Genomic DNA, 72,089 nt, shown 5'->3' with positions numbered 1-72,089 from the left:
ATTTTTTGTAATTAATTGGCCCATTTGTTCACAACTATTGGAACATTTGTCCCATTTGTGTAGCACTATTGGAATATTTGTGCACCACTATTGGGACATTTGTCAACAAGCACTAGCGATTTTGAGTTGACGGTTACTGGAACATCTTTAGTTAGGTATCATACGACACTTTGAAATGTGTACTTTTTGATGTTTGTGCGCATAACTGATTTCACAACATGCATTGTTACTACCCAGAAGCCAGATCAATAGTTATAAGCAGTTAAGTCACAAATGAAGACAACTAAAAAATAATAATCAAAATCCAATGTACCGTTTAGGACCTATGGGTGCGTGAAGTTAGCTATGACGGCTACTAGTTCTCTTCCCCTATATGTTAAGCTTAATTATAGTATATAAATGCAACTAAGTCAATGATTTCTAATATATTGTGTTTCTTTCAATTCAAAAGATATAATAAAAAATAAAATAAATATTTCAGTCAAATACTATGTAAAACCATACCAAATTACAAAAATAATTACAAATTTTAATAATTATATAATCTAAATTAAAAAAATAATAGCATCAATGCAAACTCTTTTCTAATTCTATATTACATCACAAAATTTCATAAGAACTTAACATATTTTAATTAGAATTGAAGAGTTTCTAAATTTGTAAGGGTTTTCAAGTTTGAACTTGACAAATATATAATTAATACATTGTTGTTAAAATGCATTAGCCTTAGTTGACCAAAAGTCATGTAAACCTACCTAAAACTTTTTTGCATTAGTTTTTTTCTTCAAGTTTTTCAACAAGCATGGTTTCATCAATATAAAATTTCATTTTAAACATTTTTTAATGAATAGATAATACTTTCTCAACAAGTTTTTTTTTTTCATAACCATACGTTTTAACAATTTAATAGCATATTTTATACATAAAAATTAAGATCATCGAAAATACATAATTATCTACATGATTTTCAAATATTAGCTCTAATATAATATATAAAAAATAAAGTAAAATTGATTATGATAGATAGTAGGATAGAAATGAGTTCTTAGAGTGATCTGGTTGAATGTCTAGGTGTATGACGATTGCAGTATTCATCCAAATGGGTGACAAAGTCATGTTATTAATCATGTATGCTTGAAAACATATAAAAAATAAATATATTAACCAAATATGAATTAGGAATAAAACTCAAAAATAGTAAATAATTAAGAATTAATAAAATCTACAATATATTTCTTAAAATTACAATCCAAGAATATATCATGAATATCCATAAAAAGGGTATACTTGAAATTTAATAGACATATATCATTTTCTTTTATCTTCTAATCCACCATTATCATGCTACTATATGTGGTATGGCACATATGTGACATGTTGTTTTGTAAGGAGAACAGCTTGTGCCTATAATCTATACTTTAATGACTAGACAACAAATAGACATGAATCAATATCAAAATCATGATTAGTTCAATGTGCATGACCTTGCCAACTATGGTCATGCCAATACTACAAATCTTGTGGTTTCCTTGAGACACAACATCCATTTCCCCAATTCATTGTTTTAAATTACATTTGATGTCTAGCTTTTAAAGAGATCGCCAACCAAGATTAGGTTCAAGTCTTTTCACATTGTCATCCATCACACTTCATTAGTCATTACAAGTGGGAGTGATGTGATGGTTCATTAGTCAAACTACTATAAAATAGCTAAAAGATATGTTACCCTTTTTCTCTAAAATATCATTTATAAAACTCATTTATATTGAAAAAAAATTAGTTTAAATTCAAATTATTTATTTACTATATTAAATTAGTATACAAAACAATCTAATGTTTTTCCAACCATTATATAATATATGTTTTAAATTTACTTATGTCTAAAATAAATAAATCACAATACAAATTAAATTACAGGATGTAGAAGCCACCAAATTTGGCTCAAGTTTATTAAAAATATCCCGAAAGAATTTATGAGTGAGAAAGACGATAGTAATCGAGTCATAAAAATGGGTAATGGAAAAGAGAAATTTCGATCGTAATTCTGTGATAAGAAATAAAGTAAAGACAGATTTCGATTATAATGTTGTGATAAGAAAGAAAGTAAATACAGACTTTGATCATAATGTTGTGATAAGAAAGAAAGTAAAGTGGATTTGACTAAATTCTTCACCGATGACAAGAAAGAAAGATAAGTCTGATTTAACAGACATTATCTCACCTTGGAATTTCAATAACATTTCAAATTGTAGATAACAACTGTATTTTCTAAACACCTAATAAATAAAGCTCTAGTCTGATCCTCTATCTTTATCATTGTCCAACTACAATGTCTGGTACATACTCTTTTCTCTATTCACAAAAACTAATTACTTCTGATACTCACAAAAACTTGCCAAAACCTATGGTTGCATGAACATTCTTCTCTCTTGTTTCTTCTTGTCTTTTCTTAGAAACTGACCCCCCTCACTTTTGAGTTCACCTACCTACCAATAGCTGGTGTTTAGGGAAAGGAAGGGATGACGATCCCAAGAGAATTTCAATGGGCTATGCTATCACTCTTGTCAAGTGGCTTGGGATTAATAATAAATTCCAATACCCCCTTAGTTATGAGATATTTTTCATTTTCATTCTGTAAACCTGAAACTAATGCTATCGAATCTAGAGTTTACTCCACTTGACTTTTGAAGTAACTTGTTACTGCTCCAAATTGATGCTTCTAAATCTATGATGCTCAAACTACTTCTCAGATGCTCAAAACTGACACTAGTAAGTGGCTTCATGAAAATGTCAGCAAGCTACTATTCAGACCTACATTGCATAGCTTTTTCTTTTAGCATTTTCAACCAAATACCTTATGAAATTATTCTTGATTTCTATGTACTTGCTTTTTTTTAATAAAAGAACTGATTCTTTGTTAAAGATATCTATGATACATTGTCACGAAACATAATTGTACCATTCTCTTGTTCTTCTTTCAAATCATTTAGTATCCTCATAGCCAAATAACTTTACATGATACTATATTTGTTTCTATAAGCTCATCGTTAGTTGTACAAAGGGAAACAATGGGTTGTTTTTTGAACTCCATGCAATGACTTCTGAATCCAAATGTAATGAAAATTATTATATGCTCTTTCTATCATTTACACTTCTTACCTAATCACTATTCATGTATCAAATTGGCTTCAACTTGATTTATACAAAATACAAAATACCACATCCATTGACACCATTAGCATACCTCATAATTCTCTTACCCACTCACCAATGTGTTTCTTTTGGAGTCTCCATAAATCTAAATATTAGACTTATTATGTGGATTATATCAACGCTAGTTGTATTTAAATACATCAAACTTTCAACCATAATTTTATACATAGTTGGATTCACATTGTTTTTGCAACATTCCTTACTGAATTTCAAACCTAAGGATATTGGTTTTGGTGTAATTTTGTTTTTTTGTTTTCTAAATTTCCTCCTAAACCTCTTTTGCATAATTTTCTCGAGAGATGAAAATTCCATGATTTGTTTCTTTACTACTATGTAAACAAAGTACCTTGACATGCTTGAATCTATCATCTCAAACTCTCTTTTTGTAGCTTCTTTCAAATCAACAATTAGAAAATCATCATTTCCCAAGAAAACTAAGCCATCTACAGACACAATAAAATTTAAAATCATACAATGACATTTCTTGAGGTAAATAGCAGGTTCACTATTTCTTTTGTTAAAACCATTTCTCAACCAATTGAAATGAAGGAAAAAAGAAATCCTTAGGCTAATCAATGCAATCTAAAGATCTCAATCCTTCGTAAAACTAGAACACAAATAGGGCTCACTATTATCATTAAAGGAGAGCTAGGTGCTAGGATCTTATTCTTTTGTTGCAAAATATTGAGATATTGAAGAGTGTGTAGATGAACCAGGCTAATGATGATAAAATGACAAAATCTGATACAATACAATAAGTACAACATGAAATATAGAAATAGTAAGGAATATCTAGAATGAGGACACATAGAAGAGTCTAGCACTAAAAGTTGGACCTAATTGTACTTGGCAGAAGCATTGGAACCCATATCTGAAGGTGAAAGAACATCAAGTGATAGTTTGAAATGGAATTGGGAGGAAAGGTACACTTGTCTCTTTAAAATATGGGTCAAACTAGTAGGACAACAATTCTAGATGCCTTAGTCTTAGGTTTTTCATCTATTCAAATTTTAGGAATATTTAGTCATATCTTTTATGCTCATGTGTAACCTTCCCTCTATCAAATATATCCCTATACTCATGGAAATAGAAAAATGTGGTTGCACTGTATAGGGGATTGCCTAAGTTAAGCCTTATGTTAGTGTTCCCTCTTCCACAACAAAAATGATGAGAAAAGATGTGTGCCCTCTCAAGGAAAAAGGTTAAACAAATAATAAATATTTAAATGACAAGATCTTACCTTGGGTATGAAACTCTCTCATGGAATCTCACATTAGGGCTCGATGTGATTGTCATCAAGTCTTATAGCATGTTAGTCTATGCTCATAACAAGAAATAACATAACATACATGACCATAACTTGTATAAAAAATTTAAATGTTTGATTATTTCAATCATCAACTTGGAATTTATTTATTTCTTTTCTCCTTACATGTTCTTGATTAGATAGGATTTATTGGGTTGTTATATTGATTAGAATGTTTGAAAGAATTTCAAATTAGAAAGGGAATTGCATTAATATGAAACTTATACCTTTTTAGAACGACCTTTATGATGAGCCAAAAAACAAAGTTAAATCATAAATAGCAAGGTCAACTTTCATCTAGTGAAAGTTGAGCTCATTTTATTGGGATATATATGGAAATTAATCCAATTAATTCAATTTTTTTAATTTGTCCCAAAATAAGGCACATATACACATATTTAGCAACACAGGCCAAAATAGGTGCTAAACATATTGTGATTTATTTATAATGTCAAATATTTATGATACTACATTTATTACCTACTTTAGTGGGGTTAAGAACTTACATGCATACCCATGGTAAAGTAAAAAGAGTCCAAATATCCTTTCATCAAAACATTGAAGAGCTAGGAGAGCTTGAAATATATGGGAATTAATCCAATTTTTGGAAGCGGTCCCAAAATAAGGCACATATGCACATATTTAGCAACACATGCCAAAATAGGTGCTAAACATATTGTGATTTATTGATAATGTCAAATATTTATGATACTACATTTATTACCTACTTTAGTGGGGTTAAGAACTTACATGCATACCCATGGTAAAGTAAAAAGAGTCCAAATATCCTTTCATCAAAACATTGAAGAGCTAGGAGAGCACAAAAATAAAAAAAGTCCTAGCACCCAGGACTTAGGGTCCAATTAATCCATAATACTAAGATAAAAGGTTGGACATGAAAAATAAAAAGAAATATATGTATTATAAACAAGGTTCAGAAAAATATTATCAACACTAAAACAATCCATGAATCATAGACAACAGATGCATGAATCATATGTTGGATATTGTTGAGAAGTTTGCTAGAATGATGTGTTTTCATTGATATCAACGTATTACTTGGTGGCTTGATGATGATTGTAATGGATGACTTTATGTGTTGTCATTGATGGCACATGTATACACACACATATGTTCACATTGTCTTAGTCATCTTAGTTAAGACAAACCAGTATTACTCCTAAGTCTTTGTATTTCAAAACCAGTATTATTATGCATAAAGAAGTCCAATCAGTTTTGAGGGTGTCTAATCGGTATGTGTAGACAACCGGTATATATAGGAATTGCATGACACCAGCTTGGAGATTCAATGGAGATCAACAAGGAAGTAAATGGAGGACAATCAATTTATGTGTTTGATGAGGTTAACTCTTAACCGGTATCAGTGTTCCAACTGGTATTCACTAATTGTGTGACGAGTTATCACCGATCATGATGAGTTATCCCTAACCGACAGATTTGGCAGCAATCTGTGATGTGTTATGCAAGATTGTCCAGATACACTACACCTAGGAAATTGTGATGAAGTTCCTAAGATGACATGAAATCTAATGTGTATATAATGACATTGTGATTAACTATTTTTGTATGATGTGAGATATAGTTGATGTTATAATTTTGAGTTTTTGCAAATTGCAAAAGTAGGTCGGTGATGCAGTATTGAGTGATCTGAAGAGGATCTATACCAACAAGATGTGATATTATTAGATCATCCCTACCTATTGTTTTCTAATCACTACAATAGTCAAATCCCCTAGCAGCGTAAGCTCTAACAAGGTTTTTGTACAAATCCTCTAACCAGGTGATCCATTAGTTTGTGTTGTGAAATCCTCTATCAAGGTTATTCCTAATAGGGTACTACCTCTAATAATGTACAAATCCTAATAGGGCATTGGGATCTTTAATAGGATTTTCTCATAGTAGAGAACTTTGTAGACCTTAACCGATTAGTTACCTATTACTGCAGATAGTTAACTTGTGAGTCCCATCTCACTGTGGTTTTTCTTAGTTGAGTATTCCACGTATAATCACTTGTATTATGGTGGATGTTTTACTTGTTGTGGATCCTTTAATATCACTTTGGATTGCATGCATAGTATTTAGTAAGTTGGTTAGCTGTCTTTACCGGTCTGTGTTTAAAGTGGTATTATTTTTGTTGTCACTGATTCAACCCCCTCTCAGTGCTTTATAAGTCTATTAATTGGTATCACAACCTAACTTTCTTAAGGCTTCATCACTTGAAAGGAAACCCTAAAGACACCATGGGGCATATGAGTTATTTAGAGATGGCTAGAGTGATTGATGCTACCAAGGAAGATCTTGAAACCCTAAGGGTTAGATTTAAAGCTTCACACGTCAAAAGGAGAGAGCTGACTGAGAAACTATTGGAGATATATGATAATAGTTCTTCAGATGAGGCCAACATTGATGCACTGTCTAAAGAAGTTGAAAAACTAAATGGTGAAAAGCTAAATCTGAGGAGAGAGCTTGAAGCCCTAACCATCTGCATGAGCCAAGAGCTTGAAGAAAGAAGGGTAGTTGAAGACCTAATCAAAGAGAGAGATCATGAGATTTTCAAAATCAAGCACGAGGATGCAAATTTTCATGAGCATTGTCATGAAGAGAAGGAAGAGAAGGAGGCTTTGTAGCTAGATCCTTAAATGGCGACATCTCTAAGAGAGAATCTGACAAAACACAATTAACATCTTATCAAAGAGCTCATCGAGGCTAATGGAAAGCTTGAAAAGTTTAATAAGAGTTCTTGTTTGCTGGATGAGCAGATCCAATCTCAAAGGATGAAAGGTGACATATTTGGACTTGGTTTCAATACATCTGAGAAAGGAGAATATTTTGGTAGCAAGAGAAACATGCATGAAAGTAATACTACTCCCAAGGCAAAAAATATTATCGGTAAGAAGGTTTTCTAACTTGTTTGCTTTAACTATCTCAAACCTGGACATACTGCTAATGTGTGTAGAAGCGGACCTAATGAGAATACAGGTTGTAATACTAATGCTAGATATGTGTCTAGAAGATTTGGAGGTCGTTATTACACATGCAACATGTATGGACCTAGATCAATTGAATGCAAATATGGAGAAAACAATCCAACACCTCATAGGAATCCAAGACCTAATGGTGATTGGAGAAGCACCTATGACAACTGGGGAAACATGAATTGGCAAAAACCCTATGTCAATCGGTTTAGTCCATATGAAAATGAAAAGGTAACTACTTTGAGTTGCACCATTTGTAATAACTATTGTCATGTGTCTATGAATTGCAGAAAGAGAACTAGAAGAGGCAATGCAGGACATGGAGAGCATCTGGGATGGCCTGTTATCATTGTCACAAACCGGGACACATGGTGAAGTTATGTAGAACCAGGAAGAACAAACTAGTTAATCATTATGTAGATTTGAAAGGTAAGCAGAAGGTAAATATTGAGGAAACCAAAGAGAAGATGAATAGAATTTGGAAGAAGAAGAAGAGTGACGACAAGATCGCAGAAGAATCTAACCCTTCACCTAGTGTGGATAATCCTGCACCGATGAATTAAGCCTTTCAACAGGCCTAAGGGGAGCATAGCAGTAAATCTATTTACAGACCCCTTGAAGAATGTGTCATAAGAGAGTTTTGCATTTTGAGTTGTTTTGTGAAAATTATTGATATCTTTGTCTTATTAGTTTTCAAAAGATTGTGAACAGGTTATATAGCTATCAGTATTGGGAAGTTTTGTTAAGTGGTATATTAGGGTTTGTTACCCTACCAGTTGTGCATTTAATGTAGTGGGTAAGTTTATAAAAGTGAGTTTTACCAAGTTATTTTTACCCTAATTGCATTCGAAGAAGAATTTTTGAGTTCCTCCTGAGCAGCGAAGAAAAGAAGTGTTAGTTGATTGTAAATGGATTTCTTTTACGGATCAAAAGCCGAATTGAATTCTAAGATTGGAGAAGGGGAAACAGGTGTGCATTTTAGAGAGAAACCAGAAGCCCTACTAACTCAAAGGGAATAAGGTATTCCTTTGATTAATCACTCTCAAATCTAGATTATCTAGAATGGCATCATCGTCTAAGCAAGAAGAGAGACTTATGATTATTGCTGAACCTATGAAGAATATGGAGTTTGATGAAACAATATCATACAATGTTTTGTCTCAAGTTCTTGATGGTGTTATGATCAAAGGTGATTTATCTAGCTACATTGACTGCAAAATTCAGGATTTAGGATCACTATCAATTTATTCTTAACTCAAATCCTTGTGTGACAAGAATGGAAAAATCAAACCCGCATACATTAGGGTTTATGAAAAAGTTTTCACAATGCAACATACGATCTTGAATATTTTGAAGAGGAACATGGTAGGATATTTATATTCATGTGCATGGAGAGAATATGTATCTTGACAGGTCGCACACAATCATAAAGGAAGCGATTCATGCAGTGACTGATTTTTGGCAAACCGATAAAGTTCCATAGCTAAGGAAAATTTCAAAAAAGACGGTGACTACACTGACTCAAACCACCTTTGACAGACAAGTGTTTTCAATCAGGAACGTTAAAGACCCAACAACCAGACTTGCAACTATGGTAGTCAATTGATATTGAACCTTCAATCAATTAAGAAAGATAGTAGTCAAAAGTTCAGATTTGGTCAACTATTGATCGGTCTATTCTTCTATTTTCAGAATTTCCTACTGGGAATCGGTGACATTCAACAGTGGAAGGACATATTGATAACAACTTAAATCAAGAACAATATTAAGGTTGTAAAGAACACATTTCCTATTTCCATGAATAGATATTTCAATGAATTCCAAAAGAATATGAGCATGAGAATGAGACTACTTGAAGATGTGGTGAAACACTTTACAAAAGACATTTGTTTCATAGTCACCATAGGCTGTTGTCTCATGGAAGTCGTTGAACCTAGGGAAGTTGAAATGGAAGAAATGAGTTATGAAGTCAATTATGACTTGTTAATCGGTTATGCCAATAACCTTTTGGCATCTCTAGTGGATAAGAAGAAGAAAAGACTAGGAACATACCAGGAGAAAATTGCACCTGCTCAAACCAGTAGTGCTAAAGGTAAGAAGAAGAAAATTGAGAAAGAACCTTTAGTGTCAACCGGTACAAGAGTGACAAGAAGTGTACAAGTCAAGAAGGAACTGACACCCAGAGTGTATGTAAAGAAATAGACTGCAAAAAAGAAGAGAGGTAGACAACTTATTCTTCCAGCAGAATCTAAAGATATTGATACTAAAGAGGAGCCTAAGAAGATGAAAGCAATTGGTAAGAAAGCCAAATCAGTAGAAGAAATGTCAAAGGAAAGTACTCCTATTAATATTATATCATTCAAGCCTATGACTGATTTTGAGAGGACTTTAAAGTCATTAGGGGGGAAAAGGTTTGATAATGTGAAAGAGTATTTTGATTCTTTTGATGATGGACAACAACAAAAAGTTGTTCAAGAGGTAATCAATCATATTTGTCAATTCAATCAGTTAACTCAAGATATTGAAAAAGATGTCTCTGATTCTTTGTATTCTATTCTTGTAAATTTGTGGAAAGTGGTTGCTGATCAAGATCAAGAAATCATTGACAAATTTTTCATTCAATATTTTTCTGATTTATCTAGAGATGAATTGTTAACATTACTTGATAAATTCAAAGGACAATTTCATTCTAAGGCAAAAAGATTGAAGATAGTGGATGGAAAGATACAATTTGTTGAAGATGATACTTGTATAATTTCTAAAGACATTCATAGGATGCATGAGCAATTGAAATCACAAATAGATAGTCTACTAGATAAGGATGATACAACTTCTCCACCAGTTATTTTCTGTGTTGATGATATTAGTGAAATTTAGGACACCATTGATACAACTAGCAATATCATTGAACCAATTAAGAAATATGTACTGCAATCGGTCATTTTTGAAACACATAAAGCAGCTGATATACCGGTTAATGAACCTAGTATGGTTATTCCATGACCACCAGAGGAAGAACAACAAGTTGATATTCAACTCCCATAGATTACTATAGTTTCAAAGGAGAAACAAATAGAGGTAGAGAAAGAGAAACCCAAGAAAGAGGTTGAAGTAAAGGAACCTAAAAGGAAAAAGGATGAAGAGAAAGGAAAAAAAAAGGAGAAGATAGTAGAGAAAGCAAATAAAAAGGAAAAATAAAAGGCAATACAACATTGATGATGAGGATGACTCAATAGGCATCAAAGGGCCTATAGATGTAGATGATATGAGTGCATTTGAACTCATGGAGATTTCTTATGTGAAGTAATCGAGAGATCAAACAAAAAGATTGAAAGAGAAGAGGAAGGAAGCATAAAAAATTTAAATTACCATTGATATTCTATCAAGTCTCCTACCAGAGACTGACATTGGAAATATGACAACCCCTATCGGTAAGATTGGCCAATTGGTTGCTGATGCTTCTAACCAACTGAAGTCTCTTGAAGAATCTTCTTAGACTTTAGCTGAAAAGAATTATAGAAAGAAGAGGGGAGAGCCCCTTGTCTCAGATATTGACAAAGGGAAAATTTCTCTATCTATCAACAAAGATATTTTAAGAAGTGTTGTTGAGACTGGAGGAAGGATATTGGCCTATACCTCTAACATTTCATTTTTCTTTTCTAATTTGACGAAGAAGCAAGAAGAGACATAACAGGAATTGGAAAGAATGTGCACTTCTTAAACACCTTTACAGGATTCAACCTTAATATTTGGTAAGTCAATTGATGTTCTGTAACATCACCTAGATGTTTATGATGTTGAACAGATTAAGCGCCTGAGATCTTTGAAAGATCTCAAGAACTAGTTGAGACCCAAAGTAGATATCTTATAACAGGTATAAAAAGATGCATAAATCATTCTGTCAACCCTTGAAATGAGCACAATAGATGCTATGAAAGAATTCGCTACACAAGTTATGACAAGGATTGAGATCATCGAGACATTATTGGAAACATGGGATACTGATTTTACTTAGATGAAGATTTCTTTCAGTGATATTTTCTTGAAAATTGCAGTGAACACTCCTTCAAAAGACTCTTATATGTAGTTTTTGATTGAAATTTTGGTCTAATATATATGTATTTTACTTTTCAATTTAGCATTGTTGTCAAAGGGGGAGTAGAAATATGTATGTCTAGTGAAAATTTTGTATGTATTTGGGGAGTAGAACTTTATTGTTAAGAGGGAGTAGATATAGAAATATGTTTGTACAACTAAGCACACTTAGTTGTAAAGTTGTAAAAAAAATTAAGTGTTGCCATGAATGCCAAAGGGGGAGATTGTTGGCTTGATGATGATTGTAATGGATGACTTTATGTGTTGTCATTGATGGCACATGTATACACACACATATGTTCAGATTGTCTTAGTCATCTTAGTTAAGACAAACCAATAATACTCATTTATTTGTATTGCAGAACCAGTATTATTATGCATAAAGAAGTCCAATCATTTTTGAGGGTGTCTAACTGATATATGTAGACAACTAGTATATACAGTAGTGACATGACACCAACTTGGAGATTCAACAAAGATCAACAAGGAAGCAAATGGAGTACAATCAGTTTATATGTTTGACGAGGTTAACTCTTAACCGATATCAGTGTCCCAACTAGTATTTACTGCTTGTGTGATGAGTTATTACCGGTCGTGATGAGTTATCCCTATCTGACAGATTTGGTGGAAATTTGTGATGTGCTATGGGGGATTGTCTAGATACACTACACCTAGGAAATTGTAATGGATTTCCTGAGCTGACATGAAATCTAATGTCTATATAATGACATTGTGATGAACTATTTTTGTATAATGCAAGATATAGTTGATGTTATAAGTTTGAGTTGTTGTGAATTGCAGCAGTAGGTTGGTGATGCAATATTGAGTGAGATGAAGAGGATCTATACTAGCAAGATGTGCTATTATTAGATCATCCCTACCTATTGTTTTTTAATCACTACAATAGTCAAATCTTCTAGCAGGGTAAGCTCTAACAAGATTTTTGTTGAAATCCTCTAACCAGGTGATCCATTAGTTTGGGTTTTTAAATTCTCTATTGAGGTTACTCCTAATAGGATACTACCTTTAACATGGTACGACTCCTAATAGGGCATTGGGATCTTTAACAAGATTCACTCCTAGTAGAGCACTTTGTAGACCTTAACTGGTCAGTTATCTATTACTATAGATAGTTAACTTGTGAGTCCCAACTCACCATGGTTTTTTCCAGTTGGTTTTTCCACCTATAATCACTTGTGTTATGGTGGATGTTTTACTTGTTGTGGATGTTTTAATATCACTTTGGATTGCATGCATAGTATTTAGTAAGTTGTTTAATTGTCTTTACCAGTTTGTGTTTAAAGTGGTATTGTTTTTTCTGTCACTTATTCACCCTGCCCCCCTCTCAGTGCTCTATAAGTCTATCATTACTCTGTGTGTTCCATTATTGCAGTCAGATTAGTTGAGTTGGTTTGGCCAATGTATTGCGGATGAGTTGTTGTAGATTAAAGTTTTTTAAGATAAGTATCTCTAGTTGATTCAACTATAGTTTCTGTGGTTCGTATGATGATTTGATTAAGTCATGAGATCCAGTATGTGGTTGGTTTTTTGTTTTTCATTGTCCCAAATTCTTCTCCATATTGATCTGTGTTGCAGTATCTTGGTTTTCAAATTTGGTAGAGTGTTAGGGATGTTCATATGTGTCCTCAATTCAGATAGTTCATGATTTAGAGGTCCGCAAGTGAATCTTCCAGTTTGATAACCAGTTCAGTGAGTGTTCTTGAGGTTTTGTATAATGATGATGGAAATTCTAGTAAGTGGTGATGTTGTGGTAGTTATGGTGGCAATTCATGATGCTGGTGGATGTTTCTAGATCATGTCATATATGTGTTGATGATCTGCATTGATCGTTGTGTGTGTTATTGATCATTTTCTTGATCCAAAGGTGTTCTCCACATTATGTTACATTCATGATGATTGTAGCATGTTTTGGATGTTCGTGGTGTGATTTTTGAAGGTCTTTCTTGTTTGTTGTAGTGATTTAGGTCCATACTATGTCTTAGCCAATATTGTTTTTGTTCGCATGTTATGTTGTAACATGTATGGTTATATTCTTTTAATTTGTGTTAAGTGTTGATCCAACCTTAAAAACTAGGTTGATGATTTGTATAACTACATGTAATAATCATGTGAGATGTATCTTCTTTGTATGTATGAATGTACCTGAATGTGTGTGATCAGATAAGTATGCGAGCAAGTGTTTTAACTTTTAGAAGTGTGAAGAAGTGTGTAGAGAAGATCAGAGTGTGTGCTTAACTAGAATTGTAACTAGGCATGAAGAGATTCTATTTCATTAGTTCATGATATTCCGGATGTAATTTGAATAATATTCTTGTAAGATAGTGAGTCTTTCTCAGGGTTGCAACCCTTCTTGTTTTGTGATTTGAGTAGTGAGCTCTAGGTAGTGTTCCTGAATGCATGTACATTCCCCATTGTAATATTTTATTCACTCCTAGAATAGGGTATTATTCCATTGTGTGTAGTTTCACATCATGGTTTTTCCCTTAGCTGGGTTTTCCACATCAATAATATTGGTGCCATGCATGTTACTAATCTGTTGTTGATTTATGCTTTCATTTTTAGTTATGAGATTTGAAATTGAGTTTGAGTTGATTAAATTTTGTGAACAAATTGATTCACCCTCCTCTCAGTTTGCTGCATTGTTGCCAACAATTGGTAGTAGAGCTAGATTGTTCGAAAGAATCTTGACCACTTGAGCTAATATGAGATGGAAACCTTTCCTTTTAAGAAGGATAGTCTGAGATTTGATGGAACGAATTACACTCTTTGGAAGAACCAGATGGAATGTCACTTGAGATGCATTGGTGAAGAGTATTAGAAGATTACTAGGAAAGTGTACAATGTTCCTTTGAATGGTCCTAGTACTCCAGATGAGATAAAGGAAGCTGAATTTCATATTAGAGCTAACAAAGCATTGTTGAGTGCCTTGACTGATTCTAAGGTGACTAATGTGATGGATTTGCTGGCTACTCATGAGATTTGGAAGAACCTAGAGACTTTGTTTGAAGGTGACAGCCATGTGAAAGTTGCTAAATTGCAGAGCTTGAAGGGAAAGTATGAGATGCTGAAAATGGGTGTAGATAAAAATATTACCTCCTTTATGCAAAGAGAGAATGATCTTGTGTTGAATATTAGATGTGTCAGTGGAGTATTGGAAGAATCTAAAATTGTAGCTAAAGTGCTATGATCCTTGCCTCCTCCTTACAAGCACAATGTTGTTTCTATTGAGGAGATCCAAACAGTTAAAGATGTGACTAGAGATATGTTGATTGGAAATCTTGTTGAATTTGAGTTGAGTGAATTTGGTGAATCTCTTTGTAAGTCATAATTTGCATTTAAAGCTACTATTTTCGAGAAGAAAAAATATGATCTAGGAGAAATTTCTACAAAGGTATCTAGATATGAGAAGGAGATGAGAAAGCTTGAAGAAGAAGAAAGAGAACTTGAAGAGCTTGAAGCCCTGATTGCCAAAAGATTGCCAAAAGGAGCCAATAAGTATGAAGGGAAGTTAACTCTTAGATTTTTTTTTATGCAATTATAAGATAGGATATTTTACCTCAAAGTATCCAAAAAGAGTTTCTAAGTCAAATCCATTGAATCCATACAAGCCTAAATATCATAAGAAGTGTTATTTTGTTGCCGATGAAGGTGTGATAGATCATAAATATGATAAGGGAAATTCAGGAGATGAATGGGACTTTTTTGCTATCAAGGAAGATGATCTAGTGACTATTGATTCTACTAGCTACATTATTGAGGACAAAGCTTTGGTTGCTAGAGTTGAAGAGAAATATGAATGGCTTATTGACAGTGGTTTCTCTCATCACATGATAGGTGATAAGAGTAATTTTGTGACTATGGAAAAGTATGATGGTGGTGTAGTCAGATTTGGAGATGACAAAGCTAGTATAATACATGGTAGAGGTTCTATATCTCATGATGGTAAGCATAACACTAACTATGTATTGTATGTTTAAGGTCTAAAACATAATATTTTAAGTGTTGGACAAATAGCTGACAAGGGTTATAATTTGCAATTCAAGAATGGGAAATATAAGATCTTGAGTAGCTTTGGAATTGATATTGCATCAGGTACAAAGGCTAAAGGTAATATATTTCACTTGAGTGTTAGTGGTAAAAGTTGTTTGATTTCTTTGGAAAATCCCAAGAATGAAGGAGATGGTACAAGTGCAAGTGCAGAAGAAAGAGTTCAAGAGTCTAAAAATTAGGAAAATCCTAAGACTAGCAGGTATGTAATGTTGAATCATTCAGAGAATCAAATAATAGGTGATAATAATAGAGGTGTGATGACTAGGAAATTTTTTTTGAAGAGTATTGCTTGATTTCTAAGATTGAACCTAAGGATGTTAGTGATGCTTTCAAAAATGAAAATTGGGTGAAAGAAATGAAAGAAGAATTGAACTAGATTGAAAAGAACAATACATGGATTCTTGTTCATAGACCTAAGGATAAAAATGTAATTAGAACTAAATGGGTGTTTAAGAATAAACTGGATGAAAAAGGTGAAGTTGTTAGGAATAAAGAAAAACTTGTGTGTAATGGTTATTCTCAGATGGAAGGAATTGATTTTGAGGAGACTTTTTTCTCTGGTAGCTAGAATTAAACTTGTTAGAATATTTTTTACTTGTGCTTCTTACAAAGATTTCAAAGTTTATCAGATGGATGTCAAGTCAGCCTTTCTTAATGGTGAGCTGGAAGAAGAAGTCTATATTGAGCAACCAGATGGTTTTTAGTTGAAAACTCATAAAGATATGGTTTGCAGATTGAAGAAAATGTTGTATGGATTGAAGAAACCCCCAAGAGCCTAGTATTCTAGATTGGATATGTTGGATACATGGTTAGTTCCAAAGACACTGAGAGGGGGGGTGAATCAGTGTTTAACCAGTAGATAGAAGATTTAAACTTATTTGAAACTTTACAACCCAAATTAATATACCGATAAGCAAATAATAATGTAGTAAAGAGAAAGAAAAGAATACGCATCAATGCACACCATAACATAGATATTTTTGGCGAGGAAACCTGTTAGGGGAAAAACCTCGATGAGATTTGTGACCCACAATATTTACTCACTCGACAATATGAATAAATATTACTTAGTACAATAGGGGCCTGCACATGCAGGAAGGCCAACTACCTAGAGCTCATTGCTCAACAACAAAATGGAGTCCCACTGACTACAATTGGATGGTTAAATCCAATAACAATGTACTACTTCAAAATAGCATTTGCAATGCTAGATTCAGTGTTGGTTTAAGCCCTATCTAATACCCCTACCAAAACCTTGCTGGTGAATGATTCTACTTACACAAAATAGTCTTCACTCACAAGATAAATACATCAAAATGCATATACAATTATTCACTAACATAACCTATTATATATTATCGGTTCCTTACATTACATATCTTATATTGAATGACCTATAAGATCTCATACATATATGAGTCTGTACGATACATCATGTTGGGTATATAAATATAATTACAATACAAAACATTTCGCGTAAACAATATTATTTACAAGTTGTCGTAGACTGCCGGTATGATTTGTTGTTGGTGTAACTAGATGCAGGTGTGAATAACCCTTGTAGTGACTTCCAGTACCCATAGGTGAAGTCTATTGCTGGTATAACCTATGAACCATGTTACCATTTGGTTTCCATTAATGACAACATCAACCACTCTCATCTAAGTGTATAATGCTCACAATCTCCCCCTTTGGCATTGATGGCAACACTCATGAGAAAAATCCAAATAAAACTGATATCCAAAATGAAGTCCAAAAACTGAGAGTGCTCCCCTTAAGCAAATTATCTCCTTCTGTACATTTTTCTCATTAAACCACCCCCCTTTGACATCAATGACAAAGGATGTCAAAAGAATAAAAAATTCAAAATTTACATAGAAATGTATAGCTGGTTATGTACAATCTAAAAAAAAATATCTACCAAAACCAAGTTAAGACCTTGCAAAAACTTTCTACTATCAGAAATTATAGTCTCTGTCTATCGGATCATCTCGGTGAGATAATGCATATGTTTCTCCAATGATCTTTCTCGTTGAATAGTTGCCTTGGCTATCTCATTCCAGTGTGTTAACAAATTATCCAATCTAGGACCAAGTTTGTTATTTAACTCTTGGGTTTTCATCTTGAACCTTGCTTTCTCTCTTTCTAGTTTCTCAATCTTCTCCTCATAATTAGCCATCCCTTGATCCAAAACTGATGTGAGTTCTGAAGAACCAATCATATTGTCAGCAATGTCATCAATCTCTTTCTATGTTTTCCTTATCTTCTTATCAATATCTTATGTTAGATGGTGAAGTTTGCATGCTTCCCTGTACAATTCCTTGTATTCCAGAATGGTGGAATTCAGTACTAGTAACAATGAATCAATTTGTTCTATACAATCCTTTATTGTTTTGTCAAAGAAATCATCCTTCTCCTTATTTACCCTTTCGTGAATGGTCTCCTTATTTATATTATCTACAGTTTGAATGTTAGAAGAGATGAATTTGGACAATGTGTCCAATTTACGTATAGACCCAACAATGTGATCAACCTTGCACATTGGTACAATCATCTGCAAAATTGGTAAAGAATCATCAATATCCTTAAATGCTAAGGCATTGCATTTTACTATCTTCTTAATGGAATCTAATAATACATCAGTAACATTTGTCGGTCTATAATCTACAGTTGATGTACTGGGAGGAGTGCTGGGTTCTGCAATAATTTTCTTCTCTTCTCCAGATACTTTCTGAGTTGCCTTAACCATTTTTTCTTCCTTCTTTCCATCATTAACCTTTTCTTTATCCACTTTCTCTTCCTTATTTTCACTCTTATTCTCATTCTTTTTTTTACTAGTTCATATACTTTCCGTTCTTGTTCTTTTTCTACTTCTACTGGTATCTCAATGTTTATAGCTTCAGATTTCTTTTCTTTTGCAGTTTCCTTATCCAACACAATATTGATGTCCTAAGTGTCAACATTCATTGTGAATAGAATGTCTGACTCAGGATCAACATTATCTATTTTTACTTCCTTTGAATTCTCTTCTTCAGGCTCATTTTGCATTTCTGTCAGTGCCTTTGCTACTAACGGTGGGGTGTCCTGTGCCAGTGGTGGTAATTTGTCGTTAACTATGATGTTAGGTACACTACCAACCTTACCCTTACCCTTATTTGCTTTCTGATATACTTAGTAAATGATTTATCAACTTTCTGTCTATCTTTCTCTTCTCTCTTCTCTTTTTCAACAAAGAATATATCCCACTTATCAGTTGTTTCATCTGCAATCTCTTTTACTGCACCGACCATAAGAATAACTTTTCGGTGACCACTTGCAAAAATAGTCATGTTAGCTTCAAATATTAAATCATCTATTTCTTTCTTAGAATTAATAGGATGCATAGCTAACAGAGCCTCAACCTTTAATTTCTTATCTAACTCCATAATAGATATTCTTTTTGCTTCAAGTCTCAAGTATAAATCATTAGGAAGAACATCTATAACCTCAATAAGAACCTTCTTATATATATCTAGATACAAAATTATACTTTCCTCAATAGTATCCTTATCAAAATTCTTAAAAGAATGACAAAACTTATTAACATTACTAAGATTTCCTTCTTGATTTATTTCATTTAACAACTCTTCTGGTGAAAGAGTTTCAGGTTCCTTATGTTTCGGTTTCTTCTTTGGTGTGACTTTCTTCTTCTAACCACTGGGCTCTCTCACAACCTGTTGTTTCTTTCTAAGTGTTCTTGATTTGTTTGGAGATGGAGCAGGTGTTGGTGAGGGTTTTCTTTTCTTCCTTTCCACCCTTTTGAATTCAGCTGCCTTATCACTACCAGAATCAGATGAGGTAGCCACAGGAGAAATATGTGTTACCGATTGTTGTTTTGATTTTCTTTCTTGTGTAGCAACATACTTCATCAGATCAAGTTTCAACAAGCCCCTTTTAACAATTTCAATAAACTTCAAAGCATCTTTTATTACTTTGTCTCTTTTCTTCTTCTGCTTCAGAACTTCAACACCTTTCTCAATAGTTTCAGCATTACCAAATATCTTCTCTGTCGGTTCCGGTGGAGCATCCAGTTGTATTTTGGCATATGATTGCAAGATGTGTGAATACACTTCATAACCCATCTCTGTTATCGAGACAGTTCTAGGTCTAACTACCTCCATCCATACTTCATCTCTTTTCACAACAAAGCATATTTGTTTCTCATATTTGTCAACAATTGTTTGGGGAACCCTGTCCTTTTGCTTCATTTTAGCTTGAAAATATTTGAAGTACTCTTTTACCAGTTTTTCACCATCTGAACCCATGCCAGTAATTGCCTCCTTTATCTATTTTCCAACAAAAATATTATAGGCAAAGTCCTTATGTCCAATACCGGGAATCTCCTTTGAGAAATATAGCATTAAGCATACAATAAAATTCCCAAACTTGAAAGTTCCCTTCTTGTCACCTTTGATCTTTCTCAAATTTTCTAACAGTTCATCTTTCAACCATTAACAAATGTCAATTTTAACATTATTCATAATCATCTCATAGGCACTATGAATGCATAAACTTGATATAAAATTCAACCTATTAGTATGAGAAACTTTGTATCCAATAACCATACTTGCATATTTGTCAGTTATATCACTAACCCTAAGTGATCTGTTGTCAAATGTAGCGTCGGTTAAGTTCATAACTTCTTTGTTTGGAATTTTCTTTTTCTTATTAGGCCTAGTGCCAGTAGAAGGTAAACCTGTAACAACTCTAATCACTTCCTTAGTGATTTTGAAAACTAAATCTAACCACAAAAATTCATCGTGAAATCTACTAAGAACATAATTGATATTCTCATCTGAAAATTTAGGCATGTGAAGGATATCAATGAGACCTAAATATTCAACAACCTTGTGTTTTGGTTTGACTACACCTTGTTTGTCAGTAATAACATTTATGAAAATATTTTTTAAATCCTCAGACCCTAAATCTTCAATGTTACAGTGTATGTATACCCTAGGGTCTTCAACAAACACAACTCCTTTCAAGATTTTTGAAAATATACCAATGGAGTCATCCAACTTTGCTATCTTAGGGATTATCTTAAAGATAGGTCTAGGTCATTTTATATTTTTCATAATAGTAGGGTTTGCAATGAATTCAAGAACGGAGGATGAAGAAGCCATGTCGTAAGATAAATACCTTTTAAACTGAAAAACCTTGGATGCCTTGAAAAAAACCTTTGTTGCTTTTCCTCTAGAATGTTGGTGCTCAACTTTCACGCTCTTCGAATGCTTGAATTCTTTGGTAAGTCAAAATGAGAAATTACCGTGCTTTATAACCAAAAAGTTAACTTACAATTGCAATAAATGCTTCATCGGTGAAGTGAATACTCAACATGACTGCCAGTAAAGAAGAATTATAACTTTTTACCACCAACTGAGGGTAAATGTATGATCTTCAATTAGTTTCCTTACCCCTAAGGATTATTGCTTAGTTAGATGAAGAATCTCCTGTCGGTGTAGGATTGCCCTGTTCTACTAGTGTAGACACAAATTCATCATTTCTCTGATCTCTCTTCCTGATCCATTGTTTAGCGAATTATTGCTTGATTTTATTTACCGTTTCTTTGCCTTTTTCATTACATCCTTGTTTGTTCACTAGTACAGTCTTCTACAAAAATTTTCAATATGCCCAATCCAGTTGCATGCATAATAGGTTACATTGTTTCTCTGAATAGCTTTTCTATAACCTTCACCGGTTTGAGTTCTGCATTGATTAGATAAATGTCCAAATCTACCATAAACATAGCATTTCACATTCATTTTGCAATTGTCTGAGTTATGACCATTTTTATTGCATTTAGAGCATTGACCGGTGGATGAGTTTGTATTCTGATTATTCCTAAATCTGCACTAATTTTCTCTATGACCAAATTTGTTTCAATTAAAACATTTCCTATTGAATTTATAAGCATTAGGTTTCCTTACCGGTTTGTTGTGATCATGATTGTTTGTAGTTCTAAAACTTTCTCCATGTTCAAGTCCAAGTCCAATTGTTTCTCCATCACGTTTCTAACTTTTCAGCATATCATCAAGCTTGTCTGAACTCTTTTTGAATTTGCCTTTGTATTCATTTGTAGTATCCAACTCACCTTCCAGAGTGCTAAATTGTCTCATAAGTTCCTTTTTGTCATGTTGCGTGTGAATCAAATCTCTTTTAAGCATATCATTTTCATAACTAAGCCTTAGAGATTCATCTTATCTTTCATTAAGTTTTCTGGCCAAATCTTCCTCATTCCTCTTTCTATCTTCAATATCCTTGCATAGTCTCATGGTTAAATCTTGCATCTCATTCTTCATGTTGTTGTTCTCTTGTCTTAGTTTGTCTGCAATATCTCTGAGAGTTTCTTTTTCTTCATCATCTTGGTTTTGCAATTGCACATGTAATTCTACTCTCTTAGTCTTTGCTATGACTAGGTTTTCTTGAAGTGCTTTGATGAATTCTCGAGAAGTTCTGAGTTCATCTTCCAGTTTGATATTATTCAATTTTTCTACATCAAAATATTCAAGAGCTCCTTCCAACAGTTGTCTCAAACTTTCCTTAGGTACTGATTTCAGAATCTTCCTCAAGTTGTTAAGCTTTTGCAAATAGAGGACCAGGCTTTGATACCAATTGTTGGGTACTTGGTTAGTTCTAAAGACACTGAGAGGGGGGGGGTGTGAATTAATGTCTAACCGGTAGATGAAAGATTTAAAATTATTTGCAACTTTACAACCCAAATTAATATACCGATAAGCAAATAATAACGGAGTAAAGAGAAACAAAATAATAAGCATCAATGCACACCATAACACAGATATTTTTGGTGAGGAAACTTGATAGAGGAAAAACCTCAGCGGGATTTGTGACCCACAATATTTACTCACTGGACAATATGAATAAATATTACTTAGTACGATAACTACCTAGAGCTCACTGCTCAATAACAAAATGAAGGCCCACTGACTACAATTGGATGGTTAAATCCAATAAAAATGTACTACTTTAAAATAGCATCTACAATGCTGGATTCAATACCAATTTAAGCTCTAGCTGATACCTCTGCCAAAACCTTGCTGGTGAATGATTCTGCTTACATAGAATAGTCTTCACTCTACTCTGCTTCTTATTCACTCACAGGATAAATACATCAAAATTTGTATACAATTATTCACTAACATAACCTATCATATATTATCACTTCCTTACATTACATATCATTTATTGAAATTACCTACAAGATCTCATACATATATGAGTCTTTACAATACATCATGTAAGCTATACAAATATAATTACAATGGAAAATATTTTGCATAAACAATATTATTTCCAAGTCAGCTTAGACTGTCGGTATGATCTACTGACGGTGTAACTAATATGTTGGTGTGAATAACCCCTGTAGTGATTGTTGATGTCGGTAGTGAAGTCTATTGCCTGTATAACCTGTGAACCATGTTACCAATTGGTTGCCATCAATGAAAACATCAACCATTCTCATCTGAGTGTATAATGCCAACAGGATAAGTATTTGGTGAAGCTTAAATTCAATAAAGGTACTACTGATAGTAATCCATACTTCAAGATTTATAATGATAACATTTTAAATTACTGAGGTATTTGTTGATGATATTATTTTTGGTGGTAATGATGGTTTGTGCAAGAAGTTTGTTGATGATATACAAAATGAGTTTGAGATGTCTATGATTGGTGAGATGATTTTTTTTTTGAGATTGCCAATTACTCAATTGGATAAAGGTATTTTTATATCTCAATCTAAGTATGTGAAGGAATTGTTTAAGAAGTTTGGTTTAGATGATTCAAAGCCAGTTGGTACCCCTATGGTGATTAGATGTAAGTTGATAAAGGATGATGATTCTTGAATAGTAAATCAAACTAGATATAGATCTATGATTGGTGGATTTTTATATTTGACTCAGACTAGACTAGATATTTATGAATGTTGTATGTCATCTTTCTAGATTTCAAGTTGATCCTAAGGAATCTCATGTTGTAGTTGTGAAGAGAATTTTCAGATATTTGAAAGGGACAATTGATTTTGGTTTGTAGTATCCTAAAGATGATGACTTGTCACTTTACTTTGAGTGCTTTTACTGATACTAATTAGGTAGGTGTTGTTGATGATAGAAAGAGTACTAGTGGTGGTGCATTTTTCTTCTGTAAGAAGTTGGTTTCATGGATGAGTAAGAAGTAGAATGCTATTTCTTTGTTTACTGCAGAAGCTGAATACATTGCTATTTCTAGTAATTGTACTTAGGTGGTATGGATGAAGCAGATTCTAAAGGATATTAGTTTTATTTTTGATGAGCCTAATACTATATACTGTGATAATTCAAGTGCTATTAACATTTCCAAGAATCTGGTTCTGCATTCAAAGACCAACCATATATCAATTAAGTTTCATTTCTTGAGAGAAAAGGTGAATGAGAAGGAAGTTAGATTGGGGTATGTATCTACAAAGGAACATATTGTAGATATCTTCACAAAGCCTTTTCCTAAAGATACTTTTGAGTATCTTAGAGTGAAGCTAGGGGTGATTGCCTCTCCTATTGAGAACTAAGATGCATATATTTACATCAGTTCTATGGATTTCACAGAGATATCTTGTAATTTGAATTGATGAGTGAGGTTGATACTCAGGGGGAGTAGTTAGTGTTGTGGCTCAGATGCTCATATTTGTTTGGGGTGAGAGAGTGTCTGGGTAAGGGAGAGAATTTTTTGCAGTACGTGCCTTTTGCATTGATGTCAAAGGGGGAGAGAGTCTTGTGTTGAGCTGTGTGCACTATCTCAGGGGGAGATTGTTGGTAGTTGATTTTTTTCTTTGCATTGATTATTTTTTGCATTGATATCTTGTCATCAATGCCAAAGGGGGAGATTGTTGGATATTGTTGAAATGTTTGCTAGAACGATGTGTTGTCATTGATTCCAACATATTCCTTTGTGTATTCTAGTGTTGTAGTCAAATTAGCTGAGTTGGTTTGGCCAGTGTGTTGTAGATGAGTTATTGTAGATTAAAGGGTTTTAAGATAAGTATCTCTAGTTGATTAATTTATAGTTTATGCGGTTTGCATGATGATTTGATCGAGTTATGAGATTCAAAATTATGGTTGGCATTTTGTTGTTCAATGTCATTTAGTGTTCTGGATTCTTCTTCACATTTCTCCCAATTGCAATATCTTGGTTTACGGATTTGGAAGAGTATTTGGGACATTCATATGTGTCATCAATTCAAATGGTTTGTGATTTAGAGGTCAACAAGTGAATCTTTTTGTTTGATAGTTAGTTCAGTGAGTTTTCTTGAGGTTCGATGTAATGATGATGGAAATTCTATTAAGTGGTGATGGTGCAGTAGTTGTAGTGGTAATTCATGATTCTTGTGGATATTTCTAGATCGTTTCTTATCTGTGTTGATGGTCCACATTGATCATTGTGTGCATAATTTATCATTTTCTTGATTCAGTGGTGTTCTTCATGTTATACAACATTCATGATGATTGTAGTGTGTTGCATATGTTCAAGGCATAATTCTTGGAGTTGTCTGTTGTTTGTGGTGGTGATTTAGGTCCATACTATGTCTTAGACGATATTGTTTTGGTCCACATGTATGGTTAAATATTCTTGTTATTTGTGGTGAGTGCTGAGTAAACCTTGAAATATAGGATGATGATTTGTATAAATATATGTATTAATCATGTGAGATGTATATACATTGTATCTATGAGTGTATATGAATGTGTGTGATTAGATAAGGGTGCGAGAAAGTTTTTTGATCTTTCAAAAGTGGGAAGAAGTGTGGGAGAGAAGATTAGACTATGTGCCTAACTAGAACTATAAATAGGCATGACAAGATGCTATTTCATCAATTCATGATCTTCAGGATGTAATCCAAATGTTCTTGTAAGACAATGAGTCTTCTTTAGGGTTGTAGCCCTTCTTGATTTGTGATTTGAGCAGTGAGCTCTAGGCAATGTGCCTGAATACATGTCCATTCCCCATTGTAATATTTCATTTACTCATAACAGGGTATTATCTCATTGTGGGTAGGTTCCGATCGTGGTTTTCCCTATAACTAGGTTTTCCACATCAAAAATATTTGTGCCATGTGTGTTACCTATGTGGTAGTGATTTATGTGTTTATTGTTAATTATGAGATCAAAAATTGAGTTTGAGTGCATTAAAGTTTGTGAGCAAACTGATTCACCCCCCTCATAGTTTGTTGTCAACAACATACATAGACTATATATGGAAAATAAGGTATGACATCTAGGACTAATAAGATCCACATACTCTTTGTATGGTCCATATCCACGAATATACAAGGCAAAAAATATAATACAAGCAAGATTTGCATATACTTAATACAATTCATGTGAACGAGAGTTCGTAATTTACAAGCTAGGAATTTTTTTGATGCTAGGTGGGTCATGAACAAGTGAATAGCTCATGAGATAGTAAAAATCCTCCAAATACTAAGTTATCTTTACACTAACAATATTGAATATTACTGGCCAAGAAAAATGCATTGTTTACACTTCAATCAAGTCATTACATGCATGGTTAGTCAGATATAATCAATGAATAATAAACCATAACAAATCGACCCATTGCCTTCTAAAAGATGCGAGTGTAATATTGCTCTTAGATTATTTAGCAATACCAGTGACTAGACAACATCAAGACGAAGGATTTAATCTATATGAGCATGATGAATGCTAGATGGACGCAATATTGATCTAACAAGATTCAAGCAATATTAAGCTAAATGATTTAATCAATATGAAATAATTAATATGCAATATATCTCAATGAGTCTAGAGAAAAAATAGTATAACAACAATATATTCTCCAACCTCCCTTTGAATGAGAGATGAGCCTGAATTAATAGAAAATTCAGAAAGAAACCAATGGTTGAGATCAAATGATGATGAGCTGTCAAGATCTAGGTGAATTGATTTGATTGGATGCTTTTCTCAATTTTAAAGGAAATTGAACTAAAATTAAGATAAAATCAGAAAAAACTGATTTATTATCTATTTTATTCAATTTTAATATTTAATTGTTTTAATTGCTTTCTTTGAGATTATCTATCAATTTTTAATTTGTTTTTTTCAAGATTATCTCCAGTTGATTTATTTTCTCAAATTTTATTCCTGTTTTGGTCAATCAATTCCTTTTTTTAATTTATTTCCATTTTTGAAGATTTGTGCTCGATTTATTTAATTGAATTAATTCCTCTTTCTTGATTTGTTTCCTTTTTTGAAGATTTATGGCAAATTGATTTATTTAATTAAATTAATTCCTCGTTTTGATGATTTAATGGCAAATTGATTTATTTAATTAAATATGCTAGGATATTTAATAAAATAAATAAGATAATTATTTAAAATGATTTACTTGGAATGATTTAATTAATTAAATAAATATTTAATTAATATTGAGTGATTGATTTTGCCATGTGACATTGGATGATTAAGGAATTAATTGTGTGCTCAAGATTGATTTAATTGCCTTTGGTTAGGACCTTGGTGATGTTGTCGAGATTAGGGGCTCATGGTTTAGATGACCATTTTTAGGGTATTACATTTGCCCCTCTTTGAATTAATGTGTGAGCAGCACATTAGTTCAAAGAATAGTTGATGTCTAGGAGATGCCAGTTCTGAACTTGATTGATCACGAACTACATAAAAAAGTGAGGTGTTTAGTTTGATTCGAAGCGACAAAGCTGAATAAAGTCTGATTAACATGATACCGTTCCAGAACTTGATTGAACTTGGGAACGATAGAAAACAAAAGATACCAAACTTGAACTTGATTGATCAAGAAGCAGATCTTACTGATCTAGAACTTGATTGAACTTAGATACAGTGAGTGATGATAAAAAATGATCTTGAACTTGATTGATCAAGATACGATGAAGATAAACTATTCAGCTTGATCAAGAAATGAACAAAACGTAACACTTATTTAGATTTAGCATGATTGAAGATACTCTTTAAACCCTTGATTGAGTTTAAATGAAAAATCAGCTTGATGAAAAGCGATGGAACTGATTAACGTAAAGAGATTGATTCAGATAAAAGACAAATATCAACTTGATATGAAGCGATGAAGCTGATACGCCCCTAGAGATTGATTTGATTTAGATGATCGAGAGATCTCGACTTGATATAAAGCGATGAAGTTGAAATGCCCCTAGCGATGAGGTCTTATTTGATTGATTTTCTTTAGTTGAAAAAGATTTTTGCTCGACTTTCGATGAAGATTTGAAAATTTTCCTCGACATTTGAAGATGTGAGATCATAAGGTCACAAGTATGCCCCCTCGGGAGTGAAATTGAAACATAGCGAGGGTACAATGATTATATGCAATTTCTTTAGCGATGATAAGTTGTTTTGAGCACAAATGATTTAGAGAAATTTTTGAAATTTTAGCAAGAAATTGAGCGCAAAGTTGATTTGTAGAAATTAAACTGAGATTCAGCGTTGATTAACGAGAAATTGAGCACAATTAGAAGAGAGAATGAGCTTTTGATGAAAAGAGCACTAAGTGGTCCAAATTTTGAAATTGACTAGCAAAACGATCTCGATTTTCGATTTCGATCCCGAAAACGGACTCAGGACAGTCGATTTACAAGCTTGTGATTTGATTTCATCATACTTGTGTTGATTGCTTATGAGATGTTGTTCTATATGCTTTATTCTATATGTATGCATTTCTGATTTAGCATGAATGTGAATGAGTAATGCAAATTTTTTTTGTTTTTCTATGCAATAAGATGAATGCAAATGAATGATAGTGAATGTATGAATCTATATAATATGCTTATGTATGTAGCTAAACATCTCAAAACACAAGTACTCGATCAGAGAAATGATGAAAAGAGACCACTTAGTGAAGAAATGATGATACTCCAACTCTCATTCAGCAAACAAAGAGGAAGCATTGTTACTATACCAAAATCATTCGAAATGCATGAGATGCAGAATGAAATGCAAAATGAGATGCAATCCTAAACCTAGTCACTAGAGTTCAAAAGATAATTTTCATCATTGAGCATTTTACAATTATAGTAGGCAGAGTAGAGTTCATTTCTTTTCATGTGCAATATTAATTATCTTGTCCGCAATGACCCTTTTTTCTCATTCATATCCTTGGATAGATTACGCATGGACGTGGATTGCACAGTAAAGAAATTCCCTCAAAACAAACAAAGAAATGATGGGAACCTCCCTGTAGCATTCAAATAAGTGGAGTTGAGGTATGTGTGGCAATTTCACCTTGATGTGAAGGCTCTTATCACAGACACCCAACTAATTTAGATGTTCCTAGATCATTGGAATCATTCCTTCAAGCAGAAAACAAAGAAAATATTATGCCCCCAATCCTTGCTTCTCTTAGTCACAATAGACTTCCTCGAGTTACTCAGAGGGATAATAGTCAAAAACCAGTATAAAAGACAACACACAAAGAAAATTTTCATGCATAGCTCAAACTGTTTAGTGATTGTTTTTCAGTTTTGTTGTTTTGCTTGTTAACTCGGTGATAAAACTCTTCAGTAGTCAGGAGACAGGTAACTGACTTAGACTGGACGACCAGGTTTCACTGACGTAAGGTTGACTTGGTTGATACTGCTTAGGACATATAAAGTGCTCTGTCGATTACCCTAAGACTATGACAATGATCGGTTCCAAGCCATGAGGGTTCCAACGAACCAGGATGTCACGAAAGTGACCAAAAGATATGTACAAGCGAAAGAAAAGATGCATGAAAGCGGGAATGCCAACGTTGCGTTGATAGATGGAACGCTTGAGTACAAGAGGTGCATGTTTACCAGGTTTTCACTTGCTTGGCAGAGATTCATTTTTTTTTTTACCAAGGTGCCTGTTTACTAGGTTTTCACCAAGGCATTTTCTCTCTTTTTTCCTTTTTCTTTTCTTCTGTTTTTCTTTTTTTCTTTGAATTTTTTCAGGACTTTTTCTGATTTTTATGATTTCTTCAGAACTTTTTCTGATTTTTAGGATTTTTTTAGGACTTTTTCTAATTTTTAGGATTTTGTTCAGGACATTTTATGATTTTTTTTAGGATTTTGCTCAGGACATTTTATGACTTTTTAGGATTTTGTTCAGGACATTTTATGACTTTTTAGGATTTTGATGTTTGCCCCTAGTGTCTAGCAAGGAAAAAGGGATTTTGAGCGAGTGAATGGATAAGTGAATGATGGTGGATGCTTTCAAGGACTATCTCACAACGTTAATCCAAGCATAGGGACCTAATATAGCAATGTAAAGCAAGGATTTTAGTGATATAAAGCAAGGATTTCAGCGATGTAAAGCAAGGATATAGTGTAAAGAAGTCATATGTTCCAAATAAGTGGTCATGTCAAGAGGTTTGTGGAAAAAATGTTTTTGCATTTTGTCCATAGTGTTGATCAAGATCAAGGAATAGATCTGGATAGGAGGTAGATAGGATAATCAAGGTCAAAGGTGGTAATGAAGGATGTAAGTGAGCAATGGATAGGAGCTAAAGGGTTTGGATCAAGTGCAATATATAGGACATACAAAACCTGTAAAGATCCTTAACCTTGTCCAGATCAAAGGTGGAAAATGGATATGAATGTAGATAGAGCGAATGAGGGATAATGGAGGAAGATGGATAATAGATGGATATACATGGATGGAACTTGCCCTCAGTGTAAAGTGCAAAATTATAATGGATTACGCATGACGCTTGTTTACCAGGTCTTCATCATGGTACTTGCCCAAGTCGCCACAAGAAGTGGTTTTCACACAAGGATGAATTTATTTCTCTTTACTTCTTTTTTCTGATTTTTTTTTTCATCTTTTTTTTTTTATATTTTTTAATATTTTTGGGAGATAATGGAGGCATGATAGGGGATGGAACAAGGACCCCAATGTCTCACTGCTTTGGATGTTACCCTTAGAATATGAGTTGCAATATACCATACTATGAAGGTATGCTCAAAGATGTTGGCAGGATAATGAAATGAAACTAGGCCAAGGATTTATGCAAAGGATTGGATAAGGGGGATGGAAGAGTGAAAAAGAGGTGTTGGATAATGGATGGGATGTTGGAAGAATTGTGTATCAATAGATGGAAATGCTGGAAAGATCAACATTGGCACATGCCTTAAGGGATGGTGGACATATGGAGGAGAAGTGAATCTCAAATTTTGAGATTTGGATGGAGGAAATGTTACAAATTTTGTGGCATAAGAACCAAAAATGAATGAAGGAGGTAATGGAGGAATAGACTCGGAAGGTTTGGATGGAGGAACAACAATTTTGGATGCCAATTTTGATTTTTCTTTAAACTGTTGCACTTCAAGTAGCCCCTTAGGGATTCACATGGCTTTTGATTTTTTATTCTTTTGTAGTTCCTTGGAGCGCATTGCTTGTACAAGTGCCTTAGGAACCCATATAACTTTTGACTTTTCTTCTTTCTTTGTGGGCCTTTGTGGCATTTTGTATTTTTCTTTTTCTTTTTGGATCATATTTTTGTTTGTTTTGACATGTTGATTAGATGGGACATGTTGATCCTTGAATACATGTGGATTGCTTGACTTATGACTTTTATGCTTGGCATCCAAATTGCTTGGAGGGATATGCGTGGATAGATAGGAATGATATGGAGATCTTTTATATTGATGGAAGTTACTCAAAGATGTGTGCCTTTGTTGATCTTTCATAAGGAATGGAGGGATATAGTGACCTAGAATGGATGGAAGCGATGATGGGGAAAGCATGTATTTGGATTTAACTAGAGAGATGTAGGATTTATGAGAGATACCAACATCTTGAGAGATTTCCCCGAGACCATGACCTTTAACATTTTCTTTAATAGCAGGGGGTTCTAACATACCTCGTTCATGAATGTCTAACCCTTTTCTTTGATAATGCATGCTTTGAAAGATCTTTTTATCAAAGGGTGTCTTCTTACTTTGGATGCTAGAGGCAAGTTCATTTTGAGGTGGAGGTGTCTTGCAAGGAATAATAGGATTGTGAGAGGGCTTTATGGGCATGATGGACTCTTGAGGTGAACATGGAGGATTATGACAAGGAGATGAAGGGATACTTTGATCTTGACATGGAAGAGGACCATTGGATAGAGTAGGAAGGGTGTTTGACTCTTCATTTTGAATAAGATCATTTGAAAAGGTTGAAGAGGCATCATGCTCTTGCTTAGGAAGGATGCTTTGTTCTTGAGATGGAAGGGAACCATCTCAGAAGAAATGGAAAGGTATAATGGGATCATCATGGGATTCTAGTGAAATAGGATCTTTTTCAATCATTAGATGGGATTGGGGAGTTTTGGTGTCTTGATCTTGATTTATGATAGGACTTGTTTCTTCATTTTTCAGATTATCCTCTTGACATGGAGTCACTTCTAAGGAAGGGGTAGGATTGTGCATAGGTGTAGGGGATTCTTGGAAGGTCTTTATATTTTGGCATGATGGGGAAGCATTTTGGAAAGGGCCTTCTAGAGTGGGTATGATTGGAATTGGAGTGTATGATGGCATAGGATCTGGGATTTTTAAATCTTTAGAGGAACTTGTATCAATATTTCCATTGACTTGGATTACCATAGGAGATAGCCCTTGAAGGTCAACATGAGAAGTTTCATTGTTTGAAGGAGATGGTATGGATTCGTTGTTGAGAAGTCTTAGGAGATGAAGGCATCATGGAAGGGATGGAGGCTGCATATGGAGCCTTGCTAGACATAGGTTCACGATTTTGATCATGCTTAGAAATAGTTCCTTTTTTTTCTTTTCTTTAGGTGAGTCATTAGGATCTTCAATTTCAATGACACCATTATCAATGAGATCTTGAATCTTATGTTTTAATTCTATGCAATGCGAAGTCTTATGTTCATTTTGTCTATGATGTGCACAATACTTACTCATAAATTCCCATCCCCATGTGGTCTTTTTAGGCAATATGATAAGATTGTTCTTAATAAGCTCTTCCAAAGCGGACTCAATAGATTGCCCCAAAGGTGTAAACTGTCTATCTAGGGAATAGATGTCTTTTTGTCTTGGTGAAGGTGTCTTGTGAGCTTGTTTGAGATTTGGCTTTTGATTGTCAATCATTTGTTGGTATTTTCTTGACAAATCACATAATTGTTTTAGCACTTCTTGAAGTTTCTCACACTTGATATCATACATTTGTTTTTCAAATGGAGTCATTGATCTATTTTGTTGGATTTCCATGTCATATATTTTTTTCTTTATATCTTGAAGCATTTGAGCATAGGTAGCCATGGGAATTGGAGCTAAGGTATCCAGGAGATTCTTACTTTTGTCAAAAAAATTAGAAGAGCTTTTGGTTTGAACAGGCATTTTTAATCGACAGGAACGAGAGCGAGATGTGTTGCAGAAGTCAAGATCAAATTGTAGCTAGTAGTTTCATTTAACATGGTGATTGAGGGAAGTAACTTAAGATCTAGTCTAGTTTCAGGAATGATCTATCATGTGTAAGACGTTATCTAAGTTAACTTAGGTTTGATAAGATGTTGTTTGAACTAGCTGAGAGATGATCGACAAAATCATGCAACGCAATGGTAGGGGTACACTATCAAGGTTGTTTATGCTCAAGAGGATGATAACCAATTTTAGGCTCGTTGTAGACTATTTAGACAATTTTGACAATTTTGACTGATAAGATCAGGAATTCATATGACAGAGGATTGGACAGAGATGAGATTCTAACAAACAGAGTTTCAATGACTGACAACTACTAGTTTTTGGTAAGGATTGATATTTCAATGACTAACAGAGACTAGTTTGGACACAAATAGAGTTTATCACTAATTTTGTTTGTTGTTTTCTCCAGTTTTGGTATTCTAGTTTTAGTTTTAGGGATGAAAACATAGAAAACACGCTAACCCTATGGAAATTGTCTTAGAGAAGAAAACCTTTGCTTGCTGACTTAGGTACACACCCAATAGCTAATCAGAATATGGTCGCTGAGTCTCACGCAATGAATTCTCAATGCCGTATTAGCTGACTCCAAACGCTAATGGGGGCACAATATGGCAAGTGTCTTGGGAGAGTGACTATCTCTCTTGCACAAAGATTATCAACCTTTCGGAGGTGAATTAGGTAGCTTCTATCTTATAGTTCTTAGTTAGGAATTCCATTTGAAATTACCCCTTGAAGTCACTCAAGCATGATTGAGGCCTATAGCCCGACATGGTACCGAAACAAGATGTAGTCACGTAAAGGTGATTAAGACCACGAGGCCATACAAAATGCTCGATGTGAGAGATCTCAAAGAGAAAACTCAAATAATCCCATCCTCTGAGACTTTAATCACCAGAGGCCTATTTATTATAGTGAGTTGGAATGCTCAGGTCCAGTTGTACTCACTTGGGTCATTCTCACAGGGTGATTACTTTTTCCCACTGTGACAGGCCTACTAAAGGTACACAAATCTCAAAAATTAGAAAAAAGCTTCGAGGGTCTAGATTTCTGATTGTCTATATAAGACAAGAGCATACTCTCCTACCTCTTAGATTTTTCTAAAAACATGAAAGACAAATTTATTCTTTAACCAGATAGAAATTTAAGTTCCTAAGAAAATACTAAATGAATACACAATGTTTAGTCGATTCTCCTTAGGCAACCTGCAAAACCAATATGTTAGTAGTCATTTTCTTCTTGATTCTTTGGCAAGCGTATGTTTGATTGATAGATTCTTTGAAAAACATCTTACAAACATTAAAAGCCCAAAATTAGTTGCCAAAATAACATAAAAAAAATCATCAAAAGAAAATTCTATCATGTAAACTGTAAATTAAACTAATCTAACAAGAATTTCCATTTTATGACTATCCTAGTTATGACAATTTTTGATAGTACTGCACTCTATCATTTATAACTTCTTAACCAGAAATAATTTAGAAAATCTCTTTACTGGAAATATGGAAAAATTGGTTTTACAAAACATATTAAAATTTGATTTAGATCCAACGGTTCAATAAAAAGTTATGCCCTCTGAACTGAGACCATTTTTTACTATCACAAAAGAATAAGTAAAATGGCATTCTTGCACTCTGTCAATCATAACTTTCAAACCAAACATATTTAGGACAATCCCTTCGGTTAAACTATATGAAACGTGAGTTTAAACAACATATCAAAACTTGGTTATGATCCAACGGTTAAATAAAAAGTTATGCTCTCCAAACCAAGACCATGTTTGACTGTCATAGAAGAATGAGTAAAATGACAGTCCTGCACTCTGTCAACCATAACTTTAAAAAAAAAAATCTTTAGGAAAATCCCTTTTGTTAACCTATAAATAAATTTATTTTAAACAACATATAAAATTTTTATTGAGATCCAACGGCTCAATAAAAAGTTATGCTCTCCAAACCGAGACCTTTTTTGACTGTCATAGAAGAATGAGTAAAATGACAGTCCTGCACTCTGTCAACCATAACTTTACAACCAAAAATATTTAGGAAAATCCCTTCAATGAACCTAGAGATAACTTGATTTTAAACAACATATCCAAAATTTATTAAGATCCAACGGTTCAATAAAACGTTATACTCTCCAAACCGAGACCATTTTTGACTATCATAGAAGAACAATAAAAAAGAAAGATTTTTATTTGCAAATTTAACACATTTTTATTAGTTATAAAAATAAAACATTAAATTTGATCAAAAAACATTAGAAATCTTGTATTTGTGGGTTCGAGCCCCACGGTGGGTGCCAGAAATGTGTGTGTGAAAAGTGGACCTGTATCTGTATTTGCAATACACAACACTTATATCAAGTCATTACATGCATGGTTAGTCAGATATAATGAATGAATAATAAACCATAACAAATCGACCCATTGCCTTCTAAAAGATGAGAGTATAAGATTGCTCTTAGATTATTTAGCAATACCAGTGACTAGACAACATCAAGATGAAGGATTTAATCTATATAAGCATGATGAATGCTAGATGGATGCAATATTGATCTACCAAGATTTAAGCAATATTAAGCTAAATGATTTAATCATATATGAAATAATTAATATGCAATATATCTCAATGAGTCTAGAGCAAAAACAGTATAACAACAATATATTCTCCATCCTCCCTTTGAATGAGAGATGAGCCTGAATTTATAGAAAATTCAAAAAGAAACCAACGGTTGAGATCAAATGATGATGAGAGGTCAAGATTTTCTAAGAGGAAGCACAATCCAGGTGAATTGATGTGATTGGATGCTTTTCTCAGTTTTAAAGGAAATTGAACTAAAATCAAGATTAAATCAAGAAAAAACTGATTTAAAAGAAATTGAACTAAAATTAAGATAAAATCAGAAAAAACTGATTTATTATCTATTTCATTCAATTTTAATATTTAATTGTTTTAATTGCTTTCTTTGAGATTATCTATGAATTTTTAATTTGTGTTTTTTCAATATTATCTCCAATGGATTTATTTTCTCAAATTTTATTCCTTTTTTGGTCCATCAATTCCTTTTTTTGATTTACTTCCATTTTTGAAGATTTGTGCTCACTTGATTTATTTAATTGAATTAATTCTTTTTTCTTGATTTGTTTCCTTTTTTGAAGATTTATGGCAATTTGATTTATTTAATTAAATTAATTCCTCTTTTTGATGATTTAATGGCAAATTGATTTATTTAATTAAATATGCTAGGATATTTAATAAAATAAATAAGATAATTATTTAAAGTGATTTACGTGGAATGATTTAATTAATTAAATAAATATTTAATTAATATTGAGTGATTGATTTTGCCATGTGACATTGGATGATTAATGAATTAATTGTGTGCTCGAGATTGATTTAATTGCCTTTGGTTAAGACCTTGGTGATGTTGTCGAGATTAGGGGCTCATGATTTAGATGACCATTTTTAGGGTATTACACATAGGACCCGCTTTCATATTCTCATGAATTTTGATGAAGAAAAAAATGTGTAATTTTTCAAGGATTCGAAAGTCTTAAATTGGATATATGTTGAAAATGATTCCAAACTCTCTAAAAGAAGCCTTCCAAGAAAAGTGATCTTTAGTTTTTATTGTTTATTCTTCTATTAATCTAATTTTTCAAAATTTGGATTTCAAGTGGTTTCTAAACTAACCTAAAATCTAAGGTTAGATCTCCAAGTAAAGTGAATAAAGTTGCAAATTGTGTCTTCCTCTTTTAAGATTCTATAAGATTAATACTAATGCCTCTTCATGAGGTAGTCAAGGATCTTAAAGGATTAGTTGAATTGAAAGGGATAGTACTAGGTCAATTTACTTCTATTTTTCTTTAGCTACGGGCATTGCTACAAATACTCACATGAATGTTTGAATGTTGTATTAGTAGCTATGGAGAATGCTTTTGAGCTATGTTGGAAGAAGGTTATTTTTGAGATGGATTCAATGGTTTTGATTTTCCTTTTGAATAATGAGAAAAATCATTTGTTTTCCTAGAAGCTACCTCTTTATGCAGCTCAAAATCTTTGTCTGGTTTGAAATTTTGATTTTGCCTCAATTATTCATATTCCTCAAGAGTGGAATGTTGTTGTTGATTGTTTGGTTAAATGGGCTTTTGATGTTGATTGTAGACAGAGTGTTATAGATTGATGATATCTTTCTTTAGCACATAGCTCACAAACTTCTTTCACTTCTTCTCCACGATTCAAGCTTATGTAGTTTCCTGTATTGTTCTTGCCCTTTTTTTGTTTTCTTTTCTCCTTTGAGGCTTCCAAGGGATGCCTCTGTAAGAAGCCTCTTTGGATTTTTAATCTCTAGACTTTAAAGACAACTATTGTTATATAAAAAATGTTTATATAACTTTTTCAGTTTTCTAATATAATATGAATTTATCTTTTATAACCCCCCCCAAAAAAAAGCATTTAGAAAAACTATTTTTACCAAATTCAATGTTTATTTAAGCAATAAAAAATCCAAATTTTATTATAAACTATAACTATTCATCTTCATAAACTATTAAACAGTTTCCCCAAAATACACCCCTTGTCCATGCACTAAGCCCATAAAACTCAAGATTTAATGAAAATTAGAGAGGAAAAACATAAAATTACAAAACATAAAATTATATTACTAATCACATTCCATGATCATCCAAGAAAAGAAAATCAAAAGATTTAAAAAAAAATAACACAACCAGATTATAACATATAATATAATAAAATATTCAAAATATATATAATTCCGATAATAAGTGTCTTAGAACTGTGTAGCATAGTACTAGGGACCATATTTCTTCCCCTCAAGTTTGAGTGCGCGGGGCATTAACCGGAGCGACATATGCCTTGACCTTAAGATTGATGTTCCTCGACCACCATTGGCGAAGACAATGATTTTCCAGAGGGTGGAAAATTCCCGAGTCTTTGACAAACAGATTCGCAGAGGGGAGCAAATGCACGGGTGTTGTCTCTTGGGCTACTTCAAAACTGAAGAGGTACTTCATGCGCTCGTGAAGGGGTTTGCTTTTGTCCTTGTACATAGCTCCCATCACCTCAAAATAGCGGATGTAAGAGCAGGAAACGGGGTCATTCTTTCCGACATATATGTTGGGGTTCCAGCCGCTAACCCCAATGAAATCATTATATAACGCACACAATTTCTCATCATCTATCATCATAAAATCCAACGCATTAGGTGCACCAAAACCAAGAGAACGCCATATATCACGAACAGCTGCTAAATTTCTTCCAACCATTTCAAAGAATGTCAGCTCAGGAAGTCTTGGGGAAAGAAAGGGAGGATTGAATAGATGTGCCTCCATTTTATTTCTCTCTTCTTTCCCCATTTTTCTTGCAGCAACTGTTGCAATAGCAGCTCCCAGTGAGTGGCCAACAATCCAAATGTTGTGAGGCCCATGCCTCTTAATACACCTTTGCAAGTACTGTAAGCCAATGTCACCTCTGCTAATTGATTTGTGGCATGCATTGGCTGCTTTCCAATTGTGGAGAAAATCCTTTCCTTTAGGGATTGTACCTCTGAAGGCAACAACTTCTGAGGGAGGCTTCCCTTCATCTTTGCCTCTTCTGCTTTTTCCAACCCACTGGAAAACAGCTCCAAATATGACCTCTTGACCTCCTCTTGTTTCCATTATTTTTTCATATACCTTGAATTCAAGCAGTTTGCAACATTCATTGGCCATTTCTTCCTTTTCCTTGCCCTTTTCGAGTTGGTATACAACATTCACTAGGCAAGCGGCGATGCATCTCTTGTCGTTGGGATCATTCCTGCCATTTACCCATTACATACACCAATTATTTTCATGATTCGAACCTCACCTATAAACCAAAAATATTAACTTAACAACCAATATATAATTTACTACTTTGTTAATATATATGGCAAAAACAACCTCCAAAAGGCAAGCATTTATATTTCTAGTCACATTTCATGATCATTACATAAGAGAGTGGAAAAATCCAAAATATAAGTATTTCATTACCAAATCATAATATATAATACTGCATAGCATTGAAATATAAATCATTCATAAATACTATAGAAAAATTAGTAGGCATGAAAGTGCAATGCATTCATGTAGATTATTAGTCATCTCCTTTTCATTTGTCCCTATTTGGATGACTTGCATTAGTTTAAATGACATTAGGAATCTATTGAGTGATTTCAAGTAGAGGGATATATTCCTTGTCTTCAAGTTCAAATTAATTTGCCACTACAAAAAATGAGGATTGTTAGTGATTTTTTTATTTTTTTTCGATGGAGGTCTAGACTTATAAGCATGATAGCCTGTCGAGGGCACGATCTCGGCCCCATCCCTTATGATGTCGGAGCCTTGCACTCAACAAGACTTGATCCCTGGTGGGCTCATTTAGAGCCTTTCAACTTCACCAGTAGACCAAAGGACAATTGTTAGTGGTTTTGATAAATAAAGTAATTGAAAAAAGAATATGCTTGGATGTTTTCTTTTTGAAACTTTGTAATAAAAGAGTTACACCATCCATTTATGGAGGGACTAGACTCTTTATTCATATATATCTCAAATTAATCTCTTGAAAGAATCCTCCAAAGGGGAAGATGAAGAAAAGGTGTTCCATCGTGCACATTTAATAGACTTCTTCTGACCATATAAAATAATCGTAGTTCAAAAATCTTGAAAAAAAGGAAAACGATTAATTAGATGTACTTTCATTTTATCTATTCTCATCTTTTTGTTTAAATAGCTACTATTGCATTAGTAGTTCTTAGCTATGGTCTTATAATCAAGATATTATGAGCTCCATACCTCTAATTTATCCTTTCTATTTTTTTAAGATGATGTCAAATCTACTAAGAGATTCATGTTATTCCATAATTGTTGTGTAATTATGAAAAATTGAATTTTCCACAAAAAAATAAAATTAAAAAATTTACAATTGTAAGTCTCTAAAATGAAATAATTTTTGAGTAAGGCTCCTCTCTACCTCTGTCTCTTTTTGTTGTTTAAACACACCAACAAATGGCTTCAAATTGTATCAACCTTTTTCTTTTACATGAAATTTAATTAGAGTATACCATTCATTTTCCTTTTAGAGTAGATATACAATAATTGTAAGGCAAGTAAATATATTATTCTTGTCATTGGGATTTTTCCTATCATTTACACACTACACAATAATAATTTTTAAAGTTCCATCACAATTATTACAAATTAATAAGAGAATTATACATGTAGTTTATGCTAAAAATATAATTTTATTTAGAGTGTAGATATTTCAAATGACAAAACATAAATTCTCATATTATACACAAAAGAAAATGATGAAATAATTTCTTTCAAATCAATTGTATACATTTTTTAAATGATAATTTTGATTACACATAGGAATCCATCAATAGGGAGAGGAAAGTGAAAGTTTAGATTGCATCTTCAAAAACATTAAAACAATTAGGGTTGAGGAAATTATAGACCAAATAAGAGTGAAAGAGGATGAAGAAAGAGAATGAATGAAAATATATAAGAATAAAATATTCAATATATCTTTACTAAAATATAATCATATAAATAAATATTTCTTAAGTATATTTGAGTATGTATGTATAAGATAAATATATATGAAAGTAAAAGGTTGTATACAATTATACATATATACATATATATTCATATACACATAACAATGATAATATAAACATATATATTCATATACACATAACAATGATAATATATACATATATTTATTTCATAATTTAATATCAAGTAGTTGTATATGATCATATATATATATGAACATTTTATAAAAATCAAACTATAGAAGAAAGAAAATAAAATAAAGAGTAAGCAAGAAATTATGTGTATAATGAGGTTGAAAATATACACATATATAGATGCATAAAAATAATAAAATATTTATAGATAAAATAATGAAAATATAAGCATTGTATGTATGTATGTATGTGTAAAGATTTTGTAAATAAATTTGAGAGAGAGAAAGGGTCTACGTATTCTAAATCAAAAGAAATGTAAAAGGAATGAATAACTAAACATATCAATTAATAAATAGAATTATGTATAAAATCATAAATAATATTAAAAATCAATGAAAAAAATTGTATTTTTATTTTTATTTATATTTGTTGTTATTAAAAAATATGAAATATTATTCCATATCAAAAAATTAGCTCTCATATGAAAAATGTAGATTTTGAAGTTCCTCGCAGTCAAAACCGCTCCCACACAAAGTGATGAGGAAGTAGAGTGTTGGGTGGTTCTGGGAAAAAAAGCCAATATGCATAGGAACTCTCAAAGGCTATCTTTGGCTGCCAATGCTTGAAGTTTAGACAATAAGGGCAGACCTCTTCTGAGTGGCACCAAATATGCTTTTTTCCTATCATCTCTCTCCAACTCATTCAGCATTGTTGATTGCTCTGTGAGGAAAGTCCATGATTATAGAAATATTCTTAATGATAGATGGTTAAAATCAGTACAATATGGTTTTCTGCCACGATGGTAAAATTCTCACTGGCAGGCGGTAAATGCAGTATCCCTAGGGTTTTCTCCAACTCTCACAGGAATTTTCCATCTAATCAACCATTTAAAAAAGATAAAATATATTTGCCCCTGGTGATAGCCACTTTTGGCCAAGATGTAATTCTCGATAAGCAACTGAATAGGAAAGGCATTAAATTACCTTCGGACCTCCTGCATGATTACTGTGACTTCTTTTACAATAAGGTTATTATTGCTTTTTGGAATGGGCAACATTAGATCTTTGATGAAATGAAATAATGGTGGAAGAAGGAATTCTCCAATCAGGTAAGTATTACCAACCTAGGTTTTAACTTCATCACTTGTGCTAATTTGAATATTAAAGAAGAAATTTTAAGAGTGTGAAGTAAAATTGATAGAAGGATATGTCTTTAAATGTTTTGATTGGATGTCGAACTTTAATCCCAAAACTTTCCAAGCCAAGAAAGTTGTGAAATGGATAAATATAGGCCCTTTGCTGATAGAATTCCATTGCCCTAAAACTATGGATTTTATAGGCTCGCAATTAGGAGTCTTATTAGGAGTAGAAGGCTTGTATAAGGATTTGGCAAAATATATAAAGATCCTTATACAATTCGACTCTGAAACCCCAAATTTGAACCCAATCGAGTTAATTATTGAGAAGGGAAGTTGGTGTATATCCTTCTTATTTTATGAGGGTGAAGTCAACACCTCTAATATCTTCCTATGCAACCCACAGGATAGTGAGAAAGTCTCTGATTATAAGGACTTTGCTTCGAGCTCAGATAGTAGGGGAAAACTGAATTTGAATTTTGTAGAATGTTAGTCATCCTCTAGGGCTCCCACAATGAAAGAAATGATAGTCAAGAGTCAGAAAATCCTAATTCAATAGTAAGTATCCAAGATTCCCCAAGATTAATAAGACTTCCTAAATGGGACCAAATGGCATTCCCTCTTCACCACTAGTTAAGACATCTCCCATAGTAGATGAGAATTTAGGACATGTAAATAGTGTTGTGGGGGTTTGTAGTACGAGAATAAGTATTAATTACTCTAAGAATAGGGATATGAGGAAAGTGATCTCTAACATTAGAGCAGAATTATAAAAACTTTTGATAGGAGCAGAGGAATTCAAAGCGGGTGTGAGGAGCTATTGGATTTATTGGATCAACATATAGATCTAGAACATAAAGTAGTTAATTGCCCAACTCTGGATGAGATTAGAGATTTAGGTTTTTGGGTTGAGTGCCTCTTTGAACAATTCACGACTTTGGAAGAGGATGTTGGAGAGGTATAATTGGAAGAAGATCAACCTCTACAGGGTGATGATGGAGCCATAGGTGGAAGTAAGTTGGAGCTAGGTAATTGCTTCTAGAAGGAAAGTCTAAACTAGATCATGGTTCATCCTTGAAGAAGAGAGGTAGGAAATCTATAATTGAACTTAGAAATATGGAGAGAGAAGTAGTTGGGTAGGTTAAAATAACCTTGATTTTGAATGTAGGAAAGGGGATGTACCTTCTCACTCAGCCATAAAGATCATTACGTGGAATATTGGGGGCCTAATTGCCCCTAACAATCAACACATTATAAATAATTTCATCCTCACCTCTAAAGTAGATTTAAGCTTAGTCTAGGAGACCAAGCTTAATCAATCTGAGATTGAAAATTTTGAAAAAGAATTAGGCTACCTAGAGTGGGAAGTGATACCTACGAAAGGAGCCTTAGGGGGTCTGGGTATCATCTGGGATCCTAGAAGGATTACAATTAATAATATCTCAAGCAATAAATTTTGGATGTATTTCTCTATCAAACATCTTAGTTGCAATTTGAACTTCATCCTCTTCAATATTTATGGCCCTATACCTACAAATGAGAAGCTAATAGTATGGAATGAAGTTGGTCGGTTGTTAACATTGCACCTAGAATGGAATTGTTTTTTAAGGGGGGGGAATTCAATGCTATAGCTGACCTCTCAGAAAAATTGGGAGGACTAAGAAGCTAACCCCAAGCTCTAGTAAATTTTAGGAATTGGATCAATTTTCATAATATGATGGACATCAATACCGATAATGGTACCTTCACCTGGAATAACAGAAGGTAGGGTTTCAACAATATTGCAAAAATGTTAGATAGGTTCCTCTTCAAAGGTAATATCTTGGAATTTCATTATCTTCTCAAGACCTCCCTCCTTCCCATTTCAGGCTCAGACCATTTTTTTGGTGCAATTAACCATTGAAGAGGACTTAAAACCTAAGAGGCACACTTTCAAATTTGAGAAAATATGGATGAAAAATGATTCATTTTAGGAGAATGTAGAAATATGCTGGAAAGAGGTGGATGTTTTGGGATCAAAGCTTTACTATTTGTAACCAATATTAAATATATTAAGAGGAAACTTTTTCATTGGAATAAGGATAGGTTTGGTGATATCTTCACATCTAAGGACATAGAATCTTCCTTGGCCCTTCTCAATGATACAGTCATAAAGGAATGAATGAATTAAAATAGTTTCTTACTAGAAAAGGAGTTGCTCCATAAATATGAGGATATTCTCACTAAGGAGGAAATATTTTGGAGGCAGAAGTCCAAAGCAACTTGGATTTATGAAGGAGATCAAAACACAAAAAAATTTCATGCTACTACAAAATCTAGAAATAGGATTGACAAAATAACACATATTAGAGGCGAATCCGGGGTTACCCAAATGACCCAGGGGATATTGCTAAAGAAGAGGTATCTTATTTCAAAGATTATTAAGTAAAGAGATGTTCTCTGATCTCACGGGTCAATCCAACCTGCTTAATAACTGTTGGTATTTTGGTATGGTTTTATCATTGATGTCAAAGCCTAATAAAACTCTACCACTTTGGAGAATCAACAACATTCACCGGCAAGCAAGTGACTCATGCATAGTCACCGGTATCTGGTACACCGGGAAGATATAATGATCACCGGCACTTGGAATGATATGGAAAACACTTGGTCATGTTGAAGACATTGTGGGAACACTTTGTTTTGGAGTTTTGTTTATTGGTACATTAGCATTTGCATATTTGCTGTTACCGGCAAATAGGTGGAAGGTTACACTGGCAGGTTTATCTTTTCCAAATCAGCATGGCACGCTATGGAGATGATTAATTATTGTTGTAAATGCATTAAGCCAAAATGTTCAATCGGTTATTGCATTGGATATTGAATTGTTTGTAAAAAAAAATTATTATAATATCTTGTAGAGCCGACTTACTAAAATTGGTCTTAGGTTATGGTATAAATGTTATATCTTATTTGTAAGATCAAGTGTTGAATGCGAAAAAGGATTGTGTGAAGGTATATGTGAGAATAAGAAGAGCTATACACACAGACATCATTTGAAGATTTAAGGAGGGTTTTAGTGAAGACAATCAGAACTACAGCGGTACTGAATCTAGCATACGAAGATGCTATTTTGTGCAGTACATTCTTATTGGATTTAACCATCCAACTTTAGTCAGTGTGACTCCCATTTTGTGATTGAGTAGTGAGCTCTAGGCGCTTGGCCTTTCTGCATGTGCAGACCCCATTTATGTACATTTACTATCTACAGTAGTATCATTTGATTGTGGGTAAGGTTTCCCACCGTGGTTTTTCCCCTTGTAGGGTTTCCACTTACAAATATTGGTGATATGTGTTGTGGATGACTTTGTGTTTATGTTTCATGCACTAATCCTTACCGGTATAGCAATTAACTATTAAAACTGTCTATCGACATATTGAACTGGTTTACCGATATTAAGCATTAAGTTGGTTAAGTTGTTTTTGGTTTGAATTTATTTAACAACTGATTCACCCCCCCTCTCTCAGTTGTCTCCGGGACCTAACAATTGGTATCAGAGCTTAGTCCTCTTTTGTAGAAGTTTAACAGCTTGAGGAGATCCAATGTCTACTAATTATTTCAGGAAGGACAGTCCTAAACTTGATGGAACTAACTATGGCATATGGAACATCAGAATGGAGACACATCTAAATTGCATTGGAAAGGACATCTAGGATGTTACAAAGAATGGTTTTACTGCTCCTACTCAAAGTCAACCCACTCCACCCAACTTGACTAAAGATGAGGAAAATGATTGCAAAGCAAGAGAAGCACTTTTGAGTGCATTATCAGATCAACAAATCATGGGACTATTAGGTAGGTCTACTACTAAAGCTATTTGGGATCATTTGGAAACAGTGAATGAAGGAGATTCCATAGTCAAAATTGCAAAACTTGAAAGCTTCTGGGTCAGGTATGAACATTTGAAAATGGAAGAAGATGAAAGGATTTCTTCTTTTATGGAAAGAGTAAATGAGATTGTTTTGGGTATTAAATGTTGTGGAGGAACCTTAAGTGAAGATGAAATTGTTTCAAAAATTTTAAGAGGATTGCCACCGGCATATAAAATGAAAGTCACTGCTATGAATGGGTTAAGAACAATGCCTAATACATCAGTTACTAGGGATATATTAATTGGGAAACTTTCAACTTTTGAAATTGAAGAATTTGGTCCTGTTGCTACTATAAAGACAAATTTGGCCTTTAAAGCATCAACATCATCTGCTCCATCATTTGACAAATCTGATTGGAAAGCCTTTTATGCAAGAGAACTTGAAGAAAGAAGGAAAGAAAATGAAGAACTTGAAGAACTTGAAGCACTATTTGCAAGGAAAATACCTAAAGGTCTAGTTGGAAGTAAGTATGAAGGTAAAGCACCCTTTAAATGTTTTAACTATAATAAGATTGGTCATATGGCTTCGAGATGCCCTGATAGACATGTTAGACTAAGAGAAGAAGCTAGAAGAACATACAAGCCTAACCCTGAATATCAGAGATACAAATTTAAGAAGAATAAAGACAAATCTTCTTACATTGCTAATGAAGGTGTGACTGATGATTCTGATGAGGATCCAGTAGACAATGGATGGGTTTTTGTTGCTATAATAGAAGATCAATCGACACCTACTACTCAATCGGTAGTACAGGCCTTGGCAACTAAAGTTGAAGTAAAGGATGAATGGATCATTGATTCAAGATGCTCACATCATATGATAGGAGACAAAAGTAAATTCTTGAACTTTCAAGAATACAATGGAGGCTTAGTGAGATTTGGAGATGACAAAGCTTGTTCAATCAAAGGTAAGGGTACAATATCTCTTGATGGAAAGCATAACATTGACAATGTTTACTATGTTGAAGGATTAAAGCAAAATATTTTGAGTGTTGGTCAATTATTTGAGAAAGGATTTCAGTTACAATTAAAAAATGGAAAATGCAAAATCATGAATAGAACTAGTTTAGAAATTACAACTGGTAATCAGACTAGAGGTAATATCTTTCATTTGAATAACGGTGAAAAAACATGCTTGATTGCTCATATAGATGAAATTTAGTTATGGCATAAGAGACTCTGTCATGTAAACTTTGATTGCATGGTGAAGATCAGTACTACTGAGGTAGTTAGAGATTTACCTAAAATTATCAAACCTTATAATACAGTATGTAAGGAATGTCAATTTGCAAAACAAGTTAGAGCTATTTTAAAAAGTATTCCAAAAAAATCCAATAATGCTCTTGATTTAATTCACACTGATTTATGTGGTCCAACTAGAACTAAAATCTTACAAGGTGATAGACATTTCATGCTAATCATTGATGACTATTCTAGAATGTGTTGGGTTACTTTTCTTAGAGAAAAATCTGAAGCACTGGGAAAGTTCAAACTGTTCAAAGCAATTGTTGAAAATGAAACCGGTAAGAAAATCAAATGTTTAAGATCAGATCAAGGAGGTGAATTTACACCTAAGGAATTTAATACATTCTATGAAGTGAATGGAATCAGAAGACAACTATCAGCACCTCGGACACCACAGCAGAATGGAGTTATTGAAAGGAAAAATAGAACTATCTAGGATGCAACAAGAAGTATGTTATTAGAAGCAAACCTACCACATGTATATTAGAGAGAGGTAGTCAGTACAACAGTCTATACATTCAACAAAGTTCACATCAAAGGTGAAACTGGTAAGACCCCTCATGAACTATGGTTTGGTAATACTCCTACTCTTAAGTATTTCAGAATTTTTGGAAGTAAATGTTATATCAGAAGAGATGAGTATATTAGCAAATTTGATCCTAGAAGTGATGAAGGAATATTTCTTGGTTATTCATCTAAGAGAAAGGCATATAGATGTTTTAACAAAAGATTGCAAAAAATTGTTGAAAGTACAAATGTAAAGATTGATGAACAATTCAGAGGAACTTCAAGGTATATAGACTTTGAACCGGCAATAGAAATTTTGACAAATGAACCTACACTAAATCCACCAGTACAGAATGAAGATCCAGTTACCTCGGTAACATCTAAGGATTCCACTATAACTGAGGAACAACAACAAACAAAGACACCCCAGCATGTAAGACTGAATCATTCTGACGATTAGATAATTGGAAACAATTTTAAAGGAGTTATGATAAGAGGAAGATTGGCAAATGAAGAGGTATTTCTTATTTCTCAAATTGAACCATCATATGTTAATGACGCATGTGAAGATAAATTTTGGATTAAAGCTATGGAAGAAGAATTAGAACAGATTGAGAAAAACAACACTTGGACATTAGTTCCCTGGCCTAAAGATAAAAATGTAATTGGAACCAAATGGGTTTTTAGAAACAAACTTAATGAAGATGGTAAGGTTGTCAGAAATAAAGCAAGACTAGTGTGTAAGGGATATTCTCAAAAGGAAGGAGTTGATTACAATGAAACCTTTGCACCGGTAGCTAGAATTCAGGCAGTCAGATTATTTTTGGCTTTTGCAGCACACAAGAACTACAAAGTTCATCAAATGGATATTAAATGTGCATTTTTAAATGGAGATCTTGGAGAGGAAGTGTACATTGAACAACCTGAAGGATTTTCTTTACAAGATGACAATGATATGGTTTGTAGGTTAAGAAAAGCTTTGTATGGAGTGAAACAAGCTCCAAGAGCTTGGTATGCAAGATTGGATAAGTATCTTTTAAAGATTGGTTTTACTAAAGGAAATGCAGACAACAATTTATATTATAAAGTAAATAATGATGACATCTCGATTATAGAAGTATTTGTTGATAATATAATCTTTGGAGGAGAAGATGGATTATGTAAAGAATTTTCTATTAAAATGCAGTAAGAATTTGAAATGTCTATGATTGGAGAAATAAAATTCTTTTTAGGATTGTAGATTTCACAAACTGATAGAGGTATATTCTTGAGTCAATCCAAGTACTTGAAAGTGTTACTAAAGAAATTTGGGATGGAAAACTCTAAACCGGTAAGCACACCTATGACAACAAATGACAAATTATCACTAAGGGATGAGTCTACACTTGTTAATCCAACTAGATACAAATCTATGATAGGAGGTTTACTGTATTTGACACAAACTAGACCTAATAGTATGAATGCAGTATGTATTGTTTCAAGATTTCAAAGTAATCCTAGAGAAAATCATGAATCAACAGTAAAAAGGATTTTCCGGTACTTACAAGGCACTCTAAATCTTGGATTATGGTACCCTGGAGATGAAAACTTTGAATTATGTGCATACACATATGCAAATTGGGCAGGAGATGTGGATGATAGAAAAAGCACCACCGGTGGAGCATTCTTTCTTGGAAACAGATTAGTTTCTTGGTTGAGTAAGAAACAAAGTTGTACATCTTTATCAATAGTAGAATAAGAATATGTTGTAGCAACAATTAACTGTACACATGTACTATGGCTTAAGCAAATGTTGAAAGACATAAAGGTAAAAGGCAATGAACCTATTACTATCTATTGTGATAACACTACAACAATTGATATATCTAAGAATCCAGTATTACATTCTAAAACCAAACATGTTTCTATCAAACTAAATTTTCTAAGGGAAAATGTTGAAGCAAAGGAGATAAAACTGGTTTATGTGAATACTAAAGAGTAGATTGTAGATATTTTCACTAAACCTTTGCCTAAGGAGACTTTTGAATATCTCCGAGATCATCTTGGAGTCATACTTGCACCGGTAGAGACTTAGACAGTTGATGATTGTCATCAATCGACAAAATTAATAGAGAAATCTTTTTTTCGGCTTTGATGGGAAGCTACTTCTTAGGGGGAGTAGTTGGTATATTGAATTGATTGGTATTTTGTATATGAACTTGGTTTTAATGTAACATTGGCATTTGATGTCAAAGGGGGAGAGATTGGTATGGAAAAACTTTGCAAAACACAAGGAAAACACATGTTGCTCCTAGGGGTAGAGATTATTACTCTCTGTATTTGTATTTTGATTTTTGGTTATGATCTCTTTTTGGAGATTGTTGGTTTTTGGTATTTGGCATTTCTGTTTTGGCACTTTGATGGTTTTTCCATCTTGTGTTGCCATCAATGCCAAAGGGGGAGATTGTTGGTATTTTGGTATGGTTTTGTCATTGATGTCAACACCTACTAAAACTCTAGCACTTTGGAGAATCAGCAACATTCACCGGCAAGCAAGTGACTCATGCATAGTCATGGGTATCTGGTACACCGACAAGATATAATGATCACCGGCACTTGGAATGATATGGAAAACACTTGGTCATGTTGAAGACATTGTGTGAACACTTTGTTTTGGAGTTTTGTTTATTGGTACACTAGCATTCACATATTTGTTGTTACCAGCAAATAGGTGCAAGGTTACACCAGTAGGTTTATCTTTTCCAGATCAGCATGGTACGCTATGGAGATGATTAATTATTGTTGTAAATGCATTAAGCCAACATGTTCAATCGGTTATTACATCGGATATTGTATTGTTTGTAAAATGTCTTTATTGTAGTATCTTGTAGGGCCGACCTACTAAAATTGGTCTTAGGTTATGGTATAAATGTAAGATCTTATTTGTAAGATTAAGTGTGGAATGCGAAAAAGGATTGTGTGAAGGTATATGCGAGAATAAGCAGAGCTATGCATGCAGACATCATTTTAAGATTGAAGGAGGCTTTTTGTGAAGATAATCAGAACTACACTGGTACTGAATCCAGCATATGAAGATGCTATTTTGTGCAGTACATTCTTATTTAATTTAACCATCCAACTGTAGTCAGTGTGACTCCCATTTTGTGATTGAGCAGTAAGCTCTAGGCACTTGGCCTTTTTGCATGTGCAGACCCCATTTATGTACACTTACTATCTGCAGTAGTATCATCTGACTGTGGGTAAGGTTTCCCACCGTGGTTTTTCCCCTTACAGAGTTTCCACATATGAATATTGGTGTTATGTGTTGTGGATAACTTTGTGTTTATGTTTCATGCACTAATCCTTACTGGTATAGAAATTAACTATTAATACTATCTACCAGGATATTGAACTGGTTTACCGGTATTAAGCATTAAGTTGGTTAAGTTGTTTTTGGTTTGAATTTATTTAACAACTGATTCACCCCTAGTGTAGGATCACCCTTCTAAGCTCTTCCTCCTTCATTTTTTTGTTGGTTTTATGCTTCTTTTGAAGCCATTGTATATAAAATAAAGAGCCATGTGCTCATTGGTCCTAGTTAGGGTCCTAGTTGAGGTCTTAGGGTCATGAGTAAAAAATTGAGATTTTCTTGGAAATAGGGGGTGTGTGTGCATTTGAGGTGTTTAGGGGTCCCTCATAGCATGGTGGAGTCCTTAGGTTGGCCCAATGTGGGTCTAGGAGTCAAGAAAAGCAACATTGGGAAAGTTGCTCAAAAGTTGCAAAAGTTGCATGACAACTTTTAAAAGTTGTCAAGCAACTTTTCCACCATGAGGCCAAAAATTTTAGTTTGGCATGGACAACCCTAATAAGGGCACATAGAATAAAGAGAGGGTAGTATAAGTACTTCTAAACCCTAAGTTGATAGGTTGGATGTCAGACATTGTACGGCCCAAGTAAGAAAAGCTTGACTGTGACTGTTTGTTGGTTACCAGTCAGTTTGAATGAAGCAACCCAGCAAGTTAATGGATTGATTTGCATGTAAAACTATGTGGAGTGTCTTCTCTGGTGTAAATACTTTCATTGTGAGCAATTAGATTAGGTTTTTATTTTCAGGTTGTGTGTGTTTGTAAATAGTTTGTAAATTGCCTTCTCACTGTCCAGTTTTGGACTAGTTTGTGCAAATGGAATCATAACTCCATTCCCCATTGTGGAATCACCATGAAACCATGGGGAAAGGGAGATAAGACCTTGTACCATAGTTCAATGCAAGTAGGTCCCTTGAAAATGCAAGGAAACCATTTGAAGACCCATTCCTAGGCGAGACTGGACAGTGCCCAATTAGGAATGGTTGTTGGTGCAGAGGTCTTGGAGAGCAAGGTTGGTCAAAGGATAGTGCACCATTTGGAGGAGGTGAGAGGAGTGTGTGAAGCACCACTAGTGTGAAGGAGGAGCCTCCACCAATCCAAAAAAGGTGGCTAAAACACAAAACCTCCACTGTGACCCAGGCAGACAATAAAAACCCTCACAAAACCCTTAAAAACCCCAAAATTTGCCCAAGGTACTATACGGCCACATGGAGGCCCAAAACTAGATAAATCCTTGAGCCCTTGCCAAATGAATGGTAGTCCATTTTGGGAGTTTGGGTAGTTTGTGCATCATTTGTGAGAGGGAGCCCTAAAGGACCAGGTAGGAGGCCTAATTGGTCCTAATCCTTGTAGCCCTATTTTGTAGGCAAAACACAAAATAGTGAAATCGGTAGGAGGGATGAAGGTTGTAACTTGTTGGGGGCACATGGATGGATGTAAAACATGGTTTAAGACCTGTCCTAACCTTTCTAAGACCTTGGAAGGTGTAGATCAAGCCTAGCCCTTATTAGCCATAGTAAGGGGTTTTGAGTCTCATGAGTAGGTGAGACCTTAGGAGAAGCATTGCAACTCATTGGTGGGTGGAATTGGTCAAGGTCAAGGGATTCCTCAAGAAAAGGAAGTACTAGAGACCCTAGGGTGTGTAAAGGACACCAGGTGATCCAAGGAAAGGATTCAAGAGCATGGACTAGGCTAGTCTATCCCAAACACCATCCCATTAGATTGGTATCAGAGAAAGTTAAAGATTTGTTGGACTGTGTATGTCTCTATATACTAGTGAATCGGTAGGGGAGAGAAGAATGGTCACTAATGCAGAGCTGGCTAGGGAGGTAGAAAAGAAGAAGGAGAAGAATAGACTCCTCGAAGAAGAAATGAGTGAGATAAGGGATAAACTGTAAGAAGTGGTGGATCAGAGGACACAAGGACCTTGGGGTGAAGATACCAAGGATAAAGGCAAGAAAACCATTGACATAGATGACATTATACCTGAACCACATCCCTTGTTTAATGAAGAACCATTTGTGAAGGATATCAAGGCTTTGAACACCAAAGATTTTGAAGGATTGCCACATTTCAGTGGAAGGATGGACATTGACACTGTCATGGAATGGATTGAGGGAATGGAAAACCACTTTGAGTGTGAGGGAGTGATAGAGGCTCAAAATGTTAAGGTTGCCAAATCAAGATTAAGGGGAGCAACTTTGACATAGTGGAAGTACTTGCAAGAAGAGAGAGTTAGCATGGGGAAGCTACATATTGCCAATTGGAAGGCCATGGTGAGCAAGATCAAAGAGAACTACTTACCAGAGGATTATGAAGTCCAACTTCATAAGAAGAGACAAGGTTTGAAGTAGAAAGACCTTGATGTGACCTCCTACACCGAAGAGTTTCAAAAACTTTGTCTTAGATCCAAAGTCCAAGAAGATGAATCTATTAAGGTGGCTAGGTATCTAAGTGGCCTAAAGTGGAACATTCAAGAGGAGATAAGCCTATGGACTCATACTATTGTTCAAAAATGTCATCAGCTTACTGCCAAGGTGGAAGAGAGGAACAAAAGGAAAGGAGACTCCAATAAAAGGGGTAAAGGCAAAGGTAGAGACCAAATGAACCACCGAGGTAGTTACCAAAGTAAGTCAAACAAGCAAAGGAACCAAGGAGAAGCCAAGTTAACTGAACATGGCAGTGAAACCAATCTTAGAGGAGGCCATTCTAGAGGAAGAAGTGCACAAGGTGGTCCAAGTAGGGGTAGAGGTACCAATAGAGGTAACTCCTACTTTGCAACTATGAAGTGTTACAACTGTGGACAATTGGGACACCTGGCATATAGATGCCCTAACAAGCCTACCTCATCAAACAGTGGAAAGAGGGTTACTTATGCTCATGAAGACTCTTCAAGCAACAAGACACCATATGTGGACCAGATTGAATTAGAGATTGGAGAAAATCTGATGTTCAATAGGACTTTGATCAGAAAGCCAGTTAAGGAGGAACCCAAACATAGGAGAGCATTGTTTAGGGTGAGATACAAAGTTCTTGGTAAAGTGTGCAAGGTGATAGTTGATTCAGGCTCAACTGACAACATCATATCAGAAGAGGTAGTCAGGAAGTTGAAACTCACAAGAATACCCCACACTAGCCCTTACAAGGTGACTTGGTTGAACAAAGGACAGAGTGTTCTAGTCAATGAATAGACTTGGGTAGAGTTTTCTATAGGAGGATATAAGGATAAGATCCTCTGTGATGTGTTTCCTATGGATGCTTGTCATCTGCTGCTAGGAAGACCCTGGCAATTTGATAGGAAGGTGATCTATGATGGAGAGGAGAACTCCATATCATTCAAGAAGGATAGCAAGACCTTCAAGATTCAATCCTTGATGGAGGATGAAGAGGGAACTTCAAAAACACCTAGTGTCTTATTGGCTACTGGTAAAGAGTTCTTAAACTTGCTACATGAGGAGGAGATAGTGAAGTGTGCCATCTTTGTGAAACCAAAGGAGGAAGAAGACAAGTTGCAGGTAGAAGTACCTAAGGAGGTGAAGCAAATGCTACAAGAGTATAAGGACATAGTGAGTGATGGAGCACCTGCAACACTCCCACCTAGAAGGTCTATAAGCCATCAAATAGACTTTGTACCAGGAGCATCCCTACCTAACAAGGTAGCATATAAGCTCACACCTGATCAGAACAAGGAGGTAGCAAGGTAAGTGCAAGAGTTATTGGAACAAGGACTGATTAAGAAGAACATCAACCCATGTGCAGTCCCGGTAGTGCTAGCATCAAAGAAAGGAGGCAAGTGGAGACTATGCACTAACTCAAGGGCAATAAATAGGATCACCATAAGGTATAGGTTTCCTATTCCTAGAATAGAGGATTTGATGGACTGTCTAGGAGGTGCTATGTATTTCACCAAATTGGACCTTAAAAGTGGTTATCACCAGATTAGAATCAAGGAGGGTGATGAGTGGAAGACTGCTTTCAAGACCACAAAAGGATTGTATGAATGGCTTGTGATGCCATTTGGACTCACCAATGCCCCAAGCACCTTCATGAGGTTGATGAATGAGGTGTTAAAATATTTCACAAGAAGGTTTGTGGTGGTGTACCTAGATGACATACTCATCTATAGCAGAACCAAAAAGGAGCACCTTGAGCATTTGAGGTTAGTCTTAGAGAGGTTACATGAGGAGAAGTTATCCATCAACCTAGAGAAGTGTGACTTCTTGAAGAAAGAGCTGGTCTACTTAGGATTTGTGGTGTCTAAGGGAACCTTGAAGATGGATCCAAGCAAAGTGGAGGCAATCTTGAATTGGCCTGCACCTAGAATAGGGACTAAAGTTAGGAGTTTCCATGGATTAGCTCAATTCTATAGGAAGTTTGTGAGGAACTTTAGTGGCATATGTGCACCAGTCCTTGACACCATAAAAGGAGGCCTTAAAACTAAGTTTAAATGGACTAAGCAGGCTAATAAAGCATTTCAATCGTTGAAGCAAGAAGTAGCCACAAAACCTATCCTTCTCCTACCTACCTTCGATAAACTATTCACATTGGAGTGTGATGCAAGTGGAATTGTAGTAGGTGGTGTATTGAGTCAAGAGGGAAGACCTGTGGCATTTTTCAATGAGAAGCTTAATGAAACAAAGAAGAAGTACTCAGCCTATGACCTAGAGTTGTATGCATTAGTGTAGTCTCTAAAGAAATGGAGGCATTACCTACTTCCAAAGGAATTTGTGGTGTTCACAGACAACCAGGCATTGAGCTACATTAACACTCAAGAGAAGCTTAGCAATAGGCATTTAAAATGGATGGAATACCTCCAATCCTTCACCTTCACCATCAAGCATAAGAAGGGGCAACTTAACAAGGTGGTAGATGCATTAAGCAAGAAGTTGTTGATAGTTCAAGAACTATAGTTGCAGAGCATAGGAATAGAAGGTTTCAAGGACCTCTATGAAGGAGATGAAGACTTCTCATCATCTTACAAGGTTTTTAAGGAGTTTGAGAACCATTTCCATGGTGAGTATGCAGATTACACTCTCCAAAATGGTCTCTTTTATCAAAGGTAATCAGTTGTGTGTACCAAGAAGATCCATGAGGGAAAGCCTCATCCAAGAGAAACACAATGGCAGTTTAAGTGGACACTTTGGAGTCAACAAAACCTTGGATTTAGTACAGAGGTACTAATATTGGCCAAAGTTGCTAAGGGATGTGAAAAGATATGTAGAACAATGTGGTGTATGCTAAAGAGCAAAAGGAGGATCAAGCAATGCTGGTCTCTATCAACCATTGCCGGTCCCTAATAGGCCCTGGGAATGTATAAGCATGGACTTCGTAGTAGGACTTCCCAAGACAAAGACAGGTATGGATAGCATCTATGTGGTAGCAGATAGATTTTCCAAAATGAGCCATTTCATTTCATGTAAAACTACACATGATGCTAGCTATGTTGCACATCTCTTCTTTAAAGAGATTGTTAGGATTCATGGACTCCCTTTAAGCATTGTTTCAGACAGGGAAAACAAGTTCATGGGCCATTTTTGGCAAACATTATGGAGGAGACTTGGAACTAATCTCTCATTTAGCTCAGCTTACCATCCACAAATAGATGGTCAAACTGAAGTCATTAATAGGGTGTTAGGCAATTTGTTGAGGTGTTTAACTAAGGAGTATGGGTAGGCATGGGACCTAGTCATTCCACAAGCAGAGTATGCATATAATGACAGTGTGAATAGGACCACTGGTAGAAGTCCTTTTGAGGTTGTCTATGGTAGACATCCAAGAGGAGTGTGTGAGTTGAGAAACCTTGGTACCTTGGAAATGAAGAGAGGGCAAGTAGAGGACTTCACCCAAACCATCAAGGAAGTCCAAGAGAAATTTAAGAAAGCCATCCTTGAATCCACTCAAAAAATAAAGGCCAAAATGGATGAGAAAAGGAGAGATGTTCAGTTCAAGGTGGGTGACTTTGTGATGGTCCATTTGAGCAAAGCTATGATGCAAAGTGGTAAGCCTACCAAACTGCAAATGAAGAGGGTAGGACCTTGTAGAATTTTGTCAAAGTATGGGGAGAAGGTTTACAAGGTTGACCTACCTTTAGATTTGGCTATATCACCGGTCTTTAATGTAGCTGACCTGATCATGTACAAGGGTGAAATAGCAGGGCAAAAGGAGAACCAAGCCAAGGTGTTGCAGGAGCTAGATGTTAATGTCTTACCACAGGTGAAGAAGCCTATAACAGAGGAGATCTTGGAACCTAGAGTAAAGAAGTCCACCAGACACCAGGTCTACATGGAACACTTGGTGAAGTGGGCATATCAGCCTAAGTCTAAAGCTACCTGGGTTGAGGAGAGCAGGTTCAAGACACTTGGCATAGACCCGGCTCTCATCTCTTCATCTATTTCTTAGTTGTGTGTAGAGGGGGAGTATGGTGCAGGAGCACCCTTCCAAGTTCTTCCTCCTTCTTTTTTTCGTTAGTTTTATGCTTCTTTTGAAGCCATTGTATATAAAATAAAGAGCCATGTGCTCATTGGTCCTAGTTAGGGTCCTAGTTGAGGTCTTAAGGTCATGAGTCAAAAATTGAGATTTTCTTGGAAATAGGGGGTGTGTGTGAATTTGAGGTGTTTAGGGGTCCCTCATAGCATGGCGGAGTCCTTAGGTTGGCCCAATGTGGGTCTAGGAGTTAAGAAAAGCAACATTGGGAAAGTTGCTCAAAAGTTGCAAAAGTTGCATGACAACTTTTAAAAGTTGTCAAACAACTTTTCCACCATGAGGACAAAATTTTTAGTTTGGTGTGGACAACCCTAATAAGGGCACATATACTGAGGAGAGGGTAGTATAAGTACTTCCAAACCCTAAGTTAATGGGTTGGATGTTAGACATTGTATGGCCTAAGTAAGAAAAGCTTGACTATGACTGTTTGTTGGGTACCAGTCAGTTTGAATGAAGCAACCCAGCAAGTTAATGGATTGATTTGTGTGTAAAATTGCATGGAGTTTCTTCTATGGTGTAAATAATTTCATTGTGAGTAATTAGATTAGGTTTTTATTTGTAGGTTGTGTGTGTTTGTAAATAGTTTGTAAATTGCCTTCTCACTGTCCAGTTTTGGACTGGTTTGTGCAAATGGAATCATAACTCCATTCTCCATTGTGGAATCACCATGAAACCATGGGGAATGGGAGAGAAGACCTTGTACCATAGTTCAATGCAAGCAGGGCCCTTGAAAATGTAAGGAAGCCATTTGAAGACCCATTCCTAGGCGAAACTAGACAGTGCCTGGTTAGGAATGGTTGTTGGTGCAGAGGTCTTGGAGAGCAAGGTTGGTCAAAGGAGAGTGCACCCTTTGGAGGAGGTGAGAGGAGTGTGTGAAGAACCAATGGTGTGAAGGAGGAACCTCCACCAATCCAAAAAAGGTGGCTAAAACACAAAATCTCCACTGTGACCCAGGCAGACAATAAAAACCCTCACAAAACCCTTAAAACCCCCAAAATTTGCCCAAGGTACTGTACGGCCACATGGAGGCCCAAAAGTAGATAAATCCTTGAGCCCTTTCCAAATAAATGGTAGTCCATTTTGGGAGTTTGGGTAGTTTGTGCATCATTTGTGAGAGGGAGCCCTAAAGGACTGGGTAGGAGGCCTAATTGGTCCTAATCCTTGTAGCCCTATTTTGTAGGCAAAACACAAAATAGTGAAATCAGTAGAAGGGATGAAGGTTGTAACTTCTTGGGGGAACATGGATGGATGTAAAACATGGTTTAAGACCTGTCCTAACCTTGCTAAGAACTTGGAATGTGTAGACCAAGCCTAGCCCTTATTAGCCATAGTAAGGGGTTTTGAGTCTCATGAGTAGGTGAGACCTTAGGAGAAGCATTGCAACTCATTGGTTGGTGGAATTGGGAAAGGTCAAGGGATTCCTCAAGAAAAGGAAGTCCTAGATACCCTAGGGTGTGTAGAGGACACCAAGTGATCCAAGGAAAGGATCCAAGAGCATGGACTAGGCTAGTCTATCCCGAGCACCATTCCATCAACCACCCCCTCTCAGTTGTCTCTGGGACCTAACAATAACATCTCCAAAATTATTAATGACACCCAAAACAACATTTTAAATCATAAATTCACAAAATAGGAAATAGAAGAGGACTTATTCCAGCTCCATATGGATAAGGCCCCTATCTAGATGGATTTCCTGCATTCTTCTTTCAAGCTTGTTGGTACTTCATACATAATGAGCTAGTAGAAGCTTTAGAGGGGGAAAGATGCTTTGGCAGATTCCTTAAAGAAATTAATAACACCTTGTTAGTTCTCATCCCCAAAAAGGAGAATGTGGATAGTATGAGTGACCTTAGACCCATATCACTCTGCAACACTATCTATAACATCTTTTCAAAGGCACTAGCCAACTGACTTAAGCCTCTGCTTTCAAGTATCATTTCAGAGGAGAAAAATGATTTTGTTTCTGGTAGATCCATTTTTGATGCAATCATCATAGCTCAAGAAGCTATCCACTCCATCCAACACAACCATCAAGCTTGTATGCTCATGAAATTAGATATTAGGAAGTCATATGAAATGGTAAATTGGAGACTCCTTTGCAAATTCTTAGAGGCTTTTGGCTTTAGTAAAGCTTGGATCAACTTAATTTTTCAGTGTATCTCAAGTCCCAAAGTCTTAGTTTTAGTTAATGGAACTCCTGAAGGTTTCCTTGAAATATTGTAGGGTGTGAGGCAAGGGGATCCATTATCTCCCTTCCTCTTCATTATCATGGAAGAGGCTTTAGGAAGGACCATTCAAAAAGCTCAAGATTTTGGTAACATCTCGAGGATAAAAGGCACTAGTAGTCTTCCTCTTCTCACCCATCAACAATTCGCTGAGGATACCCTACCATTTGGATTAAAAAGTTTGGTAGAAGCCAAAAATTTCAATCTTATTCTAGATTGGTTCTCTAGAGAATCAGGGCAAGCCACTCTTTTTAAATATAGATGTTAAAATAGAGAAAGCCACTACCAATGTGTTAGGTTTTCAGATAGGGCCTTTACCTTTCAAGTATTTAGGTCTTCTAGTGGATAAGGGTCAAACATCTTCCAATCTTTGGGGATATATCTTATCCAAGCTTGATCAAAAAATCCAAAATTGGAAAGGTAAGTGGTTGTCAATGGCAGGTAGAGTTATCATGCTACGATTTGTACTCTCTTCCCTTCCCCAATATCAGATAACTTGTTTTCCTTTATGGGTGGGTGTTAAAAAGAAGTTTGATAAAAAATTTAGAACCATTTTTTGGCAGGGGTTGGTAGATCAGAAGAAATTCGCGTTAATAGCTTGGGATAAACTTTTCCAACCTAAGGAGAAAGGGGGTACAAGGCTTAGAAATTGGGCTTTCCAAAATAAGGCTTTAGGGGCTAAATTAATTTGAAAAATGTATAAGGAACCTCATTGGAGATCCAGGTGAAATTTCTATCAAGCAAATATCTAGACTCTAAGGACCCTACTAGCATTTTCAGAACCCTAAACCCGCCTAAAGGTTTGAGAATTTGGAATTTCCTAGTTAATTGTAGGGATGTTCTCACCCTAGAACTGTCATGGAATATAGGGAAAGGTAACCAAGCCTTATTTTGGGAAGACTCGTGGGGTGGTTACTCACCAATACATAAGATTATGAATGAGCAAAATTTAACAAAAAACTTTGGAGACAAAGGTTGGTAGATATGTGTCTAACTACATTTTTTAGTAGAGCATTTACTAATATTATAAAGAGAATAAAATATTAAAAATATAATTATCAAAAATTTAAAAAGTTTTAAGTTTACTATTAAAAATATTAAAATAATTATATATTCTAATTTTGAAACATATTTTAAATGTAAAAATTTAATTATAAATTATCTAAAAGTGTTGTCATTAATAAAAGCAAGATAGACCTGTACCATTACATATCAGCGAAGGGATGCCTAGGGTGCATGAGGGATGCTCAACTAGTTAAAAGAACCCGCTAAAACATAAGGAAAAACCAAAAAGGATGCTTGATAACTAGCAAAGAAACTAAAAGACTAGCAAGAACCTAACCAAAACAAAAACACGGAGAAAACAAAAACCAGTAAAACTACCCATGAAAAGCACAAAGGGATGGCTAACTACATGGGGGAACTTTTATCCCGCCAATCTTGGAATAAACTTAAAATTTAATTAGAAAATGACACCTTTTTAGAAGACTTGAACCCAGAGCTATAATAAGTTAGAGCCAAATCTAGGGTGGTTTTCACCATAGATTCTAAACGACCGACACTAATAATCATGGCCTCTGTTCACTTGTTCTTCTTCTCTCTTTTCTTGTTGATCTTGTAGCATCATAAAATTGCGACCCTTGCAATTTTGACTATGTTTTAGATCCTCAGGCTAGCTAGTGCATCTCCCTACTCAATTGGGACCCCTCTTTGCATCATCATTCCAATTTTCCTCCCATTTTAGCCCTTCCATCACCTTGTGACCCTGTCCAAGCCGCAAAATAGGGTAGGAAAGGGGTGTGGCGCCCCTATCCTCCCTCTTTGGGTCGCCCTAAAATGGGTCCGTCTGACCCTTGGACAAAATTTTCTCTTCTGGATTTAATCTCCCCTATGTCAGCCTTCGATGAGATGAAAATTATTTTCCTAGGCATTTATAAAACTAGACCTAGTCCTCTCATTTATAGAAGTGAAGATAAGAGAACATTGGGAAACAAGTGGAAGATCTCCATTATCGTTATCAACCACTCAAGTCTTCAAGCATTCATCAAGTCTTCTTATTATTCTTGTGTCTTCTTCATCCATCCATTGGAGAAACATTACAACATTCATTTACAAGCATGTGTGTGTGTTAAGGATTTGTCATTTTACATTTCATTGCATGCAACACTTGTGATTACATTCAAGAAGCAAAACAACCATCATCAACAAATTGCAGATCTACAAGGTATACATTTCCATTATTTACATTTAAGCATTCACAATTAATTTCTTTCAAAGTTGATTCCTCAATCAGGGTTTGACTAAGAAAAACCCCTATCCAAAACCCTTCTTCCCTTCTTTTATGTGTGTAGGGGGCAAGTGCACAACTGTAATTGCAGATTTAGGCTTCATTTGCAAAGACGGAAAAACCCTTTTCGGTGTGCAAATTTTTCAGAGGACCGTGTGCAATTTCAATTTGGTTCTAACGAATTTTCTCCAAATTTCTAGGGAAGATCTATACCAGTTTAAATATCTCAAATCCAAAGTTACAACATGATCCCGAATCGGTAGCTCCTTATTTCACCTGTTTTGTCTTCATTTTCTGCATAGTCAACAAGTCAACTCTTCCACTTACAAAGGAGGGTAAATTGCATTACACCCTTGCAATTTTCTTAGTATTCAGATCCTTATTCATTCTAGAGTTTTGATCTAGTGAATTCAATCCCTCTTTTGAATGTAAAGTAGCTCCCAAGTAAAAATCATGCTAGTGATTTCCTTTCTCTCTCCTAGGTGGGGAATCACTAGGGTTTAATTTTCCACTATAGATCTCACCCTGAATGGTCTGAATATCCTATAGAGAGGAATTATGCATGTTGACCACATTCTTACAAGTCTATTTAGCCACCTTGATTTAATATTTAAGGGCCTTCCAGGAACACTGGATTTCTTCCAACTTAGCTTTCATTCTAGTCATTCTCATCTTAGCATCCAAGTCATCGATTATCCCTTCCATCTTAGCCTAGTTGTCTAAAAGGGAAACAAAATCGTTGTCCACCTTCTAGACTCTATCCTCATCCACATCCTCAACCTAGTTATTAGCCTTATCTTTGGCTTCTACAAGTGTCTCCAACCTATTAATATTCCTACTAGCAACATTCATCTTCCCAAAAAGCCACTTGAGTAGGTCATATTGCCTTTCAACATCATCATGGATATCCTTCACAAAGTTGGTGATGATAGTGATAGAGTTCAGGGCCTTAGTGGGCTAGGGAGGGTTAGCATCATTGAAAAAATTCTTGGCATGGGACCAATCAAAGTCCATGATTTCAAAGGAGTCAAATTTCTTAGAGTAATTAGAATAAAACCTCTAATCCTCAACAATTTCCACCTCCTTATGCTCCTCCAATGGGGATTCCTCAACAAGGTCCTTTTTACAAGCAGTAATGGCCCTGAATTTGGCCATGTGGGTGCGATTTTTTATGGTGGGAAATTTAGGGCCTGAGTCGGACATTTTAATAGAGTTGAATGAAGTCACAATGAGATCACCATACAAATTGGGATCAAATGTGGACCCTAATTCACCAGTAGGGATCCCATGCAAGCGATGTTTTTCCAAATAAAAATAATATGGACTATGAATAATACCTTGGAGAAAAGCGACATTTCCTTTAGTAACAACCCTAGAAATAGATTCAGGGATGAATAAACCTAGTAAGGGAAGCTCATCCTTGCCCCATTGCGTAGATGGTTAAACACAGGGAAGATATGAAGGTGAAATTTCTTCTTCCTACCATCAAGTGTGAATTATTTCATTAAGAGTAGGGTAGCCTCCTTTCATATACCTAGGACATCTTCACGATTGTAGCCACTTTGCAATTTAAAGACCCCTTCATCGGGTTGAAAAAACTGGTCAAAATCCTCCTTGTAATTTTTCTTAGGTTTTATGGGGAAGGTGATACCATATAGATAAAACTCAATACCATCTTATATGATATGCTTAGAAACCTCAAAAGTGACATTTCTCAACTTCAAAGTGTCATTGTTTCAAGCTTGAACAAAGGTAGTAGAGAGTTTGGGGTCATGTCCAATCATGCCCTCAACATATGAGTCCAGATTTCCTTGGACAACCTTGCCCCATAATTCACCATTATTTTTGAACTTAGAAAAATCATCTAGTTCTGTCTAATTCAAATCTCCTCCCATCTTTGCACACCCAAAGGCCACAATGTGAAAGCGACAAGTCTAAAAATAATTGTGGTAGGTACCCATAGAAATAAAATATCATCACTTTAGCCAACTTGGAAAGGCAATGGAAAGAAAATAAAATACTAAAAAAGAATCCTTGGGATTACACATCATTAATGTGTATGTCATTTGAAATCATGACACGACCATCAAGAAGTACTTCATACATTTGGATAAAAACTTTAAAATTATTAACCATCATACCCAATTCGTCTAATTTACCAGCCACCCTATTCCCCATGCATCACACATGGCACATGATAGAATCTAACTTCATCAAATATAAGGTGGAGGATGTGACTCTTAACAATGAAAGGAGCAACCTTCCAATCTAGCCTAGCTTCTTCATTTAGCATCATAATGGTATTATGAGAATCACCTTCCACAATGAGTTTAGAAATACCCATCTCTCTTTCCACATGAAGTCCATGAAACATGGCAACCATTTCCGCCACATTGGAGGTTTTGACACCTAGGTTTGTAGCATAAGAAAGGATCAAGTGACCATCTGGATCCTTGATCACACCACCCCCTCCCACTTGACCTAGGTTACCATGAGAAGACTCACCAAAGTTCAATTTTAGTCATCTAGTGTCAAGGGGTCTATTTAATAGCATTTATGAAGCCAATTAGAGGGGTCAAGAAATCAAATAGATTAGCTTTTATTTCCTAGGAGCTAGCATTCGCCAAATCCAACTGAATCGGGAAGTGAGAATGGGTTCGTTTCACAAAACAACTCAAACTCTATTTGACATTTGAAATAATTTTGTTGGATAGATCCTCCCAACCACACTTTTTTCTTTGAAATTTATATTAGTCTGCTCCTTTCGCAAATGCTAGCTAGTGTGAATGAAATATTGTCTCCAAATCTCGAGAGATAGGTGAACCTTGGAGGGAAAGCCACCCAAAAGATTACCTTTGGCCACACAATTATAAACCTAGTCCAAACAAAACATACGAATAATCTTTTTTCTAACATTCCAGGAGTAAGGACAATGAGACAATATATGAACAATTATTTCAGTCACATTTTCACAAAGCATGCATTTATTAGCTAATTGGAAGCCCCTCTTCATAAGATTATTGAAAGTAAGTATTCTTCTAAGGCAAACAATCCACCAGAAAAAATATAATTTTGGCTAGAATCAACATCCTATCAATAAAGTCTCACTTAAAAGTGGGCACCAAGGAAGGATAGGAAAGCTCAAAGTTAGATTTCATCGAAATGTTACAATCCTTTGAGGGAGTTCAAATCAAGATATCTTGTTCCTTTCTTCTAGAAAATCAGATAGTACTTGGGATTTTGAGATGCTTAATAACAACAAGTTTAAGGGGTTGAGGTAAATCAGAAGCTTTAAATTTCCACTCCTTAGGTTGTGAATAGGAGACCCAATAGTCACTGAGGTTGGTCCCAAGTTTGGTAGAGAGCTCTACTTTAACCATAGAGAAGATAGGGTGGAACTCAAGAGGTGTGGGCAAGATCCAAGAATCCTTCCAAAAGTGAATGATCCAACCATTTCCTAGTTGCCAAAGCAAACATTTAGAGAGCAAGCCACAAAGGAGATTATTCCATATATACAACCCTCTAGACATAACATTCCTATGCAAGAAAGAAAGCACTCTCCCATTCAAATACTTACTAGCCATGATTAGTGACCAATTGGAAGCATAAAACAAAAGTCTCCAACCATCTTAGCCAAAAGTGTTTCATTCACTGGCTACAGACCATTGATGCTCAGATTGCCAACATGTTTAGTGTAGTAGATTTTCTCGTAGTAAACAAGGGGCATTTTATTACATTGTTCCACACTAGCCTAGGTGAAGCATCTTTCAACTTGATCAATTTTATTAGCCCATGAGACCATAATGTGGAAATGAGAGAGAAGATAAATTGAAATACTCTACAAGGAGACTTTTAAGAGTTGAATCTTACTAGCACTTCTTAGAATTGCACCTTTCCACATAGGTAATTTCCTCCAAGTTCTCTCAAGAAGGTTTGCCCAAACCGAACTGTCCACCTTCCCAGTAGTGAGAGGAAGACCCAAATAATTCAACATGAGACAAGTAATCCTACAATTAAGGATATTACCAATTCTATTTTGGATAACCTGATTGGAGTTCATAAAGAAGACAACACTTTTATCCATATTGGTTTTTTTACTAGAAGCAAAGGCATAGTTTGAGAGAATGGTCCTCTAGCACTTAGCTTCACCAATGGAAGCCTCAGCAAGGAAAAGGGTGTCATCCACAAATTATTGGTGGAAGATAACAAAGGTGGTCGATGATGGTTTAAACCCCTTAATGACACCATTTTGAAGAGAAACAATTAAATTCCTCTCCAAGACCTCCATAATGAGAATGAAGAGGTAGGGAAAAAGGGTGTCTCCTTGTCACAAATCGTCAGTAGAATTGAAGGAACCATGGGGGGAACCATTGATAGAGTGTCAACACAAGCCTCAATAGCCTGAAGGATCTTACCACCAAAACCAAATTCCCTGAAAAAAGAATGGGCTAGACAGCCATATCCTAAACTTTAGATATATCTAGTTTGAGAAGAATACCTTCTTTACCATTATGATTTATAGAGTGTAGCATTTCATGAACTTCCAACACAATATCAGCAATTTGGTGCCAAGCAACAAAACCTTTCTTATTAGCATGGATTAGGGAGTTGATGAAAGTTTTCACTCTATGAACAATAAGTTTAAAGAAAATTTTATACAGTATTCCAGAGGCTAATGTGTCTAATTCAGACATTCTCTTAGCCCCATTTTTTTTAGGGATGTGGGAAACAAAGGTTTAATTAATTTTCTTGAGTATCTTGGCAAAGGAAAGAAACTCCCTAACCACAAGGATAATGTCAGGACCAACAATATCCCAATACTCCTGAAAAAAGAAGGGCAACAACCCGTCCAGGCTAGGGGATTTGAAAGGGCCAAAGGAGAAAATCATTACCTTAACCTCCTCTTCAAACAAGGTCCACTCCATGGAGAAAAGGTCATCATGGTTGATATTGGAGGGAATGCAATTGACCAACATAGCAAAGATCACATCAACAGTAGGATCCAAAGCTAACATAGGATTGAGTAGAGAAGAGAAGTGAGAGTCCTCAACTTGCTTGATATCCAATTCCTCAATCACTAAGGTACCATTGGCCCTCAAAATCTCCTTAATACAATTGCGCTTTCTATGAAAACTAGAAGATTGATGGTAAAAGTTCATATTTTTATCCCCCTCCTTATCCCAATCACTCCTAGACTACTGCTTCTATTACAGTTCCTCTTTACTAATCAGATTGTTGATATCAAGTAGAAGTGTGCGTTTCTTAGCTCTACCAACCTTAGAACCAAGGGATTCCATACTTTTATTATTGAGTAAATCAATATAGGCATTAAGAGCCTTCTTCTAAGAAAAGATGTCCCCAAAGGAGGATTTACTCTAGGACCAAAGATGAAATTTAAGTAACATCATTTTGTGAGCAACACAGATCATGATAGTACCATGAATATTGACAGTCCACCAATGAGCCACAAGAAATTTAAAGTTAGGAAAGAGTGTCCACATGATTTGAAACAAAAAAGGAAACCCTCTTCGGGGGCAAGGGGGCTACTAGGAAACTGATATGGGACAATGGCAAGAGAAACTATGAATAAGTGATGAAATGTGGAAAGACTATGAAATATTCCAGGAGGAAGAGACTGTGTCACGATTCAACCAAATCTGAATGAGGTTCTCATCCATTCGTTGGTTGGACCAAGCGAAACTCTTGCCTTCAAGATCCAGGTCAGAGAGATCCCCATGGGAGAGGAAATCCTGAAGGTCCAACATACTTTCAAATAAATCCGAAGGCCCTCCAAATTTTTCTAAGGGAAAGAGAGGAGTGTTAAAGTCTCCTATAACAATCCATTGGGCACCACACCAACCATTCTAGTGAGAAATCAAATAGTTTCAGAGATCGCACATAAGCACAACATTTTTGGGAGCATAGACAATAGTGAGACACCAAACCTTAGAAGAAGGAATACTATCAAAGTCTATGCACTGAAAATTCTTATCCAGAGCAACTAGAGAACCAGAGAGACAACTTGGATGTCGTAGGACCACAAGACCCCTAGAGGAACCTTTAGCACGCATAGCAAACAATTGAGAGGTGGGCCAAATGAACTTACATACCTTATTACAAGATTCCTCACTCATCTTAGTTTCTTGAAGTAAAACGATATCTAATTTCAACTCTTTCACAAATTCTTGACAATATCTTCTTATGGTACCCATTCAAGCCCCTTATAGTCCAAGAGAAAATAATCATATCTAGGTCTTCTAGGAGCATAACTACTCCAATATACCCTAACATCCATTAGGCACATCCTTGGTAGCACTATTCTGATGAACATCCCTTAAAGATTTCCTTTCCACATTAGAGTCCCTACCCACATCCATAGACTTCCTTATACCATGGGAGATAGGTCAGCCATTAATCAAGAGGAGCCTAGACAACACAACAGGAGACCCCAATGGCCCAAACATAGAGATCTCTGGTTGCACACCCCTAAAAGGAAGTGCAAAACGCAGGGAGGAGGGTCCAACTCAAAAAAAGGGGGAGGGAAGGCCTTTTAGTGGGAATGGTGGAAAGGAACCACCATCTATCCCTTGGAAGGAGAAGAACAATGCAAAAAATTAGTTGGAGACAACCCACCCTCATTTTGAATGCCCAAGGAGAGCAGAAGGTAGACCTCCAAAGCATCCTTTGGAGGAGAGACAAAAAATAGCCACTGAAGAGGAAGAAAAGGTTGCTTCAGAATGCAATTCCATCACCATTGAATCAAAGCAGGGGACAACCATACTAGAAGAAATGGGTGTCGAGGTAGGTGCAACGAACACTGTTGAAACAGGAGATGGGCCACCCTTATCCATACTAGGCAAACCAATAGAGGGTAGAAAAGAAACAAGAAAAAGAGCCACATCACCACACAGTAGACCAGCATCAAACGAAGCCGAGCTAGGGGCACCCGCGATGGGAGAGGAAATCTTACCTTTACCTTTAGATTCTGAAGTCACCATACCACCTCGAGGACAAGCATTGGCCAGGTGAACACCAGACGAACAACATTGATAGAAAAGCATTGAGTTCTCGTACTCCAAGGGTTGATTCCACAAACCAAACTGGGACTTCAACACAAGAGAAGTCGACATGAAGGTATTGGGAGCAAATCCAATATACAATCAAGCAAAAACCATCTACAACCATTAATGTGTAACAAAATCCACTGGAATAAAATGGCAAAATGAGTTTGCAACGCCTTCAATAATTTCCTCATCCTAGTATTCAAGGGGAAGACTAGGAAGATGAACCCATGTGGGGATTGCACTAGCATGGAGTCAGACTTATGACTCGAACACCATTTGCTAAGATGCAACACTTGTTTACCATAAAGCCACAATCCTCAAAGAGAGAAGGAGAAACAAAAGAGGCCCTTAGGAAGGGCTGAAATAGAGAGGCTGCCTTTGATAGCCTACTTAGCAGCAGACCAATTCCTAATTGTCGCAATATTAGGACGCTGACCCACAAATTTTTCAACCAAAGCATTGGCCATCTTATCAAGGGGATGATCTAGAGAGACATCCAAAATATTGACACATGTTCCAAGATCATGTTAAATTTAATTATATAAGAATTTTGTTTAACATACTTGTATATATGAATTTTTAAAATAATATATTTCTTAACATTTGATGGACACTTTTAATGGAATAATCATTAAAAAAATTGTTTGATCAGCAGGGTTGACAGTGAAATTCATGTTACAGATCAAGCTTTCATGATAAATTGAAATAAAACGAAATAAAGCAACACATAGAAAAACACAGCTATTGTTGGGGCCTTTGTTGTTACCTAAATCCAAGATTCTCCAACCATAAGAGAGCACTTACTGGAACTACTAAAACCAGTTATCAGGAATTTCATTACCAGTATTCAACTTCAAGGAAACGTGAGCATGAATTATAATTATCAATGACAACTTCCATTAAGACAATATATTTAATCAGAAAAGCAAGGAAACTAAAATTTGTATGACATATAAATGATAGTTGAATTTGAAGAAATTTCTCTGCATAACTTACCAGTCAGGATTGGCAAGCGCAAGAATGGCATCGACATCGGCCATTCGCTGGCAGGTGCACAAAAGATGAGAAAGCCCACTTTGCTTACACAAGCCCGTTCGTGAGGTCTTATATAGACGTCTAGGATGCCAATTAGGTTGTTTTTTCAACAAGAATAAATGAAGAGAATATTTCTGAGCATAAACTTTGATGAATGTGCTATTCCGCACAAACTTTACTCTCTCAGCATAGCATTATGATCGAGATCTGTTTTTCCCTTAAGTGAATTTTATTCTTCTGGGCATGGAAGTTATAAAGTTTTAAAATGAGGTTGAACTCCGCAAAATATTATCCAGCTGGAGCTACGCGGGAATTTAGAGTAGGTGTTGGACCACATTGCCATGGTGACTACTAGCAACATTCTTTAGGGGTCCATTATAATTGTTTAAGCAACAAAGGAGGAAAGAAAGAAAGAAAGAAAGGAATTTTTTTATAGTATTATGGAATTATTTTGCAATTTTTGTGAAGAACATTTAAGTGTACTACAAATGAAACATACATAACTTATTTCATATAAGATAGAGAGGATTTTACTAAAATTAGAATATGATGGTTTCATTTCAATTCCAACTATTTGACCCTTTGTATCATTGACCTTTGATTACCAAGGCCACTTAGTGGCTACCAATCAGTCCATTGGTTTTTGATTAAGGGAAAATAGGTTTTGAGGGGACCAAAAACCCTATATACGAGGTTTTGAAGGGAACCGAAACTTTCTGATTTTGCCAGGAACTAGAACCTATAGAGAAACTTCTTCTAGTAAAGATAGGCACATTAAATCAGTAGATCATATCAACCAAACTGGCTAGTGCCAGCCAGAAGCCAACACTACCACAAACAGGAAAAAGCCAGCCAGACTAAAAGAAAACCATTATAAAATCTGCTCGCAACACAACCTAAGCCTATTAGTGAGGTTGATGAACTCCCACATCCAGACATCAGGGATTTTCCAGGTTCCCCTCCCCATATGCATAAAAATCAGGCAGCTAAAGGCTAACCTGTCCCTTAACCAAAAACCAACACAAACTAAGCTTGACCCTTCAAAACTATCAGCATCCAGCCAAACATAAAAATAAATAAGGGGGTTTTGAAAGGATCCCCTAACCTTCCAGTTGGGTTTTAAAATGGCTCCCAAAACCATCAAACTGAACAAAGAAAACCACAAAAGATCCTTCAGAAACCCCACCTCAATAAGGGAAAGAGAAAGAAAGGTAGCTAGCCTATCATCCTTGGCTCTCTTGCAGAGACAAAACCAGGCATCAATAGCCCTATGCAAATCCAACCCACCCTCCACAATACTAGCCAAAAGATAAAGAAGCCCCTTAACCACCCGATCAACATGCAACCACTCCACCTCCATAGGAGGGCACATAACCTCAAGAGGAAAGTCATGGAGACGAGCAATAAGAAAACAAACCCTCAGAAAGATACCAGTAGGAGAAGCATTGAGGGTGAACACCAAAGAATCGGGTATGCCGCAAGTGTTCAGCTCCATCACCAAAGGAACAAACCCCACCTCAAAAGGGGAAAGGGTCATTAGAAGGAGAAGCCACACCAACCACAACCTAAGATCCAACCAACCTCTATCCACTGGTTGCATCCCATTCTCTATCTCTATTAGAATTTTTTATATATTTTGCACACATTTTCTAAGTTTCATCTTCTTTTCTTAAAATTTGTATATATTTTAAATGAATTTTATGTCTTTTTCATTTTGCAAATGAATAACAATATTCATTAGAGAGGGTATACATGTCATCATGGTTTAAATTCAAATATATAACAAAGAGACTTCATTCCTAACTTATCTATAGTCTTGCAAATTTTAATTTTCATAAGGAGATGTGCAATTATTGATGGAGTTGTTAGCTATAAGATTTTCTATCAAAACTCATGAGTAATAAAAATTTGATTTGATTTGATTTTTGTTTATTAAATTCATTATGTTACATTTTTGATCTAATA

The 72,089-nt window shown here is 35.1% G+C and overlaps 1 protein-coding gene across 1 annotated transcript; it reads right to left on the bottom strand.

Moving 5' to 3' along the window:
* Positions 1-37,964: 37,964 nt before the first annotated feature.
* Positions 37,965-70,154, bottom strand: LOC131073268 (GDSL esterase/lipase At4g10955). Its single transcript, XM_058009675.2, has 2 exons — positions 70,086-70,154; positions 37,965-38,973 (listed from the first exon to the last, which is right to left on the bottom strand). The coding sequence occupies exons 1-2, from the start codon at positions 70,127-70,129 to the stop codon at positions 37,992-37,994; spliced, it is 1,026 nt and encodes a 341-aa protein (XP_057865658.2). The 5' UTR covers positions 70,130-70,154; the 3' UTR covers positions 37,965-37,991.
* Positions 70,155-72,089: the final 1,935 nt, after the last annotated feature.

The sequence above is a fragment of the Cryptomeria japonica genome, chromosome 5, assembly GCF_030272615.1.
Source record: "Cryptomeria japonica chromosome 5, Sugi_1.0, whole genome shotgun sequence".
Lineage (NCBI taxonomy): Eukaryota > Viridiplantae > Streptophyta > Pinopsida > Cupressales > Cupressaceae > Cryptomeria > Cryptomeria japonica.
Note: the sequence above shows the minus strand (reverse complement) of the source record. Positions and strands in the feature narration are given on the sequence as shown.

Excerpts from the sequence above, each read along its gene's own strand:
- LOC131073268 (XM_058009675.2), bottom strand. The coding sequence starts at position 70,129 with ATGGCCGATGTCGATGCCATTCTTGCGCTTGCCAATCCTGACTG. Across the intron at positions 38,974-70,085 it reads GCGCTTGCCAATCCTGACTG|GAATGATCCCAACGACAAGA; the intron begins GTAAGTTATGCA and ends GGTAAATGGCAG.